Here is a 57,104-nt window from a genome sequence, read left to right on the forward strand (position 1 = left end):
AGATTACTAATCTTAACTCCCCTGATTGTGAGGAGAGTATCCAGGCTCAAGAAGGTATCAAACTTAGACCAAATCCAGTCCCCATCAGAGTCCACCACATCTGCAATCCTCCAGTTGCGGTTATTGCTAGGCGGGGGGGAGATACAAACATCTATAAGCGGTTTATCTCCGATCCAGGTGTCATACCAGAAGCTAATGGACTTACCATTACCCACCTCCAGGCCAACCCCCGAGCATAATTCAGCAAACACAACACTGAGCCCTTTCCAAAGGAAAGAACAATTGACAACTCTCTCCTTAGGTCCCCCAAAGATTTTGTCCTTTCGATACTTGCCACAGAGCAGACGAACCCAAAGAGAAGAAGGGTTTTACCACATTCTCCAGAGGAGCTTCATTAATAAAACTTTATTGTTGTCCTTAGCTTGTCTAATGCCGAGACCCCCCTGCTTTTAGGCTGGCAGATCTCCTTCCAAGGGACAAGGTGAATCTTCCTTCCCTCTCCCGACTCTCCCCAAAGGAAACGCCGGTTGATTTTGTCCAGCTCATTGAGAACCGGCTCAGGCAATTTATAGGCTTGCATGATATGATTGGGAGCCGCACAGTTGACAGACTGAATTAAGGTTAGATGGCCTGCCATGGAGAGAGAATTAGCCTTCCAACTAGCACACAACCCATTAGTTTTATCCAGAGTCTCTTTAAAGGAGGCTTTGGAAACTCTATCGCTGTGGAGGGGAACCCCAAGATACTTACCCAAAGAGTGAGTAAGAGGAATGCCAGAAAGATCGCTAAGTTTTTTACAAATGCTTCTATCCATGTTCTTAGAGCAAAGCATTCGAGACTTGTGGACATTGATCTTCTGGCCAGAAGTGGTGCAAAAGCAATTAAGGATATTCATGACCACATCTATTTGCTCCTCATTCCCTTCCACAAAGATCATCACATCGTCAGCGAAGAACAAATGGGAAATAGGAGGGCAAAACTTGTTAATAGTCACAGGATGGAGAATCCCCTTACTCACAGCCTCTTGAATTAGGTGAGCCAGCCTTTCCATAGCAATCACAAAAAGGAAGGGGCTCATAGGATCTCCTTGACGGATACCCCTGGAGGGAGAGAATTCATCAGACATATCTCCATTGATCAAAACCTGGAAAACATGAGAAGAAACGCAACCCTCAATCAATCTCCTCCAGTTCTCAGGAATACCGGCTCTATTTAAGCTATCCATAAGAAAACTCCAGTTTAAACGTTCATAAGCTTTCTCCAGATCAAGTTTGAGAGCCACGATCCCTTTCTTACCTTTCTTCACTTTCATGGAATGAACCATCTCCTGGGCAATAACCACATTGTCCATCATTTGCCTACCAGGAACAAAACTACATTGATTTTGGTTAATAATCTCAGGAAGGATACGCCGGAGCCTATTAGCCACAATCTTAGTGATAGCTTTGTATAACACATTGCACAGACTGATCGGCCTCATTTGTAAAAAGGAGGAAGGTTTTTCAACCTTAGGGATCAGAACCAGGAGGGTTTTGTTCACCAGACTAATATCGATGGATCCGCCGAAAACTCCTAAAATAAAGCTGTAAACGCCTTCCTTCACCGTGTCCCAGTGTTTATGGTAGAAACTAGCAGGAATACCATCGATCCCTGGAGCCTTAGTAGCTCCAATACTGGTGAAGGCAAGATCAATTTCTTTCTGGTCAATAGGATGAAAAGCTTCTTCAATAGCATCCTCCTCCATCCTAGGAAAGGAGATCCCTGACTGGGCTTTGTCTAGATCCACATCTTCCTCTTTAAAGAGGTCTTTATAGAACTCAAGAGCAAGGCGACGAATATCTTCCTCCTCATAAATCCAGTCCCCATTGGAGTCTTTAATAGCATCGATCTGGTTCCTCTGCCTCCTAATAATTGTAGAAAGGTGGAAGAATCTGGTATTTCGGTCACCGTCCTTAATCCAAGCCTTCCTAGATTTCTGGAACCAAAGGAGCTCTTCTTGTCTAAGCACCGCTTCCAACTCGTTCTGGAGATCTAAGATGACAATTCAGACTGTGGTCAAAACGGATCTCCAAATAGCGTTGAATGCCTTCCATTCTCCTTAAAAGTTTATTTTTCCTTCGGATAATATGGCCAAAGATGTTTTTATTCCATCCCACCACATTCTTTCTAAACTCCTCAGCCGCAAGGAGAACATTAGAATGAGGTTGCCAATTATCTTTAACAAAATTTCTGAACTCAGGATGGGTATCCCAAGCAACAAGGTACCTAAAAGGTCTATTCCCTTTAAGTCGATGACCTTTACCCAGCTTAACGAGGATAGGACAATGGTCAGAATGACGAAAAGAGAGATTCAGCACGTTCACCTCGGGAAATCTATAGATCGCAGCCACATTCGCATAAACTTTGTCCAACCGAACAAACACGCTATTCCTTTTCCAAGTAAACTTGTGGCCAGTCGCACCCAGGTCCGACAGCCCGCAAAGATCCATATTCTGCTTGTGGTTAAGGCACCGGTTGATATAATGATTACCCCCCCTCTTCTGATCACTCATCAGGGCAATATCATTAAAGTCACCAGCAACCAACCAAGCATCCACCATGTTTGTACTAATAGAGTACATGATCTCCCAAAGCCTCTTCCGGTTAGTCAAGACCGGATCGGCATAGACAAAGGAAACAAAGAAAGGTTTGTTGTCAGGATAACACACCTTACTATGAATGAATTGATTATCAATAGTAATAATATCAATACTCACACGACCTGGCTTCCAAAAAAGCCAAATCCCCCCTGCTCGACCAGTCGCCTCCGACCTGACACACTTCCAATTCTTAAACTTTTTAACCACCTCATCTGCTTTAGAACCACTAACCTTGGTTTCAAGAAGAGCAAATCAAGAAGGATTAAACTGCTTAATAAGATCATTAACATGGATGCGGGTCGCCTTACTAGCCGCACCTCTAATATTCCAAACAAAAAAGTCCATCAGAAGGAAGACAACTGATCACAGGCCCACACCCTAGAGCAGGTATTTATTCGGGGCTCCTGAGAGCCTAGAAGAGGTGCCAGCCGGCCCTCTTTTATCCCAAGAATCCAAAGAACCAAGGTTCTTTTTAAGGTTAGCCTTAGGTTTCTTCAAATGAAACTTATTAACTCCTATAGACTTACGAATTAGGGGGTCTACAAGAGGATGCAGGACACTAACCTCATTAAGCTTTGCTTTCCCTGTCGAGCCAGTGATCTGGGATTTCCCCTTAGCGTAAGCTTTGGGATCGAAGAGAGGATTAATAGAGTCACCAAGGATGGTAGCTGGCTCAGCAGACTCAAGGCCTGGCATACTTAACTCCATATGCTCAATAGGTAAATCCGAATCCTGACCATCCTCAATAGACAGCGCTCCGAATCTAGATCCTGAACCGGAAGCTGAGTCAACACCAGCACCCTTCTTAGTATCAGGAGGCCTAGCCTTGATCTCAAGAGCAATGTGGAGAGAGGTCATATCCTTGCTGATATCTGGAGCTTGATTCCGAGTAGCATTAGCACGTGGCTTCCTTCGGACCGACCTTTTGGCCAGCATCCATGGCCCCAAGTTCTTCTCTTCACCTTGGCTAACTTCATCTCTGCCTATGATAGGCACCACCACCTCCTTAACTACTTTCCTTCTTTTGGGGCAGCCATCATAGGTATGGCCAAACATACCGCATTCATAGCAGATATTGTGAATACCTTCGTATTCTATATGAAAGACCTTATTCTGAACGGAGAATTTAGACAGGAGAGGCTTAGCAAGATCAATGTCAATACATACCCTGGCAAACTTGCCTCTTACTGCCCCAACGGTAGTTTTGTCAACGTGGTGAACTTTTCCAACCAGGCCACCAATCTTATTCAGAAATCTTTCGTTATAGTATTCAATGGGTAAACTTGGGAATCTAACCCAAGTAAGGATCCTATTAACAGAGCAATCATGCGGATTAAAATTTGGAACCCATGGCCTCAGAGCTAAAACATGATTGGAGATGATATAAGGTCCACCATTAACTACTGCATTATAATCTTCTGCCCTTGTAAATTTTATGACATAATAGTCATTCTCCAGATCCGTGATAGTAACCTTCCCTTTCTTTGCCCATTGGGCCTGGATCCTCTGGGCAAAGTAATTGAAGCTTATCCTTTTCCCAAGCACAGTGACAATTAAGGAGAGTTTCCATTTGGATCTAAGAATCCGCTTATCTTCCGATGAAAGCCGGATAACAGGACACAACGGGTCCTCTTGCTCACCATCCTCAATATCTGAGTCAGAAAAAACTCCCTCAGAATCCTCCTCGATAATATCATCCTCAATCATGGGTTCTTCCTCAACCACCCCCATCACCTTATCTCTCCAGGATAAATTCCCCAGCCCTATTCCAGGGTTAACATCAAAAGCGGGATTAGAACTAGGAACTGAGACATTCTGGCAGGCAGCCCCCTGTGTCAAAGCCCCACACAACGGGGGAGCCTCAAAATTCCTAATCGCCCTAGCATCCATGACAGTCGTCGGGGCCTTGCCCCGGCCATCCTCCTTCACTGCCGGCTTCCCCGCACCGCTGCCTGCACCAGCCGCAGCGCCAGGCGCGAGCCTGCCTCCTTCACCAGCCGGGGCGGGACAAGTCGTATCGCAGGCCAAGAGCAGGCAAGATCCTGCCCCACGCTCCTGCCCTCCTTCTTCTACAGCCGGCAACCCATCAGCGCCCGCAAACCCGCCTTCGACACCAACCAGACCGGGAGCCACCGATGACACAACCTTTTCCTATCCACGCTCCGAGTTACGACACCCCGCCCCATCAACCAACGCCGCCGGAACCGAACCCCGCTCCCTCGATCTCTCTCGGACTCGGTCAGCGCTCAACCATCTCCCACGCGGAGAACCAGACGCCGCACTCCTCGCCTCCTTCGCCAAACACCCATCCAGATCCAGATCCCTGCCCAGCCCCCTAGCCGCCTCCCGATCCGCCGCCTCCTTCGCCGATCCGCCGCCCGCTCCACCAAAAGTCGACCTAGATCTCGCTTCACGCTCCTTCGCCATGGTACGAAAATAGTGTCACACCCGACCCTAAACGACCTCAATCGGCATCGTATGATGATTATGAGAAATCTTGATGATGTGAAATAATTTTGTGATCTTGCAGATTATTTGAGAGAATATGAATTTCGTGAAAAATCCCAATTTTATAAAATTCCTGCATAGCTTTAAAATATCAATTTCTGAAACTTCTTTGATTAGATATATATCAATATACATAAACCTCAAAATATAGTTGATAATTACTTACCTTGGCTACTAATTAAAGACCACAAACCCGTTCAATTCGCCTCTAAACTCTGTCTAAGACATTTTCCTCCAAACACTGCCGAAATCCGTAAATCAAAGAAACGGTGGAGAAACAGTCGAAGAACGATTTGACAAAAAGAAACAGAAAAGAAAAAAAAAGGAAAGAAGAAGATGCGAGAAGATAAGGATTTGGGATTTATATTCCAAATTCGACAAATATCCCTTTTGATCCTCCATCTTTATATAAGCTTTTAAACATTATCATAACTTTTAATTTACATATAAAACCCTCAAATTAACTCCAAACTTTTCCTATAGTACCAAATTAACTTAACACACCTAATAATTATAATATATATTAATATAAATTCTAGAAATTTAGTCACAGACGTGACAAATAGACTCTATAGTCGTATTATTGGATTTCTTACCATATCTAAACCAACATTTGCAACCTTTTTTATTCCTTTTTATTTTCTTTCCTAAAATCTAATTTTTTTCTTTAACGTTTTTGGACAGATATATCCTAATCCTAACGTAAAAATAGTAAAATTTTATTATTGACGTTTGTTTTCAACGTGATCCGTTATTATCATAGTTAACATTTTACTGCTTAAAGCATCTCCAACAGCCTCCTAAGTTGGCTCTTAAGTTAAGATTTGAATAGGGAGAATAAAAAATCAGCTGCAACAGCCTCTTAGTGGCTCCTCCTTGAATTTCATTATTAGTATATAAAAGTTGATAGTTGTCATAATTCTATATTTATTATACTTTAAATAAAATGATTTTCTTTAATGAAATCATACGAAATTCATTATTCATCGAATGTGGAAAAAACTAAAATTGAGAAAAAGAATATATAAAAAATTAGAAATCGCAAAGAAAGTAAAAACCACATGGCATGATAGGATTTTGATTGATTGGTTTTTTTAAGACTGAAAAACTCTCAATAATTTCATTTTAATAGAAAGCAACTTGAATAAAATAGTACGTTTTTCTTTTGGAAAGTGTTCCTGTTTAATTAGCTTTGTTTGGAAATTTAGAGATTAATGGGAGTGAGAGTTAAAGAATGTAATGTAAAAGAAAGTGAAGTGATGAAAATGGAAGTTAAAAATTAATCTTTTTTGGGAGTTTATAAAATGTAGGGTTAAGGTGTAAAAATACTCCTAACGTTTTGAGTGGGGAGCAATTTTATCTCTCTAACGTCTAAAATGGTGCAATTTTACCCCTAACGTTGGAAGCTAAGAGCAATTTTACCTCTAATATTGCTAAATTGGATCAATTTGAGAAATAATTCATCAAACTGTCTTTTCGGTCATGAATCTTGTCATCTACACTTCGCATGTGCGTTATTTTATCAGTAACAAATCACAAACATATGTTGGGATGTGAAAAAAAATATACTGTTTTTTTGTACTAGATAAAAAAATTCAAAAAATTCACCGAATTTATAAATATTAATATCCAATCTATTATTAAATTATAAAAAGACATGAAATCGTTTTTTAGAACGAATTGTTATGCAATTAGTGTAGAATAAGAAACAAAAATATATGTGTTTTATAATAATAGTGTCTAAAATTGACTCAATTTGTCAATATTAGGGGTAAAATTGCTCTTGGCTTTCAACGTTAGAAGTAAAATTGCACCATTTTAAACGTTAGGGGTAAAATTGTTCCTGACCCAAAACGTTAGGGGTATTTTTACACCTTAACCCTAAAATATAAATAAGAGTTAAATCGTTTGGGAGTTTAGGGGACGGAATGTTTTTTTTTTAAAGAAAAATAAGTTTCATTACACAGAATCAGCACAAGAAATGTAAAATAAAATCTGAAAGGACAGTACCATACTCTACAAGTTCTGGCAAGGAATGAGAAGACCTAGCTAAAGCATGGGTTACCCCCATTCGTAGAACGGCCTATAAATTTGACAAAAATGTCATTGATACTACAAATAAGACTTTTATAATCGCATTTGACCCCACATCCACACCACATAAACTCTTGAGTTTGATCCACTTAAGAGCCTCTCGAATACCAATAGCTTCACATTCTCTAACCGGAAAGTTTCCAGCAATACGAGAACGAAAAATAATAAATGGTTTGTAATGTTGGACAAGATCCATTAAAACGCCAACTGCTCGTGGGTTGTCCAGTCCACAACATTTCCAGGCTAATAGACTCATGATGATAGGTGGGCCTATCCAGCAAAGCGCACCTGAAACTTGTTTTTGAGATCCATAATTAGACTATTATTTGAAACTGTCTACTTCCCCTCATTTAAAACATCTTATTTCCTTCTACATTTTACTTCCATAATCGCAATATCTTATCCATACTCATGTTTTGACTCATGATTTATGTTTCCTTCATAAGCAACTGTCATATTAACTATTCTATTACTGTCGTCATTAGTCTCACGATTAATGTCACTAAATATGGGAGTTTGTTCAACTGTTTTAGTCATTTTCATAGTAACTGACCCATGAATTACGCTTCCTTCATAATTAACTGCCTTATTAATTGTTCCATTAATATTGCCATTAGTCTCACAATTAAAGCCACTAAATATGAGAGTTTATTCAACATTTTACATAGTAACTGATCCATGATAATCAACTGACATATTAATTATTCTACTATAATGTCGTCATTAGTTCTATCATTAAAGCAACCAAATATGATAGTTTTCTTTTGGATCTTACCACCTTGCTCCACTACCACTCCTTGATCATCGTTGTTGATGTCTAATCGGGCCTCAATAACCAACCATTTTGCACCTTTGTTGGATTGCTTCTTTCCAGTTTGAACAAGCATATGAGAGCCATAAAGCTTTTCAACTTCTCCATCAATCGAATCATAAACTTTTGGACATGAGAAATCTGTATGGTCTAAAAAACCACACACAAAACAAAAAAAAAATTATTCTCTCGTAGTGAAATTCTGCCCATAATCCATCTCTAGTTGGTCGTCTTATTCTACTCATAAGCGGTTTTCGGACATCGGAGAGGAATCTACCGACCAGACACCATCTTAAATCCACTTGTTCAGAATTGAGATCTCTATCATCAATCAGAATACCTCTATCTTCTTCTTCCTCCAGACTCAAATTGGTATACATAGTCTCGATACTACTTGATGACGCCATGAAGCAAAACAACACAAAACAAACAAAACTTGGTATCGGAAATAAGAGAAAACAAAATTTGTTATCAGAAACAAAACAAAACAAAACTTGTTATTAGAAACAAGACAAAACCATATATAATCTAAAATTACAAATAGGGCTGTAATCGAGCCGAGCCGAGCCGAGCCGAGCCGAGATTTGACCTGTTCAAGCTTGGCTCGCTATAAAATTAACGAGCTCGAGCCCGAATCGAGCTTGCTATAAAATTAACGAGCCGAGCTCGAGCCGAGCTTTGACTTGCTCAACGAGCTTGAGCGGAGCTTCGAGCTTGTTTCGAGCCCAAAATCCTATTTTGGAATTGGTTCATTAAGAAAATTATCTAACCATGAATTGTTTGTGAGTAAATTGTTAATTATATTTGTGAAGTTTGCTCGCAAATAACTCTTTAATTGTGTACATAAACAAGCTCACAAGCAAAGTTCGTGAATAAATAAACAAGATGCTTACAAATAGTTCGTCTATTACTCATTTATTATGTTTGTGAACGAACTAATCTAATAGCAAATGAAATAATATTAAGTTTAGATATTTGTGAACTAACACAAAACTATATAGTTTTCTACAAAACTAAAATTTGTTCATAAATGTTCTAATCGAGCTTGCTCGCGAGCTTTCGAGCCGAGCTTTGGCCTGCTCAAGCTTGGCTCGTTTACGAACCGAGCCAGTAAATTGTGTCCATAAGCGGCTCGTTTACAAATCGAACCGAGCTTTTATCGAGTCGATCACCGAGCCGCTCATGAGCGGCTCTGTTCATTTACAGCCCTAATTATAAACATAGATGAGAGGAGGAGAAGAAAGGCAAACTTCTTTTTTTAGGGTTTTCCCTCCTCCTCTCTCACTCCAGAGGAAGGAATGTTAAAGTTACTCTGCAAAGATAAAAAAAAATTGATGAACTTGACGTTATTTCTATTAACTCCTAATTTGGAGGTAAAAGGAAGTAAACATTTAACTTCCATTAACTTTCATTTACTCTCCAAAAAACAACTCTCAAACAAAGTTAATGTGATATTTAACCTTCCATTACTCTCATTTACCTCCATTAACTCTCTCCCAAACAAGGGTTTAACAACTCCAGAAGCTTTTTCTAGGCTTGTTAATAGGTATGAGTAATACCCATATCTATTAAGTCTCGTCTTATTAGGGTCGGAAAATTCCTAATACTGGGGATGAATGATCCTCATTTTTTTGGATGGTAATCGCTATCCTTACTCCATAAGAATCCTCAGCTCATTAATCATGAGAATAATCATACATATTGCCCATTAATATATAATATTAATATTATATAACATATTATTTAACATTTACTATTAATTTTCAAATCTAAAATATTAATTACACCTTCAAATTTAAATATCAATATATTTTATACAATCCATCAAAAAATATACTTTATACAAATACAAACTATGAACTTGAATAAAAAAAAACATAACCTTAAATATAGGTAATTTACTCTTTAAATTTTATATGAAAATGATAAAAAAAAAATCAATATATATATATATATATATATATATATATAATTTTCATTGTGAGTTTAATGCTTCCTCAGTCCCTTAACTTGTCCAAATTGATCATTTTACCCCCTCAACTCATCGAATGTCCTATTTACCTCCTTAACTCCATAAAAGTGGTATTTCTCACCCCCTCAACTTGTCCATTTATCCCCCCAACTCATAGAATGTTCTATTTACCCTCTTAACTCCATAAAAGTGGTATTTTTCACCCCTTACAATCCGTTATCGAAGCCTAAATTGATAATTTTTTTATACGTTAAACCTATATTTATGCTATTTTGTAAGTAGAATCTAAATTGATACTTCCTCAAAAATCATAAGCCTATTTTGGTACATTATCCCTACATATAATGTATTTAATTTGTTTATATTAATGTTCTTGTTATTTTTTATTCGTTCTTTCTCTTTTCAACTTTTTTTATTACTATAAAGTGATAAGAAATACAATTTTTATGGAGTTAAGAAAGTAAATAAGATCATAAGTGGTGAGAAATACCACTTTTATAGAGTTAAGGGGGTAAATAGGATATTCGATGAGTTGGGAAGGGGTAAAATGATAAATTTGGATAAGTTAAGGGATGAGAAATACTATTTTTATGGAGTTAATGGGGTAAATAGGACATTCGATGAGTTGGGGAGGTAAAATGACCAATTTGGACAAGTTAAGGGGGCTAGAGAAGCATTGAGCCTATATTTTACTATAGTTTATAGGTGTAAGTCCATCTCCAATGGCCTCTTAATTTGACTAGTTAAAATTTGAGTAGTAAAAGTTAAAAATAAGTACCAACAGCCCTTTTAGTAGCTTCTCAAATCACTAAAAGTCTTTTCATTATCTCTATTAATATCTCTCCACCTCTTAATGCCTCTTAATTTTGGATAAGTTAAGGGGTGAGAAATTTGGATAAGTTAAGGGGTGAGAAACACCATTTTTATGGAGTTAATGAGGTAAATAGGACATTTGATGAGTTTAAGGGGTAAAATGACCAATTTAGACAAGTTAAGGGAGTTGGAAAAGCATTAAACCTTTTCCTTATAATTGTTATCTAACTGTTGTAATTAGCAAATTAAATATATTGAATATTAATTTAGAAAAATAATAAAATATGAAAGGTATCTTTATAGAGATATTTATTACACATTAAAGTATAGGTGGATAAAAATTTAATCCCTATTTATTTTTCATAGGGTGGGGATGCGGAGTCTCCAATACAAAGGAGGACGAGAATGGAATAGCTAATCTGATACCCGTGCCATTAACAAGCCTAGCTTTTTGTGTACCAAAATAATTATTTCACTTTTAAACAATTTAAATTTACAAATTTCATAGTGTATAGAAAAGAAATTGCAATGATAGTATAGAAGTTGGGTAAGAAATCAGTCGTATGTCAACATCTTAATAACGACGGATCAATCAACAGGTCCCTCTCATTATTCATTGTTGTTCTCTTTTTCTGAGAACGTAAAGAGGAAGTTAATGTTCATCAATTATATTACAACAATAATATCTCTTCAAAATTATTCATGGGGTGGGAAAATAAAATACCATACTGTGGGTTTCTCAACTTGCACAACTGCAAAATATAAAAATAAATATTGTTGTTTTATACATTTACAAAAACATTTTCATATGGTTGAAGTTTGTAAACACAGTTATGATTTTAAAGCAGAAAAAATAGGTAAAATTACACAGAAATTCATCTTTTAAAAACTATTTATAACTATGTCAAGTCATAATTTTGGATTATGTCAAACTAGTAAATTCAGTACTTTTAATATATTTTAAAGATTATAATTTATAACTTAGAAGTCTACAATATATTTTCTAGGGTTTATGTTTTATGAATTGGATTCTAGATTTTTTAAATTATGGTGTAAAATCATAATATATAAAGAATAATGACATATTAAGAATTAAATTTGGTGATATGACTTAGTTGTAATTTTGTAATTAATTATAATATTTATGTATTTGACCCAAAAAAATATGATTCTATTTTCTTTTGTTATTAACTGTTTTAGTGAAAAAAAATACTCCCTTTGCAAACCGAGAAAACTTCAGAACTGCCTACAAAAACTTCAAAATTTCAGTGACATCTTTGCAAATGCACGGGAAACAAGGTTTGTTTTTGGATTTATCCATAAATATAGGGTTAATTGTTAATTAGAAGATGATCCCAATTACCAACCCAGAAGATAATTTAGGAAAGCAGTGTTAACATGGATCTTAATTCCAAATTCAAGTTTGATCTAGGCTATTAAATATAAGTTTTAAAATGCATTGAATCTCCACCTTAAAATTATAGTAAATTTGGATTTAACGGTGAATGATCAAATACTACATGGTCATGATCAAATATTTTCAAACAAGATCAATTTTAGTCCTACATTATCGAAAATTCGGAAAGGCAGTTCTGACTATTATTTAACTGTCACATCAGACCTTACAAATATCAGTTACGTCTAAAATATTTAATGTGTCGCTAATACAGTTACAAACAACTTGTTAAAATGTTAACAACTAAGTTTGCCCCATACAAATTAATCATAATTTTTTTGACAATGTGAAATATTTACTGTGTAATAGAAATAACTAATCAAGAATATACAAAACCGTTTCAGTTTATGTATAAACTTGTTTGGAAGGTGAGTTGTGACAGTTAAATAACAGTCAAACAGTGTTTCAAATTTTCGATAACGTATGGCTAAAATTGATCTTGTTTGAAAACATTAAGATTAAATTGGTACAATTTCACATGTTTATGTTTACGTTTATCCCGTACAACTTTCGCAGATTATAGGGCCTAGCAATTTATAAATGAGATATTTTCTTTGCATTCGTAAGGTCATTATTAGTCTCTTATGATGCAGTACATGGGGCAGTTGGTGAATTTAAGTTGGAAAATGTAAACCATGGTTGATGTTAAGTTGGAAGATTCACAGTTATGGTAGCTGTTGACTAGAGTAAAACCATCATTGTATTATAACTACATAAAGAAAAATAAGACCGTATAAGGTTCTTCCCTTTTGCTACACTTGAAACATATGTATGGGCAAAACCATTTCTATTGTTATATTTAGTAATTATAGAGATATTATGTATAATGCTATTAGTGTTTATTTTCTGTAACTCAGACCTCATTTCAAGTCTTTCAAACAGCTGATTCGGATCTCAGTCGCTTCATGTACTGAAAAATAGGCTCCTTAACCTGCAAGAGTATTAGAATTTGGGTAATTTATTTCTATTGTTTAGCAGGTTTGCAATATACTGAACAGATGCTTACCGTGCTTGTTTTCCTAGTCCTTTTATCTTGAGATGATCTGCTGCATATAACAGTTTCTGCCTCATCGTTACCATTTGCTCTGGCTTTTTCTGGAAAAAAGCTCTCTCTAGATGCAACTGGCTGCGCCTACGCAAAAGTAATGTGATCAATTAGACAAATTTGTAAGAGTTTGATCACCCTCCACTAATAAAATATTAACACTATTAATTACATATTTTTTAGTTAATTATTATATCAAATATAAACATACACAAGAAATAAATCTTAAATGTGACATCAAATTATTAGTACGCCGCACCAATCACGTGTTGCGGTATAAGTCATATTATAACTTCTAATGTAATGGAGAGTAATACACTAACCTCAGCCCTGCTTGTGGGAGTGTTAGCAAGGTTCTTTGACTTTGAAACTGTTTGCTCGCTCTTAATTGAACCATTATTATTATCAATGTCGGATCTGACCCTCATGCGTGTAAGATCTGAGCCAATTGAGTGGAGGACACCACAGGTTGAGGTATTTCTGTTTTCGTTTACTACAATTGGAGAACCATTTTCAGGTTTGAAATAAATAACAATATGCAAGTAGCAAAACTGAAATTTTAAACACTATCTGGGCAGCAGCTACCTTTCTGGATTACTTGATGGTTGGAAATGATATGAACTTCATTGTTGTTATCAATATCCTGGTCCAATTCAGAGGAAGTAGAAGATAATCTAACCAAGAAAAGGAAAATAATTTCCAGGAGACCCATTCATGGCTAGGCCAGGCCGGGTGTAACTGGGCTTGAGAGTTAACTACTTGTCTAAAGTCTAGCCCAACCCGGATTGTATTCGCATTCGGTTCAGGCCGGGCTAAGGAACTAATTTTCAAGACGATCCCAATGCGCCCAATTAATATGTAAGAAAATATGTATAATATAAGGGCAGATCGGGTTTTTAAGACAAATTCAAAACCCAACCCGTTTTATGTATGGGGCGAATGTTAAATATGCAATGTTTGGACGAGGGAACACTCCCATGAACAGGTCTATTTTCCAGTTTCTACGAATTATGTACGAAGAATAAGCAATGAAACAGGGAACATATTTGTTACCATAGCTTCATTTTCCATGTGTTCTTTGACTTCCATAAGCTTTTTCTCAGTTTGACTTGATTGGATAACACGTTTGCCTGTTATAAATTAGAATGGCAGTTAAATTCAACATAGATCTTTCAATTATATCAATAGATAGCTTTTAGTTTGCAGTCATACCCAGTCTACGATAGGCTTTGGCTTCTAGGTAACCGTCTAGGGTCATTTTATCAATTAGTTTACGAACAGTAGTCTGATTGGCCTCTCCATCTAGCTTGCTCTGAAGCTTTGCAACTGTCACATACTTCATTGGAAGAGCATGATATAAAGCCTGAAATCATAGAAAGTAAAGTCAGGACATGTAGAATGGGAACCACGTTAAAGAGGACTGTTATCTTTAATCCGATTAGCAGTGTTCAGCTACTTCTTTGATATATTAATAATATTATAGATTAATTATACATGCATACAACTCCAACAAAAGTTTGTGATATACATAAACAAATATCAGTGAAATCATAATGACAATAAACTACAACTTGGACCGAATCGAAAACCAATAAATTAAATCAGTGGTGAATACAGCGTTGGGGCCAATTTTATACGTGCGTGCCTTAAAAAAAATTACTAAATCGAACTTGTTTAAATTTTTTTCGTATATATACATGTTATAATCCAAGTGGCCTAGAACCAGTTTTACGTACCAATGTAAAACTTTTCAAAATTAAACTAGATTTAGACTACAAAAGTAAGTTGTCTTGGACAAACTTTTAGAGAATTTTATCGTTTATCATACATTAATCAAGTTGGATTTTATAATTAAATACAAACTCAATGAGTTAATTAACCATTCTGAACCTTAATTTGTCAAAAATAGGGAATTGAAACCATTCATAATAGGAGTAGTTCCAACGAGGAGTGACTAAAAAATAATCCGTAGTAGGGATGGTTCCGACGGTCAAGGGGGCCTCCACTCCACACCTGAACAAAACCAATACAACTGAGCTAAAACTATAGTTCGGTTTGATTTGTATTTTTCATGTAGTGCAGTTTTCGGTTCTCAAATCGAACTCAATTCACCATTTTTAATAGAGATTTTAATTTATTTAAAAATTCAATTACTAGTTATATATTTAGATATATTTATGATTGCAAGTATATTAGTATTATTATGATTATAAAGGATACTAGTATTGTTATGATTATAGAAAGATTATACAATACTTTATACAATACTTTTATTATTGCTGTAATATGTGAACGATATTAGTATTAGGTTTCAGGTTTAAAATTGAACAAATTAAATGCACCATTATTAAAATAAACTATAAAATTCTAAAATTTTTATTACTTAAAATCTGTTTGTTTATACCCAAATTGAACTGAAATATGATTAGATTTGGTACGATTTGTTTGGTTCAGTTTTTGAACAGAATCCGTCCTTGTGAAGTTCAATTTTTTTGAACCGAACCAGTCCTTTGTGAAAGTTCAATTTTTTTTGAACCGAATCAGTCCTTACTCACCCTTAAATCTAAGGGTAAATAATTTATTAGTATTGGCAAAACATAGGGATCTTATAATGTGTTTTTCAAAATAGGGGACTAAACAGTGTGTTACGTAAAATGGTGAGAACTTATAAATTATTTACCCTAAATCTAAAGGCTTCAAAGTAGAAATTATCAAAGTCCCATGAAAGAAAAAATGTAATCAGTAATTGGATGTTGCATATTACAGTAATTATCAAAATGGATTAGACAAGTTAAATTATCTATGGATTCAGATCGTTATTGGCCACATCTTATTCAGTGGAAAATTTACCTTCGTGTACATAAGATCCTCTACTTTTGGAGCTTTATTATCAGCTTGGATTTCTTTGGGAACCTTTTCCTCTTTCACCTCAGTGAACTCAAAGTCGGAAGCCTAAAGTTGTGTACATTACAAATTAGGAGAATGAACAAGCAGGACAATGCAGAAAAAGAGTAGAAGTCCGAATATGAGATTATACCTTTTTCTTGTTTTTAGTGTAAGTATCAGTTCCAACTTTTGATATAACACCTTCGTTTACAAGTTTGTCCACAATTTCTGAAATCCAATGAAAACGAATCAACATAGACAGAGATCATGCGAAGAAAACAAAGAACTTGCAGCAATACGCTTTCCTGTTTCAGCATCAGCTAGAATCAATTGCTTCAGTTACCTTCAGTCAAAGCCTGCATTAATAACTCGAAATCAACAGTTGAATATAAAAAATTCAATTAACTAGTGTCCCGAAGGCCCATATGTGTGTGTATTCACCCTCGGGACATCCAATACTTAATGGAAAGATGGAGCTCTTACAACTGAGATATCAGGGAAATTGGAGAGAACGTCGTTAAGTCCAATAGTGTCAAGATGGTGGCTTGTGATCCAGTCCTTAACCTTCGCCAATTGAGTTTCGTCCTCCTCAGGGTCCTGAGTGTCATCTGCACAAAATGTAACAGCCAGTGATAAAATGAACAAACGCGGAGAACCAAACATACACTTCAATAAATAAAATTTAAGGGAATGAATTATAAGCTTGCTTATTGTGATTATAAGTATTTTAATTTGTGTCAAGCCGACTGCTGCAATTCATTATTCTATTACCTTCATCAACTGCGCAATTCTCTTCCTCTGCTCGTTCCTTATCTGTCAAGATAAGGCTTAATTACTTCTAGCATCCCCCCGAAAGGCTACTATTAAGTAATCGGACTCAAACGTGACCATCATAGAGAGTTGTATATTTACCCACTGGTGCGACTATGTAATCATTGTCTTGCGAGTGGCTAACCTGAAAGATTAGCAAATTCAGGAAGTATCATCAGTTTTTTCCTTTATTACGCATCAATACCCAATCATCATCATTCAAGTTAGTATGAACCCTTGGGGCGCAGATAAAGCACGTATTAAAGGAACATTAGAATTCCACCTCACTGTCAGATTCAGAAGAATCTTCGTTTTGCAGAGAGTCAACTCCTAAGCTCACTCCATCTTCTTCCATCTCATCATTTTCATCCTCACAAGGATCAAGCACACTCTTTACCTGTACAATTCAGCAGTTCAATAAAGATTTGATTGGAGTCTTATATCAGTACTCAGAATTTAGCTATTAACAAAAACTGCAGTCCTTACCTTGAGTGCAAGTACAAAATGCTTGCTATTGACATTGCCAACCTCCATTTTGAGAGGGCTTTTAGTCCATGCACTATGAGTTTCTTCTTCTGAGCAGCCTCTGAAGAATGGTGGCTCATAATCTGCCGGCTGCAGGGATAAGTCAACTAATTATTACATTGTCATGTTCATAGGTCTTGTTAGTTAAAAGAAAGCAAAAAATGAAATGCTTCCTTAAGTTCTTGAAACCATCTTTCAACTCAGCTACAAAGAGGAAAATTTCAAAAGATCCCACATTCATCTAAGAACTTAAAGGAGCAAAACAGTTTTGTCGGAATGATATCTAACCAGCCTTGCTGTCTTGAAGACACCAAACTTGTCGAACAATATCAAAATATAAGCACAATTTCTTACATTACCTTCAATGCTGAGATATCAAACTAGGAAATTCTGCGTCCTAACTAATAAATAGCAACCACTATAGTGCAGTTGCGTAAAATGAGAATCCAGCCAAAAGACATACCGTCACATCATCATAATAGTTGAGCTTCATCAGTATAGTCCGCTGAAAATAGAAAGATCATTGTTCTTTCAATTAGTGAACATCATACAGGAACTTGTGCATTCAAAAGCAGGCAGTTTGGCAAATTAGTCAATACACTCTCCTTTGCTAAATGGTTTTACCTCTTCAGGCATCTTATCAAGAGTTCTCATTAGCTGAACCAGTGTACGGATCATTTTACATGCAGAACTCCTAAATTAAGTTGTCCCAAAAAAAATCATAACTTTAGAACATTAAAAACACAAGATTCAGATTAATATAGGCAGCTATTGCTATCACCTCATCTGATTAGGAGTAATTTCTGTGGTGGAGTTATACTTGAAAGTTCCTCCCTGTTTCTTGGTTCCAGTGCGATTGATATTCATTGAAACCTCTTGACTGTCGGAGTTAGAATAACTGAATGCAACTGTAGGCAAGACACGGAAATGAACTGATCCCAAATGCAGCTTTAAATGTAAAAAGAACAAAACCAAAATATAGCAAGGAGAAACCTCATCTGCTAGTTTGCTCAGGAAGGAGACAATACATCCTTCCTTTTACATACTAGTACTGTGTCATCAATCAGAAATCCTACTTACAAGCATATTCCTCTATCATTGGGCCTTCTATTGTCTCGCACACGCAGAACAAAAGCGTCTTCAAGTATTTTTTCTGTAGTGCATCATAAACACCTATGGAAGGACCGCGACAGTTCAATCCAATTCAATTAAACAAAATTAATAACGGGAAGATAATCCGAAAAAGAACAGCAAACTGACTAACATCTAAGGATGACTTACCTTTCTCCATCCAATCTATCAGTCTACGAGACTCTGGATCCAATGGCATCAACTTCTTGATCTTCATCTCTGTGGTATGCCATAATTTCAAAGAAACTAACAATTAACGTCTCATATTCTTTCCATAAATTTTAAATGAAAATTGCAAAAGAGGAAACTGTACCTAGGGCCGGAACATTCTTATCAGTGAAATACTTCTCTGGAAACAGGCCCCTGATGTAACTAATATTGAATATGGCAATACGGAGCAGGTTCCTTGTCTATTATGACGGTTGCATCATACAACAGAAAACAGAATTATCATTAACGGAAATAAAGAAGATTAACGGTACTAAGAAGTTCATTTCCTATGATTACTGTAACATCCTAGCCCTCTAGACTTGATAATCAGGTTTACTCTGAAGTAATTGAAAAACAAAAGACTCAACACAGAGAACTTATCGAAAAACCTATTAGATCTTAATGCTCTAGGCTTGAACGAAACCAAGGAGAAAATATGAGACAGGCCTTTAAGCTCAAATCGAAATAAACCACGGCACATTTTCCACGATGATACAACGAAAACATGTTTGGAACTTCAGTTCAGTTATCAAAAGTTATGTTGAATTTTAATAAAAACTATCAGCATAATAGAGATTCTAGAGCAATCAAGCGGTAACAATGGTCAAATCTAGCAGAAATTCCACATGCGATTCTGAATACAAGCTTCTTCTCAAAGTTACAGGATGTATCAAAATAACTGTACTGATTTAAAAGCAAATGTTTCAAAAACAATGTCACATTGTAAATTATGTCAGATCTGAATTATAACTGAAAAATCTAAAATATAAGCAAACTACACTAAAAGGAACAAAATAAAATAAAAACGAAGTAGATCAGCAACTTTCAAAATACAAAGATAGCACAATTCACGGTTGATACCAGAAGAAGAGAGTCCTGCTCGGTGATCTCCGTTTCTTTAACTTTCTGTGCTACAACCTGAAACAGAAAAACCGATAAAGTACGATCAGATTGTGAATAAAATGAACAATGTAGTGGAGAGACGAATCAAGTAGCTTGAGAATGAGCTCGAAATGTGATTATTGAGTGGAATTTTCTCCGCTCACCATGGTTGTGCTGTTGCCGGTGAAAACAGAGAATCGTATAGAGGGGAGAGTTAAAGCTTTCGTTTAAAAATTTGAATCGAGAGAAGAAGAAACTTTGAATGGTGGCGCCAGATTTGGGGTATTTATAGACCGTTAGAAAACTTAACCGTGGTTATCTTGTAATTTACTGGGAAGTATGGGGGCAATAAATGAGCTATGAACATAGCTCTCTGAACCCAGAAGGCCACATTATTAAATTTTGGGCCGGGACCTGGATTCCGGCCCATATTGGAGTCTTGCCTGGAGCAATCTATTCTCTGGCTTGCCCTACGGATGAGATCGGTTCAATTCAATTTGAGAATTTAATTTTATTTTAGATACAAAATTTGAGTCTGACGCCAAGTTAATGGTTATAATAAAACAAACTTGGTCAGAATTTGGTGCTTTGATTTTAGACCTTAAAAATGAAAATTCTGACTATTCAGTCAGGATATTCCTAATTAAGCGAGTACTGTATCGTATGTGTATGTCGTTGCACGTCATACTTGTTCCAATGCTAACGATTTTTGTTCTATGACCTTAGCTCAGTGATGTAACTGCCCGTGATTTGACAGATTCAGTTTGATGAAAAGAAGTTTATTTCAAAAAAAAAAATCAATAGTTTACTCCATTCTCAATCTTTGTATTCAGCTATTCAATCCAGTTTTTCTTTAAATCAAATATTTATCTGTGTTCAACCTTAAATCACCCAATTTTTGTTTCAAAATCTTTATAAAACCTGAAACCGTATGCAACTTTATTTTTATCTTTCTCACAATAGTCTCTTTGTTATATGTTTTGGAAAAAAAAGTTTTGGAAATAAAAGGTATTGCAATTAAATGTGAGATCTCTTCTTGTCATCAATTCACAAGAGGATTTATAGATTCCAACGACAGTAACAAAAATCAAATATAGATAGAAGTGCCACAAAAGCCACTTCCTTACAGTTGAATCCACTCTCATAGGATCAATAAAATTTACAAAACGATCCAACTGATATGACAATTAACAAGCTTACCATTTTTCCTGCATTTATATTACGCATAATCATATTATAGCATGATTATTACACGAGAACCTAAATTACCACCTCTACCGACATCACACGGGTATAAATAAGATTGCCACATTCATCAAAATTCCAGAATAATGAAACAGATTTCAGTAAGGAACAAACTCCACCACATTTATACTCACAACAAGCAACTACATCTCCATCAATCAAAACCAACATGGATCTTTCTTTTTTTTTACTCCAAGAGAGCATTATTTTTGTATTACCTATAAAAGCATTTTCACATGCCATCGTGGGATCTTTCCTAATAGGGAAGTTTTGGACTCAAGTAAGAGTACAGCAATTCCATCCAAAAAAGAAAAAAAAGAGTACAACAATGAACACAATTCTTTCCTCTACCCGGTTAAAAATTTCATTCAAACTTTAATTTGAGAATCTTAAGCATTCAAGGGCATTTGCTCAACAGGGTGGGGATTTTTTTTTCAAATAAAATTGGATAATACAGGATAAAATTTAGTCTGTCTCAAAAACTATGGTTTGGCAAGGAGGCTCACCTATGTTGCACGGAAACTCCTCTTTAATAGCATTTCCACGTTTCGTGTTAGTTCCCATTTCAGTTTTGTTTCCATTTCCTGGCAAGATAGAGGCTCACCTTTCTAAAGGATCTCCACCATTTAAAGGATAACTAGCTGCTGCAATTTTCCCTCGGAGGTTGAATTTCTTCGCGATTACTGGCCTAACATCTTCAACACCTACTAAACTCTCCAAAAATGGTATCAGTGAAAGCAATTCTTGATCGTTACGGTCATCAAACCAGCTCTCAATGGGTATACCATTGTCCACTTGGAAACCAAATGCCTGAGAAGAAAAGAAAAGAAAACCAAGCTTTTGAGAATTCAACTGCATTTACTGGTATGCATCTTAACATATGGCAGTGGTAAATAGAAGTTTTGCTGCATTTATATGGATAAACAATAACCCAACTTGATATTTGTCACTACAGTTAGTCTTAAGAGTGTTTTCGTAGCGAATCTGCTCAACAAGTTAAAACTTGAAGTTACTACTTACTAGTCCCAAAATGTTTAAGCAAGTCAAATTGTTCAATCAGATTACAGCCTAGAGTGATAGAGAGTACTAATATCTAAGGATGACAATTCATGTGAATGGGTCGTGTTCATGTCAATTATGGGATTAGTATCAAACGAGTCGACTCTAACGTAACCCAAAAAAGTTGTCACAGTCGGGTCGACCCAATCGGGTTGTGTCGTGTTAATGGTTCACGTGTAATTTTTACTATCTATGTTAATGAATGGTGACATTTAAAAATCTAAAATATTTATGTCATTTTTTTATTAGCAAGTTAACTCTAACTAACCATCCATAAGTCTGATCGAAAATCTATTAACAAACTCCTAACCGGCCAATATCATGTTGGTTCATGTAATGTGTTCACATGTCATGGATAATTTTACTATCTTTACTGCGGAAGACATAAAAATAAGGTAGGTTTCAAGTCGTTCTTGCAGATCAATTGTAATTTTAAGACCTCTATTAAGGTGACATGTAAAAACATAATAGAATATAATAATAATAACTTTAAACATGTCTTTTTTGACATAGCAAGTCAATCCTAACCCTGCCGGTCAATAAAAAGGACTCATCACTTGTTTAAAAGGACTCATTACTTGTTTAATAAAACACTAACCCACTAAGTTTGTATTTGAGTTCGTATCATGTTGTCGGGTTGTGTACACAACTGCCAGCTCTACTAATATCAAAACTACATACCTATAGCTAATTTTATGCTAGAGCTGTCAGCAAAACAAACCCCTAGCACGAAAGTATTAAAGAGGGACTGGATCAGATATTGACATTAGGATCATGCATTTCATGAATACTCCATGGAAGTGGAAGAAAATCTCAGATAAATTATTATAAGAGGGGAAATTTCCAATGATACCTGAGGAGAATTATCAATTATGATAACACGCGACAAATCACGGCCAAGAACTGATAAATCCTTTAGGTAGTTCCCTTCCACAAAAACACAAGATTCACGAAAAACACGATGACGAAATACTTTCCTCTTTGGATCCAGTACATTTAGAAGCTGTTCTGCATAAATGCTTTGACTTGCTGTAAATATAATGATCTCAAAAAGATTTGCAACTCTATCCATAAAATCTCTGAGATAAGGCCGGCATCGAACATATACTGTGTGCTCCTGGAGGTTAAAGTTCACAGGGAATGTGAAGTCTGCATCATCGCAAGGTTCTAAGGTAGAGTGCACTAATGTCTCTGCGAAAGCAATATGTCAATGGAATCCTTTATACAAATAGAAGAAGATAAATTATGATGAAAAAAATAATTAAAACTAGACAAGCATAAAATAAATGAAAAGCACCTCTTCCTCAAAACGAAGAAAACATAGAACAGTTTCATTCACCATTGCTTACTCTCCAAACAAAAATGTCGATATTGAACGGGTGATATATATTAAATTTAGAGAATTCGGCCAACATTCACATCATTTGCAAGTTGACAAACAACAGACTGTTATGCTACATGGAAACGGAATCATATTTGTAGAAAATATAGGAAGGAAACATGTAAGTAATAAAAATTTATGGCTCTAAAGAGATTTTGTTTACACCATAATAGAGAGAAAAAAAAGAGATTTTTTTTCATTTTAAAAGCTTGTAGAAGATTATTTAGAAAATATTAGGGATTTAATGAACATGTGATTAAAATTGATCCACTACTAAAAACACAACGAGGGCGAGCCTTGGCGCAACGGTAAACGTTGTTGTCGTGTGACCAAGAGGTCACGGGTTCGAGTCTTAGGAGCGGCCTCTTGCCAAATAAATTGGCAGGGGAAGGCTTGCTCCCAGAATTTCGGTTTCCCAAATGGATACAGAAAGGTGAAACACTTTAAAATCAAACTTTCAATGCAACATAAACAGTACATAATGGATGAAAAGCTATATGCTAAATTAAGGTCTGAAATTGCTCAATTCGCAGAAACATGGAAAGAACCAAAGGTACATGGAAAGCAGAACTATCCAGGAGTAGCTTCTGCAATCTCCATGGATAGGAATGAAAGCAGTCCGGCCTATAAATAATATGCAACATAAAGGGCTTGATGTATAATGTAAATGCAATTTAGATCCAATAGAATCACTGAATAGCCAGTAAAGAAAATACCCATATAATTATTTAAATGGAACAGAAATAAAGGCTTCCTTACCGTCTAAGTCTAGAACAAGTGTAGTAGGAGGGCAGCTCCGTGTCTGTTTAGGTAGCAACATTGGTCGAAATGTTGGGACTACTGTTGTCAACTCAGGCAAGTTCTTTATAAACACGAAAGGATCAAAGTCATCAAATTCCTCATAATCATCCTCCTTAGTTGACATACAATCTTGATCATATTCATCTACACATTCCAGTTTTGAGTTCTTCATGGCAAGGTATATAGCTGATACTTCAGATGAAAGGCCTGTGCCTTTCAAATCTCCAGTAGAGGACAAATTCGCAGAAAATGTGGATGATGTATTTGTCTCGACTCCTATGTCATCATGGCATGTTTCGTGCTTGTACTCTATGGATGTGGATTCACAAGCCTCTTGAGCAACATGACCATTATCAACTCGTGAATGGAATGTTCTACTATCCTGGTCCCCAGTCCGAAACAATTCAACGAAGTTGACTAAAAGGAGATAAATTTCAGTATCAGCAGAATTGCGTAAGCATTATACAAATAAACAAATAAAATATTTCTTTGTCACCTACCTTCATCTGCGATTTCCTCTGTAGCAATTTTATTTATGCGGAAGGCAGGAGAAAACATACATGGCTCCTCATTACAAACCTGCAATGTAAAAAAAGAAATCACACAGTTAAACTTTTATTTTTTAAACATAAAAGTCTCCTCTCTTATATGTGTTTTTGAATAAAGCATTTATCAAGTCTACGGAAAATCACCTGTGAAATATGATAACAAAATAACAAAGGACATATCAAATAATATGCAATGCATACATAAGCCAAACAGCAACCCTAACTAAAAGACAGATGTGGTAAAAAAGAAAAAAAGCACCAAACAGGCTGCAATTACCTCATGTTCCCCCACTTTAGAAAAAGAGGCAGCATTGGATATCTCATTGATCAATTTTGCAGCTGCAACAGGCTCTCTATTTTGTTTTGGAACAGCGGCTATAGAAAGTTTTCAAGGCAGATGAAGGTGTTAGAAAAATTAATTAATAAACTTGTCACTTAACATTTATGTGTCTAATTAAGTGAAATATACCACATCTCTGCTTTCTGACCGATGATGTAATGAGCTCTGTGACCTTCTTTTGACCAGCCTGCACATTATCTGAAGCTTTCTTCTGAGTTCTTGTAATCCTAGGACTGGAAACCTCTCTAGAAGCATTTCTTCCACCAATTCTTTTCTTGGTCTGCATTTCCACAGGTAGAGCCTCCCAAACTTCAAAAGGATATTTTGAGCAGCTCAGCTTAAAACAGAAGCATCCAAAGTTTAGGGTACATACTTGACAAGAGTGTCCTATATCCAAAATTTAATTTAAATTAGCAACAACTATTGTTTATGCAAGTGAATGTTCTCATATTAGGTTTACAACCAGAGAATATTGCAAATTACACTTATACAAGTTAAAAATAGACTAAAATGGTGGAAGAAATCATTCACTCCTGTCCAAACATAAAAAAAAGGGTTAGATAAGTCAATGTTTTTCGGTAATTATCAAAGATGATTGAAAAACTGAAGCCTTGGAAGCCGAATTTTCCAAAAATCTACCAACATCACCCGATGAGGATCATTTCATTATAACGAAACAAGTTCCGAATAAACAGACAATGTTTTCATTCAGTTGATTGGTTAAGTTCATAAATGGTGACAAGTCCAAATTTTGACTCATAGAAAACTGTGCTACCATAAGTTGAAATTCAAATCCTTGAATTTCGAATTCTACATTCAAACATTATCTAATAGATCCTTTGAAAAAATTAAAGTACAAAACACTGATTTTCTTCGGCTCAGTTAACTCTTTTAAGCTAGTAAGAATCAATTAACATCTATGTTGCACCGAAACTCAAGAGTTTCCACGTTTTGTGTCGGTTTCTGTTTCTTTTCCGTTTCCATTACCATTTCCTAGCTAATTTTTCTTAAAAATAAGGTTTCCTGTATCAATTTCCGTTTCTGTGCAACATAGATTAACATGAGCCACACTGTTTTTCCTGATACAGCAGCACACAAGTTTACTAATTGGCGCTGATTAGAGCTAGCTGAGGAATCAAATGAAGGAAACAAAGTATTATACAATCCAAATCCAAATTGAAACCCTAGACTTACACCTTCCTTATTAACATGCAAACTGGCCCCAACACATAAAACTCCAAACCCCAGCTAAACCCCATCGAAAATCGAGAACTTGAATACATCTAACTAACCAAACACCCCTTAACAAATAAATACAAAACTAGCAGAACCGTATTTACAAACAGCCAAAACCATTAAATAGAAAGCTCACACTTAAGGTAAAATAGCAAAAAGGGGAAGCTATGCTAAACCAATTACTTTACCTGGGTCAAAATCGAGCAAGAACAGATCAGAAGTAGAAGTAGAAGTAACTTCAGCTCACGAATTGAGTTCAGGAAACAGATCCAGCAAGCTGAAAATTTGAGAAGAAACGAAGTTGAACCAAGTAGAAGCCCTAGATTTAAACTGAGAAATTGGTTTTGGGGTTTTTTTTTTTTTTTTTAGGGGTTCTTTTTGTTTTCCCTCCAAAGGATGCGTAGAAAGAGGGAAATTGAAAAAACGGATCGAAATTTATTTTTGTCTGAACAAAGGGGTCGAGGTGATAAATGCAACATGAAGAATCTCTCATGATAATCATATATTGTATTTAAATAATATTTTTATCTTAATTTCGTACAATTTTCGGAATTTAAATTTCATCATTAATAGCTCATTCGCATCTGTGAGTTAAATATTGTACTCGCTTTACCCATGAGGCACGTTTCCACATACGATCGGAGTGTACAATAGATTCAGCGCGTGATCTTATTAATGGAATTTCCAAGTGTGAGAAGGGATCTAAACGGCACCGTTGTGGGGGATTTTTATCGGAAGTTTTGAGCGAGGGAAAGAAGTGGGAAGTAAATTTTGAATGAAGAGTCAAATATGGCCTTTAAAGTTTAAAGTTTAAGGTGTTGGTTTAATAAAATTAAAAATTAAATAAGTATTTAAATTAATAAGTGTTGGGTATTACAGTTATACTGTTTGTTAAATATTAAAAAATATTAATATTAGTAATAAAATTTAATATAACAACCTTTCAAAAAAAATTTAATTAAATATTTTAACTTATCAACATAAGTGGTTTTTTATTTAATCGAATAATTTAAGTGACGAAAAAAATAGTTATCAAACACACTTAAATTAATTAAGTGTTTAATATTTTAATTTAAGTCTTACCAAAAGAGAACTAAGTTAGTTAAATTAAATTTTAGCTATCAATTCATTTTTTGACTGATAGTAAAAATTTAGTATATTAATAGTAGGAATACCCACTACTGAAAATGATCAGAAAGAGAGTAGGATGTGCGAACAACAAAAATGGCTATCTAGTAAAGATATATGTTGCATGTTTTTTCGTAAGACACTTACATCATTGGGACCGCAATTTCGTTCTCGCACGAACATGGTTATAATAGAAACGAGATTCCTTCGAATCTTGTGAGCATACATAACATCATGTAGGAGAAGAGTCTAATCACCACCTATAATTAATCTGCAGGTTCTGATCCTTCGAACTTTAATCCTTGAGTTGTTCTCCATATCTATCTTGATCCAACTGGGATTCATCGGAATCAATAAAGGCCTCTCCATCCTTCATCATATGGTCCATTACACCCGAATCAACAATCCACGAAGGATTGAACTCAGTTAGATGGACAATATTAGATACATATATTTTACTAACTCATGAATTGATTAATTATACTTGAGCAGGGGCAGTGCGGTTTGTTGCATAATTCCCCTTTTGTTGGCAGTTGAAACATTTCACTCGTGAGATGTTGTAATTTTTATTGTTCTTTAGCCTTTTCCATTTGTTTCGGTTTCCTGGGCTCTTTGCATGCTCTTTACCTTTATCGTTAAAGCGTGCATGCTTCTTGCCTTGATTTTTTTAAATTGTTTTCAACTAAGTATGATCCAACATATTATGCTCAAACATTGACCTTAATCGACATAAGGCGATCCTCTTCAAGTTCAAGGTGATGAACAACATCATCAAAAGTTTTGATATGATCGATATGAGTTAGGTGCATCTTACCCTTAGGTTTTTCCTTATAGTATGGTCAAAATGTTTCTTTGTACATGTCGAACTTGATCATCACAGGATGGAGTTTAGTTAAAGACACACCTCGGAACTTTTTTCAAAGCAGTCTATAAATCCTTTATTTTCTCATGTTTAACGACTTAGTAGTGTCATCATCAATCGCATTTAGCAAGATAATATAAGTTATGAAATTCTTCTTCTTCGAAACCCTATAAGTTTATTAGGATAAATTACATCAATGGTACCTGAATTACATTTTGTCCCAAAAATATACCCCAAGTAAAGGTGACTGGACAAGTTAATAGTTTTAGCCGGTCATTCACTAATAAATACGAGTTTGGCCATTTTTAATTAAATATTAAAAATTAATACTCACTTTCTCTCCAAAATTCTGCAAGTGTTGTACTTCATCTCTTCAGATCTACTACTTCCTCTCTCTCTTATTGTCATTGTTCTTCTTTGAACTTCATCCTTTGGTATTACATCGCACTTGAAGAAGCAGAAATAGATACACTGAAATTGAAATCGAAAGAAATCTACATCGTCGTTTTCTCTCTCTCTCTCTCTCTCTCTCTCGCTAAAATTGAAGCAGACATGGGTCATATTTAGAAATGGGTCTTTTGAAGTCGTTCTCTCTCTCCCAAATTTTCTCTCCCTCTCCTACATCCAAACTTCATTTCTCTCTCCATCACACTGAAACTCCATTAACTCCATTGATGATTGTATATTTTGCATTGACAGATCTAGTGGGCAATAAAGTTCATCAAGTAATATTGTTTGTGTTGACAGATCTAGTGGGTAATCAAGGAATTAATAACAATCTTAAGACTTATGGATTACTTATAAAAGCATTTACAATTCCTGTATATTCGTTTCTTCTCCATTACAATTTACAATTTTTCTTTTTCTGATTTCACTCTTCTTTTTTGGATGAATGGTGAGAGAGGGAAAATCTAAATATGACCCATGTCTTAATTTATGTTTAATTTCAATCTTCAGCATTCTGATGCCTTCTGCTAAGGGAACTGCGGTTCATAAGTCTTTGAGATAGAAAAACATAGAGAAAGATAAGGAGAAAAACCAAATGTAGAGAGAGAAGGTGAGTGAAGGGGAGAGAGAATCAAACGAGAAAGGAGAGAGTGGTTTCTTCTCAATTATAAATTATAAATTGTTAATCAAATAGTCAAACACTTAAAAAATAGTTAAATATATGGTCAATTAGAATTAACTTGTTATTGCCTGTTAAAAATACTAAATTGTCCAGTCACCCGTATTTTGTGTATATTTTTGGGATAAAATGTAATTCAGGTACCATTGGTGTAATTTACCTCATAGTTATCACTTGTCACCATATCTCACACTTTACATAATCATCCACGACACACAAGTAATATTTAATAGCAAGAATATTAATAAATGTTATATCTCACACTCTCGAAAGTACATATACAAATATCATAATGTTTATCAAAACTATAATAAATAACTATTAGCAAAGAGTCAACCTAAACCTTGTCGTGAACCAAAACCCTAATAGGTAAGTTTGGTTGAGATTTTAATTAATAATTAATTAAATTTACTCTTCTATATGCATGTATACTAGTATTTTTCTTTATTTTTGCTTTCTGAAAATTTGTAGTGTTTCTTCGCACAATATGTAGCCTAAGGTAGTGATTTTATCAGGTGCATGAGTGAGGCTAATAGATGGTTTGGATACTTTTCACATCTTCAGGGATGAAGGGCGATTAATCAAGTTGTTTTCCCACACTTTTCGAAATAAGTAAAAAAAATCACATACTCTTCAAGGTAATCGGTCTAGCTTTGAAAATGTAAGAAAAAGGAAACCAATGATCTTAAGAGAAAAGAAGTCACTAAAAACAAATTATATGCGCTTGATTATCAATGCAAAGAGACATTGTAAATTTTTACAATAACATGTTTCTCTCGTATTTTTTCTCATATTTTTAAAGCTCTATCCCAAGAGTCTGTGATTTTTTTACTGAATCAAAAAGTATGGGACAACAACTTGATTAATTGTAGCTTCATTCTTGAAGTTGTGCAGTGTATTCAAAGCATATGCATTAGCCTCACTGACGCACCTAATATTGTGCAAAGAAACACTGCAAATTTTCAAAAAACAAAAATAGAGAAAAATATAAGTAGACATGCATACAGAAGAGTAAATTTAATTAATTATTAATTAACATCACAACCAAACTTATATATTAAGGCTTTGATTCACGACAAGATTTAGACAGACTCTTTGCTGATAGTTTTTTTAGGGGAAACTACAAAAATAAACCATGTGGTTTGAGCCATTTTCAAACATAAACTATGTGATTTAAAAGTTGGCAAATAGGTACCTTGAGGATGATTCCGTTAGCAAACACGATCCAAATTGACTAATGGTATTAGAAAATGTCAAAAGTCAAAGGAGAAAGAGTTAATTTTGTCATTAGATTTATTTATTTTATAAATTAACCTCTTTAGTATCTAATTATCAAACCCCAAAATAATAGTAAAAAATAATCAAATACACTATCTTCTCCGTCTCTCTTTAATTTCTTATTTTTCTTCTTTCTCTCGTCTCTTTGTTAATTTCTCTCTAAAATCAATTGAATTAAAGATTAGACATTAAAATGAACACAATATTCAAAATGGGTAAGAAAATTAATAATCAACAAAGAGAGAAATCAATTGATTTTCTTACCAAAGTTTTAAGAGTTGTCTTCATTGCACTTATGATGTTGTCGATAGTGGTTAATGTAGCAGAAAGTGAGCGCTTTAACAAGACTTCTTCAAAAGGGGTTAAACCTGCCAAAGAATCTTCTACTGTTGTTGTCGCCAACGAACACGATGAGCTTGATGGTGGCTTCTCTTCTCTTGATGGAATGTTACATTAGGCAATTGGTTTGTTTCCGTCTATCTAATTTTTCAGTTTCTCCAATTATGAATTATGTGATTCTTGACTATGAATATAGAGTGAGAACTTGAAGTTCCTGGTTCTTACTAACTTATGGAAGTAAATAGTAACAAATGGTATTTATAGGGTTTTGATTGGATTATTTTCTTACCCATTTAGAATATTGGGTTTGTTTTAATGTCTAATCTTTAATTCAATTGATTTTAGAGAAAAATTAACAAAGAGTAGAGAGAAAAGAAAGAGAAAAAAGAAGAAAAATAAGAAACTAAAGAGAGACGGAGAACATGGTGTATTCAATTTTTATTTTTTATTTTGGGATTTGTTTGTGATAATTAAATAATAAGGGGTTAATTTATAAAATAAATAAATCTAATGATAAAATAACTCTTTCCCCTTTGACTTTTGACTTTTTTTTAACACTGTTAGTCAATTTGGACCGTGTTTGCTAACAAAATCAACCTTAAGATACCTGTTTGTCAACTTTTAAACTACATAATTTATGTTTGAAAATAGTCCAACCCTCATGGTTTGTTTTTGTACTTTTCCCTTCTTTTTTATAGTTCTGATACACATTGTGATATATATATATATGTTTTCGAGAGTGTAAGATATGGGTATCATTTACTATGCTTGCTATTAGCTATTACTTCTGTGTCATGAATGATTATGTAAACTTCGAGATATGGATATGAGTTCTCTATTGTAGCTATTGACTTAGAACCGATCATATAAGAATGATCTTACGTTGTGCATTTCGCTAGTTTCGATGTGGGTTCCAAAATTAAAAGTAGTTTTTTTGTTTACTAGGACTGTCTTTGTATGAATGAGCATGGTTTATACTTCCACCAAAACCCATGTATAAAGGCTAATTACCTACTTGCGTACCTGGTTACATTCTTCTTCTGTTGCTTACTACTTCATTCTCCTTGCTTACCTGCTTATATTATAATTCCTAATATACCTACTTATATGCTTGCGTACCTGGTTACTTTATTTTTCTTTTTCTTCTTCTTGTGCTACACGTTTCCTGCTCCTTGTTTACCTGCTTACAAAGGAGACGGAGGACCTAAAAACAAGGTAGATACTCCGACGCTCAAGTCAGTCTAGGGTTTAATCATATTAAAATATAAAAAGACTATAGGGAGATGGAACAATTGCAATATCACTCCTACTTACCTGATTGTGTACCTGCTTACATTCTACTCCTTATCGCTTCCCACTCCTTGCTTACCTGCTAACAATATTATTCCTTACTTAGCTAATTACCTACTTGCGTTACCTGGTTACATTCTTCTTCTTCTGTTGCTTATTACTTCATTCTCCTTGCTTACTGATGCTCGTAAAGTATATAACATTTAATAGGACAAGTGTATCCTATCGCAACAAGTAATATTGTGCTAAGCACGAGATTGAACCACAAAGACTATTTGTTATAATTAGTAAATCTACCTAGAGTGATCTAATTGTTTAGAGGGTTGGATAAATGTTTGGGTTTTTGTATAATTAACTAATGGGTAAATTCCAAAAAAAACCCCTTGTGGTTTGATGTTGTTCCAAAAAAACCCTTGTGGTTTGTTATTACAAAAAAAAAGGACCGTGGTTTGCGCCGTTAACCAAAAAACGGAAAATGGCTTAACGGTGTTAAAATGCTGACGTGGCACAGAGGTAAGTTTGGAAATTCGATTTTTTTTTTTTTAATTTTTAATTTTTCTTTTTTCTTTTTCTTTTTATTCTTCTTCCTCTCTTCCTTCTTCTTCTCTCTCCTCCTTCATCTTCTTCCTTCTCCCTTCTTCTTATTCCTTCTTCTTATTCTTCCTTCACTCCTCCTCCTTCTTCCTTCTCTCCTCCTTCTTCTTCTTTCTTCTTCCTTTTTCTTAAAATTTCTAATTTGAAATATTTAACAGCTAAAAGAAAAAGAAAAAAAAAATCAAATACTCAGTCTAACTATAAATATAACTCTCGACGGTTCTATTAATTTGGTTGTTCTTGTCCAGTGTGATCCCGTTTTCTTAATTTTTTTTTGAAAAGATTTTTATTTTAAATCAGTTATTTCACAGATCTAAACTAAATAATGGAAAAAAAAACTTTCCCCAAAACAAAAACCTTTCTTTGAGACCAAAAACAAGGACAGAAACAGACCGCCGTCTTCTTCTTCTTGTTTGAGTTGCAGACCGCCATCTTCTTCATGTGGTTGCTTCTCCATCGCCTGCGTTTCTTTTTTCTGCTTCTAGAATTGCTTGTGATATCAAAACCACAAAATAGACAGAATTTCATAAAACAAAATATTATTTAGCAAACTAGCAAGGAGGCACGTGTGTGGCGGAAGCACTCTACAGGATAGAGGATGACTCATTTAATTTCTAATAAAATGAAAAAAGAAAATAAAAAAAAAGTGAGGGGGAGAAGACAGACACTCACGGTGTATGAAATCTGGAAAATTCCAGATTTCTGACGGAAATCTGGAAAATTTCCAAATTTACGGAAAAATTAAAAAAAGAAAAAAGAAAAAAGAAAAATTAAAAAAAATAAAAAAAATCGAATTTCCAACCTTATCCCTGTGCCACGTCAGCATTTTAACACCGTTAAGCCATTTTTCGTTTTTTGGTTAACGGCGCAAACCACAGTCTTTTTTTTTATAATAACAAACCACAAGGGTTTTTTTGGAACAACATCAAACCACATGGGTTTTTTTTTAGAATTTACCCTTAACTAATTAAATTAAAAGCAAAAACATAACAAAATAAAGTGAACAATTGACAGGGTAGAAGGTAAATTAATGGTTGGCATAATTTAGGCTGATGAATCCTTTGATTAAATCCTATGTATGGGTTTAGGGAGTTCAGATTTATGTTTTACCAGTGATCGAAGGTAATTGTCCTAAGTGAAAGACTAATGTGATCAGTATTCGTCCTTCCTATTCACATGCATTCGGGTAACGGCTTGATTAGGCATATACACTATATCATGCAAAGCATTAGGTTTATTGACAACTAAGGCTAAAGTCATAGCCCAACCACAAAGCCTCATTCCTAGTGGTCTCTAGCGAAGTCAGGTTAATACAAATTCGGTATAGACGATTCCGTGGTCAGGTTCTCATCTATCTATAATCCTATTTCATATCAGGGTCACAAGCATTAAGCACATTATATACATAAACAGGCTAGTTGATCATTATCAATGTTCATTCTAGCATAAATCCTGTTCCTAACAATTTCTAGGCATTAAGCATGCATAAACCGATCAATCAAAAGTCCTAGATCCCTAATCATACAATTAATTTCATCCCCATCCCAAATCGGATGGGGATCAGTTCATAGACAAACCAATCAAAGCAATAGGCATATATGAATAATGGAAAAAGCTTCAATTAAAAATAATCGCAAAAGATAAAAGGGAAAGAGAGAAATCTAGAACCCGTTTTGCCGATTCTGATTACAAAAATAGAAGATGAGGAACTTCTCCCATCAATTGTTCTTGAAAGAAATAAAAACAGAAATTGATATTAAACTTAATCTAAAAAGCAGGAAAATCTAATCTAAACAAAAACATAAATCTACATTGTGGAGGAGAGAAAGCCCTAGCGGCTCTCTGATTTATTGAATGGCTAATCCCCCCTCAAAGATTAGGATTAGCTCCCTATTTATAGAGTTAGGGAGGAAACCCTAATGCCTCAAGGGTAAAAAAGGACATTACAAAGTGTTTTAATGGGCTTTTAGGCCCAAATTCGCGCATTCCAGCAAGGGGGAAGGCGCTGGTGCGCCTTTCCCCGCCTCGTCTCGTCGAGACAATGAGTGTCTCGACGAGACAAGGGCATGTCTCGACGAGACATGTAATGTCTCGATGAGACAGGTCTTAAATGGAGCGATTTTGCTCCGGCTTTTATCTGTTTAGATCCCTGGGCTTCCGAAAAGTGCTCTAATGGTCCCTGATGAATCCCAAAAGTGCTCTAACGATCCTTGAATAGTCCGAAAATGCTCCAATAGGCTTGGGTCTGGTTCGGAAATGCTCGAATAGTCCCTAAAAACACCGAAAATGCCATAAATAATGGAAAATACAAATTTTAACTAAAAACTATCAAATTAATACATAAACTTAACTAAAAGCAAATTAAAACAAACTAAATTAATCCTAAAAACCCTATATAAATAGGAGCCATCACTTGCCTGCTTATATTATAATTCCCAACATACCTACTTATATGTTTGCGTACCTGGTTACTTTCTTCTTCTTTTTCTTCTGGTGCTACACGTTTCCTGCTCCTTGTTTACCTGCTTACAAACGAGACAGAGGACGGGTAAAACAAGGTAGATACTCTGACGCTCAAGTGACTCTAAGGTTTAATCGTAGTAAAAAAAATAAAAAGCTTATAGGAAAATGAAACAATTGCAATATTACTCTTGCGTACCTGCTTACATCCTACTCCTTATCGCTTCCTACTCCTTACTTACTTGCTTACAATATTATTCCTAACTTAGCTAATTACCTACATGTGGTACCTGGTTACATTCTTCTTTTTCTGTTTCTTACTGCTTCATTCTCCTTGCTTATATTATAATACCCAACATACCTACTTATATGCTTGCGTACATGGTTACTTTCTTCTTCTTCTTCTTCTTCTTCTTCTTCTTCTTCTGGTGTTACATGTTTCCTGCTCCTTATTTACCTGCTTACAAAGGAGATGGATGACCTGCAAAACAAGGTAGATACTCCGACGCTTAAGTCAGTCTAGGGTTTAATCATAGTAAAAAAAATAAAAAACTTATAGGAAAATGGAACAATTGCAATATTACTCTTACGTACCTGCTTACATCCCACTCCTTATCGCTTCCTACTCCTTGCTTACATGCTTAAGTCAGTCTAGGGTTTAATCATATTAAAATATAAAAAGACTAGAGGCAGATGGAACAATTGCAATATTACTCTTACTTACCTGATTGTGTACCTGCTTACATCCCACTCCTTATCGCTTCCTACTCCTTATCGCTTCCCACTCCTTGCTTACCTGCTAACAATATTATTCCTTACTTAGCTAATTACCTACTTGCGTACCTGGTTACATTCTTCTTCTTCTGTTTCTTATTACTTCATTCTCTTTGCTTACCTGCTTATATTATAATTCCCAACATACTTACTTATATGTTTGGGTACCTGGTTACTTTCTTCTTCTTTTTCTTCTGGTGTTACATGTTTCTTGCTCCCTGTTTATCTGCTTACAAACGAGATGGAGGACGGGTAAAACAAGGTAGATACTCTGACGCTCAAGTGACTCTAGGGTTTAATCGTAGTAAAAAATAAAAAGCTTATAGGAAAATGGAACAATTGCAATATTACTCTTACGTACCTGCTTACATCCTACTCCTTATCGCGTCCTACTCCTTGCTTACATGCTTATATTATTATTCCTAAATTAGCTAATTTCCTACTTGCGTACCAGGTTACATTCTTCTTCTGTTGCTTACTACTTCATTATCCTTGCTTATCTGCTTATATTATAATTCCCAACATACCTACTTATATGCTTGCGTATTTGGTTACTTTATTTTTCTTCTTCTTTTGGTGCTACACGTTTCCAGCTCCTTGTTTACCTGCTTAGAAAGAAGACGAAGGTCCTGCAAAACAAGGTAGATACTCCGACGCTCAAGTCAGTCTAGGGTTTAAACATAGTAAAAAAATAAAAAGCTTATAGGAAAATGGAACAATTGCAATATTACTCTTACATACCTGCTTGCGTACCTGATTATATTATAGTTCTTATCGCTTCCTACTCCTTGCTTACCTGCTTACAATATCATTCCTAACTTAGCTAATTACCTACTTGCGTAACTGGTTACATTCTTCTTTTTCTGTTGCTTACTGCTTCATTCTCCTTGCTTACCTGCTTATATAATAATTCCCAATATACCTACTTATATGTTTGCGTACCTCGTTACATTCGTCTGCTTCTGTTGCTTACCGCTTCATTCTCCTTGCTTACCTGCTTATATTATAGTTATGAACATACCTACTTATATGTTTGCGTACCTGGTTACTTTTTTATTCTTTTTCTTTTGGTGCTACGCGTTTCCTGCTCCTTGTTTACATGCTTACAAACGAGACGGAGGATGGGTAAAACAAGGTAGATACTCTGACGCTCAAGTAAGTCTAAGGTTTAATCGTAGTAAAAAAATAAAAAGCTTATAGGAAAACGGAACAATTGCAATATTACTCTTGCATACCTACTTACATCCTACTCCTTGCTTACATGCTTATATTATTATTCCTAAATTAGCTAATTTCCTACTTGCGTACCTGGTTACATTTTTCTTCTGTTGCTTACTACTTCATTCTCCTTGCTTATTTGATTATATTATAATTCCCAACATACCTACTTATATGCTTGCATATTTGGTTACTTTATTTTTCTTCTTCTTCTGGTGCTACACGTTTCCTGCTCCTTGTTTACCTGCTTACAAAGAAGACGGAGGACCTGCAAAACAAGGTAGATACTCCGACGCTCAAGTCAGTCCAGGGTTTAAACATAGTAAAAAAAATAAAAAGGTTATAGGAAAATGGAACAATTGCAATATTACTCTTACTTACCTGCTTGCGTACCTGATTATATTATAGTCCTTATCGCTTCCAACTCCTTGCTTACCTGCTTACAATATGATTCCTAACTCAGCTAATTACCTACTTGCGTACCTGGTTACATTCTTCTTTTTCTGTTGCTTACTGCTTCATTCTCCTTGCTTACCTGCATATATAATAATTCCCAATATACCTACTTATATGTTTGCGTACCTGGTTACATTCTTCTCCTTCTGTTGCTTACTACTTCATTCTCCTTGCCTACCTACTTATATTATAATTCTAAACATACCTACTTATATATTTGCGTACCTGGTTACTTTTTTATTCTTTTTCTTCTGGTGCTACACGTTTCCTGCTCCTTGTTTACCTGCTTACAAACGAGACAGAGGATGGGTAAAACAAGGTAGATACTCTGCACTCAAGTGAGTCTAAGGTTTAATCGTAGTAAAAAAATAAAAAGCTTATAGGAAAATGGAACAATTGCAATATTACTCTTGCCTACCTGCTTACATCCTACTCCTTATCGCTTCCTACTCCTTGCTTACATGCTTATATTATTATTCCTAAATTAGCTAATTACCTACTTGCGTACCTGGTTACATTCTTCTTCTGTTGCTTACTACTTCATTCTCCTTGCTTACCTGCTTATATTATAATTCTCAACATACCTACTTATATGCTTGCGTACCTGGTTACTTTCTTTTTCTTTTTGTTCTTCTTCTTCTTGTGCTACACGTTTCCTGCTTACAAAGGAGACGGAAGACCTGCAAAACAAGGTAGATACTCCAACGCTCAAGTCAGTCTAGGGTTTAATCATATTAAAATATAAAAAGACTATAGGGAGATGGAACAATTGCAATATTACTCTTACTTACCTGATTGTGTACCTGCTTACATTCTACTCCTTATCGCTTCCCACTCCTTGCTTACCTGCAAACAATATTATTCCTTACTTAGCTAATTACCTATTTGCGTACCTCGTTACATTCTTCTTCTTCTGTTTCTTATTACTTCATTCTCTTTGCTTACCTACTTATATTATAATTCCCAACATACTTACTTATATGTTTGCGTACCTGGTTACTTTCTTCTTCTTTTTCTTCTGGTGCTACACGTTTCCTGCTCCTTGTTTACCTGCTTACAAACGAGACGGAGGATGGGTAAAACAAGGCAGATACTCTGACGGTCAAGTGACTCTAGGGTTTAATCGTAGTAAAAAATAAAAAGGTTATAGGAAAATGGAACAATTGCAATATTACTCCTACTTACCTGCTTGCGTACCTGATTATATTATAGTCCTTATCGCTTCCTACTCCTTGCTTACCTGCTGACAATATGATTCCTAACTTAGCTAATAACCTACTTGCGTACCTCGTTACATTCTCCTTTTTCGGTTGCTTATTGCTTCATTCTCCTTGCTTACCTGCTTATATTTTAATTCCCAACATACCTACTTATATGTTTGCGTACCTGGTTACATTCTTCTTCTTCTGTTGCTTATTACTTCATTCTCCTTGCTTAACTGCTTATATTATAATTCCTAACATACCTACTTATATGTTTGCGTACCTGGTTACTTTCTTCTTCTTTTTCTTCTGGTGTTAGGTTACACGTTTCCTGCTCTTTATTTACATGCTTACAAATGAGATGGAGGACGGGTAAAACAAAGTAGATACTCTGACGCTCAAGTGACTCTAAGGTTTAATCGTAGTTAAGCAGGTATAATGGAAAATGGAACAATTGCAATATTACTCTTGCTTACATGCTTACATCCCACTCCTTATCGCTTCCTACTCCTTGCTTACATGCTTATATTATTATTCCTAAATTAGCTAATTACCTACTTGCGTACCTGGTTACATTCTTCTTTTGTTTCTTACTACTTCATTCTCCTTGCTTACATGCTTATATTATAATTCCCAACATACCTACTTATATGCTTGTGTATCTGGTTACTTTCTTTTTCTTCTTCTTCTAATGCTACACGTTTCCTGCACCTTGTTTACCTGCTTACAAAGAAGACAGAGGACCTGCAAAACAAGGTAGATACGCCGACACTCAAGTCAGTCTAGGGTTTAAACATAGTAAAAAAATAAAAAGCTTATAGGAAAATGGAACAATTGCAATATTACTCCTACTTACCTGCATGCGTACCTGATTATATTATAGTCCTTATCGCTTCCTACTCCTTGCTTACCTGCTTACAATATCATTCCTAACTTAGCTAATTACCTACTTGCGTACCTGGTTACATTCTTCTTTTTCGGTTGCTTACTGCTTCATTCTCCTTGCTTACCTGCTTATATTTTAATTCCCAACATACCTACTTATATGTTTGCGTACCTGGTACATTTTTCTTCTTCTGTTGCTTATTACTTCATTCTCATTGCTTAACTGCTTATATTATAACTCCCAACATACCTACTTATATGTTTGCGTACCTGGTTACTTTCTTCTTCTTTTTCTTCTGGTGCTACACGTTTCCTGCTCCTTGTTTACCTACTTACAAACGAGACGGAGGACGGGTAAAACATGGTAGATACTCTGACGCTCAAGTGACTCTAAGGTTTAATCGTAGTAAAAAAAAATAAAAAGCTTATAAAAAATGGAACAATTACAATATTACTCTTGGGTACCTGCTTACATCCTACTCCTTATCGCTTCCTACTCCTTGCTTACATGCTTATATTATTATTCATAAATTAGCTAGTTACCTACTTGCGTACCAGGTTACTTTTTTTTTCTTCTTCTTCTTCTTCTGGTGTTACATGTTTCCTGCTCCTTGTTTACCTGCTTACAAAGGAGACGGAGGACTTGCAAAACAAGGTAGATACTCCGACGCTTAAGTCAGTCTAGGGTTTAATCATAATAAAAAAAATAAAACGATTATAGGATAATGGAACAATTGCAATATTACTCTTGCGTACCTGCTTACATCTTACTCCTTATCGCTTACTACTTCACTGTAGTCGTTGGCTTGAACCCGCTCTTATAGGAATGATCTTACGTTGTGCATTTTAGCAGTTTCAGACACTTTACCAATCTCTGTAATTAATCAAGCACTGCAGTTATCTTACAGGTACAATGAAAATGAATTCATTGCATCAACATCCTAATTTGAGAGAGAGAAAATGAAGTAAGTCTATTACCATAGATCTAGCGGACAGATTACCGCGAACAACAACATTGTTGTCGTGAGACCTAAAAATATTTCTCCAAATACAACGATAATAACTTCTATCCTTCTTCACTTTAGCTTTGTAGACATAGGCCATTCACTTACCATCATACCAAGCCACTTCGTTCTCCCTCAATCTGATTAAGAGACCTACAATCAAATAGAATCACACTTCAATAAGGTTTGATCCAATAATTAATTGTTTATTCAAGTTCTTTAGCTCTTGGATCCGAGAGTATTCCCTGACATTCTCTCCTTATCGGCTCTTTCTTTACCTCTGTTTCCTGCTTTCGTGTCGACCAAAACCGTAACACATATTAGGTGATGTTAGGTTTATTTTGACTATAACAAAAGTCTTTCAAATAATATCGGTTATATTAGCTGATGTTAGGTTTAATAAATAATTTTCATTACTAAAAAAACTGTATTTTAGCTTTCTCCTAAGTAGATGTGAGGTCTAAAACCACATAATATCAAACCTTTATACAACTTCAGAGAATCATAGTAATCAAATTCTGAAGAAAAATTAAGAATAAACAACTTAACACATCATTCTAAAATAATAAAAAACTTTTATTTAAGAAAAATACTCCAATAATGAACTATTCCAAAAAGTTGCCACTACGGTCTCATAAATTATTATTTTTTATATATTTTATTTTAATTATAAATATTGTCATAAAAGTGATCCAACAATAATCAATTAAATATTTTTTTTATATTATAAAAAGTTAAGCAATATTGCCAAAAATTGACAACATTATTTCAAATTTTTAAACACTCACCGTTATTCAAATAGACGACACATCTTGAAAATTGCTTTAATAATGAGAAATTCCATGTTGACCCTATAATCACACAAATTATTATTTTATATATGATTTGTTTTAATTATAAATATGATAACAAAAATAATCAAATAGTAAATAATTAAATAATTTTTTAAATTTAAAAAACGTTAAACAATGTTACAAAAAAATGACAATACCCACCACCATTCTAATAGAGGACACATCTTAAAAATAGTAAAAAACATTATCAATTCACCAAGCACTCAATTAAACATCATATACTCGAGTTGCTCTTACAAGAAATGAATGAAGAAAATATCATTAATTTTCATCGCTAAAAAAATTTAGTGACAATGTTAATTATATATACCGAAAAACATTTTTGTCGCTTAAATTTTCTAAAACCAATATGATGAAAACTTGTAATTTAGGATAATATTAAGAAATAAGATGGAAAAGATGAACAAATTAATTAACTCTCAAGGAATGGTTCTCTCTCACCAGGAACCAAAATAGAATAATCAATATCGTGCTTATTACCGATTAGCTATAGATATTAAAAGGTAAAATCCTGTAACTAAAAAACTAATAAAAGAAAATAAATTTACTCCTATTAATTGTAACTATTGACTATGATTGTTGAATACTTCTATCTGTTCACACTATAAAAACTTCTATGAATAAAGTTGAAATATAACTTATATTAACTATTGACTTTGATTATTAACTACTTATATATTTTTACTCTGTAATATTTAACTTATATCACCTCATCATTCCGAGAAATATTAATCTCATAGACTATTGATTATTTCCATCTGTTTACACTGTAATACCTAATTTATGCCACCTCACCATTTCCAATTGTTTTTTTCCTTCCAAAATAAAGGTGTAATATCTTAGGCTTTGGGTCACTGTTAGTGGCAATATTCCTTCTCTATCACACATTATTTATATGTTAAAGATGAAACAAAATTTCTAGTTAGTAATGCTAAAAAAAATTAATTCTTTTGAGATTATAATCTCAATCTGAGATAGAAAACAAGTAATAGCCATATACTCTCATTCAAAAAATTATCAATACAGTTTACAAAAATCTATATGAACACATAAAAAAAATACAATCAACAACTATGTCGTCATTTTGATAATAATATAATAAAAAATTAGAACTCAAATTAACAAAATTTGAAATAAACATAATCAACAAATGATCATTACTGCAATAAAATTTTGACATGTTCAAAAATGTCATCAGAAATCAACCTCAGATTGTTTGTTCATAGAGCAACTTCATCAGTGGCTCAACGATATCATCATTCTGCAACTTTGGTTGGTTACTGTCCAAAACAGTTTAAAATGCAGATTAATTACTAACTTAAACACCGAATCACTAATATAAACAAACAATGTAAGATCATTGGTATAAAATCGGATCCAACTCAACAACTACAATGGAAAACTAATATCCATATATCGCTCTACATAGCATAATCATCCATAATACACAAGTAATAGTTAATACTAAGAACAGTAATTGATATTAATCAGTGAGACAATCAATTTACTATGCAACTATAATCCCAGTGAAACAATCAACGGATGTCAGGAGAAACATGCTTCTGATTGATTGATATTAGTGTTTCAGCTAAACGATTCATACCCATAAAACCTTCAGTTGAATCATCACCAGCATGACCTAGAATGGCGTCGCCACCTGGGAGTTCTTCTACATAAGATGTCACATCATGTACCTACAGTTACAAAACATGAAAGTTTCAATAACAAGTTTCATCACAACAACAACAGTAAATCGAGTGTGCAGTTGCTTGGACTGGTTTGACTGAATTGTCATCGGAGCAGAGTTCAATTGCCATTTTTTCGAGAAAGAGCTAAACCTTTCTTTTCTACACTTGCTTTCTCCTTTTTATGATATTTATTGTTAACATCGATCTATTCTTGCATTTTTCGAGCTGAGTGCAGGGGCGTATACACCACCATGACCAGGGGTCGTTTCGACCCCTGTCTCCAAGAAATATTGATGGGTCAAAGTATAGGGGACCCTAGCCATAAAAATATAAAAAACCTTACATGATAATATTTAAAATATAAGAAATGACAAATTCTAAAATCATGCTACAATAAATACTAAATCATTACAATATTCTTAATCATAAATTCTAACATGCAATCAGGGCCGGCCCTTGGGCCTAGGCCCGGGGTGCGCCGGCCTAGGGCCCAAGGCCGGAAGGGGGCCCAAAAAAAATTAGCTTTGTAAATAAATTATATATGTTTTAAGTATTATACATAAATTTAATCTAGCCTAATGGTAATGCACTAACTTTCCACTAAAGAGGGTATGAGTTCGATTCTCATCTTTGTCATTTTTTTGATGTATTTTTAATATAAAAATGTTACGGGTAGACCTGTCCACGGGCCCGGGTACCCGCCCAGGCCCGTGTCCCTTGGACCGAGCTTGGACAATAAAAATTGTTCATCGGCCCGGCCCGCCAAAGCCCGCCTATTTTTTGGGCGGGCTTGGGATTAATAAAAATAACACGGGTCGGCCCAGCCCGGCCCGCTTATTAATATTAATTAATAAATATTTATTTATATATTAAATATTTATTTTTAAGTATAATATTTATTTTTTTATAATTAACAATTATATATATATATTTAGGTGGGCTTATATGGGTTGGGCTCGGGATTTGATTTTTAAGCCCGAGCCCAGCCCGGCCCGAGCCCGCCTAAATTAATTGTGGGCTGGGTTGGGCTTGGGCTGAGCATTTTTACTTAAAAACCCGACTGGCCCGGTCCATGGACAGGTCTAGTTACGGGTAGTCAAGAGTAAGAAGACAAGTTTCATTTTAGAATAACTATTTTTAATTTGATTAAATTTAAAAATTAAAAAAAAAATCATTTTATTACCTTGATTAAATTTTGAAAATTAAAAATTAATTTATACAATGATATGAATAAAAATCAATTGGTTAAGGTGCAAAACTACTCATAACGTTTTGGGTGAAGAGCAATTTTACACCTAACGTCTAAAATGTTGCAAATTTACCCCTAATGTTGGTAGCCAAGAGCAAATTTACCCCTAACGTTGATAATTTAGGTCAATTTGAGACACAATTATAAAACACAGATATTTTTGTCTCTCATTTTGCACCAATTGCATATCAATTCGTTCTAAAAAAAAGATTTCATGTGTTTTATAATTTAATAATAGAACTGGAGATTAATATTTAAAAATTCGGTGAATTTTTTGAATTTTTTTTGTCCAATTCGTACAAAAGACAACATATTTTATTTTTTTTACATCCCAACATATGTTTGTGATTTGTTATTGATAAAATGACGCATGTGTGAAGTGTAGATGACAAGATTCATGATCGAGAACACAGTTTGATGAAATATTTATCAAATTAACCCAATTTATTAATGTTAGGGATAAAATTGCTCTTGGCTTCCAACGTTAGAGGTAAAATTGCACCATTTTAAACATTAAGAGTAAAATTGATCCTGATCCAAAACGTTAGGGATATTTTTGCAAACCCAAAATCAATTAGTAAATTTTATATTAAAGGGGCTCTTACGACTTGTTTTGCCTAGGGCCTCTAAATTGTCAAGACCGGCCCTGCATGCAATGAACATCGTATTCCAAAGTTCAAGTGTTCAACTAAATAGTAACTCCTAAGTTGGCTAATAGGTTCAACTTCAAGTTCTTATGACATTGTCTCTCTCTCTCTCTTCAGTTATCTTTTTTTTTTCGCCCTTCTTTTTCACGTTGTGGTGTCCCAATTCCTTCAAAGTTTGCCTTTTTTCACTTTTGGCCTACTACATCCCTAGCCACTTGTACTTGTTAACAAAAAGTCAATTGCCCACCTATTAATGTCCTGTTTACCGTGAACTTATTTAAAGTAACCTATTAACCCTCTAAAATCCACGGGGCGGTGTGAGGAGTGATTTTGGAAAAATTGAAATGTATACACTTTAAGCAAGTTTAGGTGTAAATAAAACTTTTTCAAAGTACGGGAGGGCACTTGACTTTTTTAGACAAATACCGGAGGTTAAAGATGTATTAAGCCTTCTTTTTTTATTGTTTATTTTGGACACTAGATGTGTCTAATCCAACGATGGAGATTGAACACGTGTCTAACTCTTTTAAAACCTTACAAAAACCATGTGACAAATAGGCATACCTCTTGTAACCATAGCTACGTGCACAAAGGCACGCCTTGGCGGTCTCCTAAGTTACAACGCCTGCCTTCCAATGTGTGTTTAATTTTATATATATATATACATTAAAAAACTCACAAATCACACAATCCCGAGGGAAAAAAAAAGTTTTTTTTTTTTTTTTTCATTTTGAAAGCTAGTAAAAGATGATCTAGAAAATATTAGGGATTTATAGAACAATGTATTAGCATTGATCCACCTCTGAAAACACATTACATCTTACGAAACGAGTTACCAATTTTTTTTTAAATTGACTAGAAAAGTTTCTAGAGAGTTTTGGTTTCGGAAATGTGAAACGCTTTAAAATCAAAGTTTTTGTGCAAAGCAGCTTTTATCGTTATCCTAGCCTTTTCTATCATTTCCTCTATATGCATAAGCAGTAAGCTCCAAAGCAATATGATAATAGAAAAAGATAGCTAAAAAGTAGAGTCCCATACTGATTAGGTACCATTGGGGTTGTATTTACTTTTGGTGAGACCACATTCCCAATGGCGAAAATTCCGCCTCCTTTAACGTTATCCAGGCAATGCGCAAACATCTTTTTCACCTTTCCTTCTGCAGCAAGTTGCGAAATCATCGAGGAGTTCGCTTGCCCGAAACCAAGTATCCATCCAGTGCTTCACTGGATGTACCTAACTCCCCAGATTGTTTAGCTCCTTACCTAACCCAAAGATCATATTTTAGAATGAACAGCAATACAGCAACATATGTTTTAACCAGAACCGAAATCACTAACTCTCATGTCCAACCAACTGTTCAGTTCATTCGCATTTGACCAAGTAAAACAATGATTTTATTTCGAAGTTCTAGTAAAAGAATCATACGTGCCTCTTTTTCATTGGACCATATTCTTTTTAATAAGAACCCAAATCACTAACTCCGACCCAACTATTCAAACAAACATAATTAATGAGTTGTTCACAAACGAAGTTCATGAACAGAATTAACAACTAGTGAACACAGTATTAACAACTAGTGAACAAGCTCCCTAGAAGCTCAAGAACAAGATGTTGAGCTCAAATTCGTCAATTTTCTAACAAACAACCCAAACCTCAGCTCAGCACGACTACAGCCCTACCTACAGCAAGGTGCTAGGCTTAGAAAGGCACAATCAGGCACACAGCCCCTTCTGCCTTCTCAGGCGACATGCCTGGAGCCCAACTAGTCACGCCTGATAACTATGGAAACAGCTGCAGTAGCAGCACTTAGATCCAAAACAATAACAAATCAACTAAAATTCCTTAAACAATCAAAATTGAAGCAAAATCCCCAATGATTAAAACCAAATTACAATCTATTTCATCATTCAAAAACTAAATTAAAACATACAAATTTCTAGCCATATCAATTCAAATTTAAAAAATTAAACTAACCCAGCTTCAGCAGGATGACCATTGCCCCCTAAAGGAAGATCAACTTCAACAGTGGACAAAATTCTACTATGACGGCGAGCATCATGAGCTCTTAATGCACAAACATATGTTCAACCTTGAAAACGATATTCCCCGAAGCTAAAAACGCAAAACCCAATTCAAAGCCATTGATGTTTAAGGCCAAGTCATGTATTCTACAAAAGCAAACCAGCCACATGGATCACCATACTGATCATAAATATTTGTGCTAATCATAACTCTCTAATTGAGAGAATTCGAAGTTACTGCTATGTGTTTATCCTAAAATTTTAACCCCTGTGAAGGTCATCACAGTATCTCAGTTCAATTGGGATTATCAATTTCATTAGACACCAATGAGATTAAGAACTCAGTTCCTCAATATACCAATTCTCAATATTTCAGTAATTTATGATAATATACAATGCGAAAAACGAAGCTTGGCATACCAATGCGAGCGATTTTACTTGACATATCGGATGCGATTTTGCCTGATTCCGAACCCTAATCACTACTTCCGCAGCACCTAGAAACAAGAGAGCAATACGGTGAGAGAGAGGGCTGTCGGCAGGGATAAAATATTCCGAACCCTAGGACTGTAACTGGTGAAAAAGGGTTGCAGGCTGAGGGATCGAGCGAGAGAGATGAGATGGAGAGGAGGCGCGCGTTTTTCTACTAATAATTTAAAAAAATAATATTAAATTAAAATAAATAATTATAAAAGGACAAATGATGAGATGAGGAGGAGGCGTTTAGATTTTCAATTTATAATTCACTTAATTGGTCATCTCAGACCTTTTTGGCGATGTGGGATAGATAAACACCCATAAAACTTATTAAACTTTTTATTTTCGTTTTTTTTTATTCTTAATTTTTTACATACAAAAAACATAAAAGCCATTTGGCCTCTTAGATATGAATCCAAAATCAATTAATACCTCAATTTACATAAATCATCAATCAACCAAAAATTAACTTTTATCAAATTACACAAATTATCAATCAAGCATTAACAATCATCAAGCACAAATTACATAAATCATTAATCAAGCATAAATCATCATCAATCAAGCACAAATTACATAAATCATCAATCATCAGTAAACTCTCCAATCAAACACAAATTAAAACAAAATTCATATTCTTTTAACATTTCATGGGTAATTAGTACCGGTGGTCATAAAAGTTTGGACAATGTCCCCAAAAGATCACAAAAGTTTAATTTGTCTCAATAAAATCACTTAAGTTTATTTTTTATCCCAATAAAGTCACTTTGGACATTTTACGATCGGTTTTTCACCGAAATTACTTACGTGGCATCTCAATGTCACGTCAACGCCACCTGACATATTAGATAAATGTAATGTAACTACGCATTTTAATTGATAGTCGATATGCCACATAGGTTACTCGTGATTAAAATTTTAATTAACAATCCTTATTTATTTGAGTTAATTTGTGATTAAATATTTTTTGTTGTGTCACATGGTGTTGAGACGTGTGATTAGATGTCTCCTGAGCGATTTCGGCAAAAAAAATGATCGGAAAACATCCAAAGTGACTTTATTAGGACAAAAACAAACTTAAGTGATTTTATTGGGACAAATTAAACTTTTGTGACCTTTTTTTATCCAAATTTTTGTGACCACTGGTACTAATTACGCAACATTTCGCCTATGTTTCCATTTCCTTCTATTTTCTCTTGAATTCGGGTGAAGCTTCTTTGGTGTATTTGGAAGGGGGTTTTTGGCCCTAAATCCAAATTTCTAAATGTTTTTGGAGCCAAATTTCTAAATTTTTTTATATCTTAGGCCTTTTTAAATCCAATTTTTTTTAGAAGTTTTATATTGGTATTTAAAAATTGGTTATTGACTACTTAGATTATAACACGTATATATACGAAAAAAACTGGAACAAGTTCGATTTATAGAAAAAAAATTTACATATGCACATGTAAAATTGGCCCTCCAACCGACTAATCTTATATTCGCCGGGTGGGAATTGCTAGTATAAGATTAAGACTACGTTGTGTGTGTTGTTACTTGCTTGATCCCTTTAGCATTCAAAAAATTATTTAAAAGGTTTAAATAAACTAAAAAAGATTTGAATTGAAGAAATGTAAAAAAAAAAAAACAAGAAAGGGAAAGATATATTATAAGTAAATTTGAATATATCTCAAGTCAATCTGTGTTTAATGGCAGAACAACAAAGAAATAGAGACAATCTATTTTAAGGTGTTAGTTTGGGATTAATGGGAGAGTTTAGCATAGAGCTTTAGCCAGTTCAAACTCGGCTCGTCAGAAAATTGATGAGCTCGAGTTCAACATTCTGTTTGTGAGCAGCTCACGAGCTTGTTTACGAGTTTTGCTCGCGAGCAACTCATTAATTCAGTTCATGAACTTCACTCGCGAACAGCTCATTAATTATGTTCATTAACTATATCGATTTGAAATTTCTTTAACACAAAACTATGTAGTTTTGAAATCTATAAAAGTTTATACATAACTATGTTGTTTTACATTTCTCCTTTTATTGAAATATTGTTATTAAAATAATTATTGAACCAAGCATACTCACGAGCATGTTCATGAACATTATATCGAACTTGTTCATAAACCTATAATAGTGCCTACTCGTAAGTTTCTCCATGCTCAAACTCGTTTACAAATTGAACCGAACACGATCGAGCTTTTATTGAGCACCAAGCAGCTCGACTCATTTACATAGGCCAAATAGGATTTATGCATTCTCAATAACATCATTTTCTCGATCTTATCTGTCTCCGATAATCGACTTCCGACTCTTTCATCACTAGGAGGTCGCACTATTTCAGCATTTTCTCTGAGTCGAACCATTTCGACAGCTTGACTGATTCCCACTTCCCAAAGTGTAGACCCCTTGATAAGCATCATCGGAAAAGATCGAGCTCGAAGCCTCTAAGTACTACTTGTTAGTGTAATTTAAATTTTCCATTTGAACTGCTACTTGATTCAAAATTTTTTTTAATGAGAATAGGGTTATGAAAGTGATTTAGAGTTTTTGTGGATGTAAATACCTAATTGAATGTAGGATGATATGATTCGCTTAAGCATGAACCGGGTCAACCTATTCGACCTAATAATCCGGATAAAGGGAGTGTGAAGAGAATTTTAGCTGCACCGCGCTTTTGTGAAGGTTTGTCTTCCTGATTATGTCGCACGGAAATGAGAAATGAAATGGATACGAATATGGATATCAGGAAACAATGTTATTTCTAAAAAAAAATTAGCTTGGAAACGGAAAAACAGACGTGGAAATGCTAATGAAAGAAGAGTTTTTATGCAACATAACTTCTTGATATATCATGAAATGGTCTTGATATCATACAAATGATATCGACATGTGGCAGCTCAGGAGCCTTTAGATCATCCACCATTTGTCTCAAAACAGACCTTCGGATCCGTAGTAAAGCTTCCATAAACGTCTCTTTTAAAAAAAAAACTCCCATATGGCTAGGTCAAAGACTCCTCATTATGGAGGACTTATCCTAGAACCAGACTCCGAAAAGGAGAATGAATCCTAACGCACAAAGGGTTCTTGTAAGATAAGAGATTTTGTAACATCCTGAAAATTAGGGTTGCAATTATTTTCTTAGAAATACCAAAAGTCATTTGAAAATTAACTTCTCTGACACGCTCGCATCATAACCACACGCGCCAAAGGTTGGAATTAAGATTTTTCGAAAAGATACCGTTAACATTTTTTGGCACGTCTAGTGGGACCATTACACTTTACAATACCATTTTTTAGTCAAATATCGCTTGATGCACAATGCTAAAAAAAAACATTGAAAAAGAACAACCCACTTTTGATCCAGGAGATAATCAAAACTGAAACCAAAAAATCAATACTGGTGTGCCCGAAGATTTTATGGCCGAGTGTGAGGCATATTGAGTGCACAAGGCGACCACCAAACCAGATGAAATGCAAAAGAGTAATACGTTTATGCAGAACTTGAAGAACATCTTGGCTGAGTTGGCACATATTGTAATAGGCAACAATGAAGCTTTCCAATGCAAAACGTTTGACAGACTCAAAGATTGAAAAAATCTCTCTTGGGTTCCTAACTCCATTTACAAAAAGGTTAACTAGCTCACAAATAGTTATCAAGAAAAGCAAAAATAAAAATCAGCATAAAAGATTTTTTTAATCTTTTCTTTTATTTTTTATTGATTTTTATAATATTTTAATTACAATTTAGGACAAAAAAGCATAAAATTATAACGTGAATCTCATAGAGCAATGAAAATTGTAAATAAAGGAAAATAATGATGATAATATTTACCAATCAAGAAGATTAGAATGGAAAGAGGACTGATTAAGCCAAAAAAAAATGCAAAGAAATTTCAGCACAAAATCTGAAAAAATGGTGTTTTGGGTTCATAAATGGCTAAGAAAATCATGTTTCACGTAAGGTTTCACAAATGGCTAAATTTAATATTTTTCAAAGCAAATACTATATATATTCATTAAAGTTTTAATATGTAAATTTGTAGATACTTATACAACAGTGACGAAACTAAATAAAAAAATTGTGCAAAGCACGAGTCTAAAACTAGTACTATACTATAGAATATATATCAACAAGATAAATTTATTTTACATATTAATGGTTCGAGATTATTTAAGTACTTGTTGGATTAGAGGTGAACGGATGAATAGATTAGCACAACCCATTTATTAAATGGGTTAACATGATCTAGTCAATTTATTAAACGGTTGATTCATTTAATCTAATTAACTAAATCTAATTAAAAATGGAATTTTCTTTATAATTGTAGTGGAATTTCCAGTATTTTGTAGAATTCTAAAAAACTGTAATTCTAAATTCTAAAATTCCAAAAAGTACTGGAATTCTAGAAAATTCTAGAATTCCACAAATCTAGAATTTCTAGATTCCTTCTTTCATTCAAAAAAAAAAGAATTTCTAGATTCCAAAATTTTGAAAAATTATGGAATTCCAGAAATCTGTAATTCTAAAAAATATTGGATTCTCATATTTTCTAGAAATCCAGAAATCTATAGATTTATGGATTCTAGTATTTTCTATAAATATAGAATTTCAAAAAATACCAAAATTCCAGTATTTTGAAGCAATCTAGATTCTAGAATTTTAAAAATTTCTAAAATTCCAAAAAATACTGGATTTCTAGTATTTTCTAGAAATCTTCTAGAAAATTCTGGAATGCCAGATTCTGGAAGAAGAAAAAAAGAGAGGAGAATGAGGAAAGCATCATTGCATTTTAACGACATTAAAAGATTTGTCGCAAATTTGATAACGGCGGAAATCACATGATAATTCTTGAAAATCACATGATTATTTTTTTTTTGAAATTAACGCTTGATTTTATATCAGCTTAAAGTTATTTATAAATCAACGTTTCTATTTTTCACGTTTTCTCATTTTTAATTTTTTATTTTATTTTTTTATTTTTCACAAATTATTAAATGGGTTAATAGATCAACTCAATTAACTTGCGACCCAATTCATTTATTATATAGTTTAGGTGGGTTAACTCGTTCATGATCCAACTTATGAATAAATCAACTCAATCCATTTATTCTATAGCTTAAGCGGGTCGTTAAATGGGGTCATGGTCCATTTTGACACATCTACGTTAGATTCCTTCCCAATTAAGATTTGTTGCATGAACTAAAATAGCGATTTAGAGGCCTTTACCCTCAAATCAACCTTAATTAATAATTTATTATATATATATAATTTATTTTATATATCACAAAATAAATTATGCTTTATATACATACATATATATATGTATATATAAACCTTAATACGTAATAAATAAATTCTATATCCTAAATTATAAACCTTAGTCCCTAATATATATAACGGAATAACAAATTATCAGCTTATTAGACGGATGACGTGGTACGTCTTATACTGTGTGAGATCAGGGCCGTCTTAAACTTTTTGGGGCCATGTGCTAATTTTTTATCAAACCCCTAATATTTAATAGAATTTTGTAGTAAGAAAAATATAAAAAGAAATGAATGAATTGTAAGGTTGTGAATTTTGAATTGTTGAATATCTAAATTACATATGTGCTTTTTTTTTTTTGACAACAAATTACATATGTGCTTAATATAGTAAAACCGTGTAAATAAATCTTATTACATTATATTATTATTTTTTCAATTTAAGCTAATATCTTTATTTGACTAAGCACGTCTTAAATTTTGGGGCCCTTATAATTTTGAGGCTCTGTGCGGAAAGGCTCCTTGCATACCTTCATCTAGTGTTAAATACATGAATATCATAATTAAGTACAAAATTGCAACTAAGTCATATTACCAAACTTAATTCTTAATATGTCATAATTCTCTATATATTATGATTTTACATTATCATTTACAAATTCTAGACTTCAATTCATAAATCATAAACCCTATAAAATATATTCTAGACTTATAATTTATAAATTCTAATCCTTAAAATATATTAAAAGTACTGATTTTATTAGTTTGATATAATCCAAAATGATGACTTGACTTAGTTGTAAATAGTATTTAAAATATGAATTTCTGTGTAATTTTCCCCTTCATCTACTCCCCTGTGTGAGATGATTAACTTGATAAATGAGCCCAATTTCAGATGTGATTCAAAAACATGTAAATTAAAGGTTTCTGCATCACTATTATAATCAACTATCAAAATTACAATTAATTAATTTATCAAATTTAATTCTCATTATGTCATTATTTTTGTATATAATAAATAAAGTATATTTTTACATTCTATTTTATAAATTATAAACTCTAATTTATAAATTTTAAACTCTAGATAATATATGTTAAATCTAATTTATAAACTCCAATTCATAAAATATATTAAAAATAATAAGTTTATTAAATTATTTCCTAACTTGGTAGTTTCAGGGCTGCTTCTGATATTTTATGCATTTGGACTCATTTTTAGACTAAAAATATAATTTTATTTAGTCGCTTTTAGACAGGGTTAGGTTATGTTTACTTTGTTTTTAACAAAGTAAGCCTTACTTTGTTTTTACACCATTAGATGAACTTACTTTATTAAAGTCAACCATCATCTAATGGTGAAAAAAACAAAGTAAGATTTACTTTGTCAAAAACAAAGTAACCATAATTTATAAATACATTTATAGGTGCCTTCTATGGTTACTTTGTTTTTGACAAAGTATCATTAATGGTGAAAACACAATCCAATGGTGAAAACACACCAAGTTAGACTTACTTTGTTAAAAACAAAGTAAGCATAACCTTTACCTACATTTATAATAATAAAAAGTTATGTATATAAGTAAAAAATAATAATTTGGGCCCTTATAACCATGGGCCTTGGCGGTGGCATTTCGAGGTAAGTTGAGCATTTAAGCTCTGCTAGAGTCACCGAGCTTCTAGAATGTGGGTTCTTGTTCAAGCCCATAGACTAAAGCCTTTTGTTTTTTGAAAAGCAAAAGCCTTTTTATTTCTACAGAGAATTGTAAATTTAAATTTTATTTGCATTAGATATAATTGAAGTTTTATTAGCTTTTGTTAACTGTAATTAATACATCTATAATCTTGTTTAGGTTAAACTTATCTCTAAATATAGGTTTAATATATCTTTAGCTCCATGTATTTGTTCAGAAAATTCAACTGCCCCTTATAATTTTTATCCACTGAACTTGTTTAAAAGTGACCTATTTATTCTCCGAAAGGTACGTATTAGCATATTGAATTTCTTAAAGTAATCTATTCCCACCTAAACTGACTTAGAGCCCGTTTTTTTTACATATTGTTTGCTGTTACGGTTTGCTGTTTGAAAAAACTGCTTTTCCAAAAAGAATGGATTCGCTGCTTTTGTAAACTGCTACTTTTCAGATGTAAAAGACAAACATGAGGTCACTAAACTTGAAATTTGTTTATATCAGTTTTTTTAAATACAAATATACTTCTAACATAGAAAATAATATAATTTTAAAATTTCCAAGCAATGTTTAGAAAATGACATAATAAATATTTAGAAAGTTTTTTTTAAATAAACTTGTATGTAATAAAATTAGTTTTTGATATTTTGATAAGTTATTTGTAACTGTGTTAGTAACGCAATAAATATATTAGGTATAATTGATATTTTGAATTTGTAATAACAATTAAATAACTAGTCAGATAGTAGTGAATTAGTCTTTTCAAATTTTCTGTTAAGTACGAGTAATCCTTTCTTCCCCACGTCATTCTTGTTGGGATTTATTGTGATCGCGAAAGCACACTTGGGCTTGAAGCGTGACAACACATGCTCATATTACCATGTCCTGCAAATAACTCAACAAATGGGGCTGCCAGGAATCGAACCCAGGACCACTTGGTCACACTGGCTCTGATACCATGTCATGGAACCGATTGAACTAAAAGCTCGAACTGATAGTTAAAGGTCCACTTCATATTAATAGCTGACATGATGAAAAATATGACGAGAACTTTTTCAAAACAACCTATAAACGTTCCTAAGGATCCAAACATATAATAAAGGGTAGAAAAACGTATTTATCTTTCTCCTTCGGATTGAGAACAATAAAGGAAGACAGTCTGATTTGAGATTAAGAGATGTAAGACGAACTTCCTCTAGCAACAACGACGCTTTGTAATCCAAAAGACTAGCTTCATAGGTTTGTTTTGCAGCTCTTTTGCTCGTTTATTATATTTTTTAGAGGAAAAATGTTGAGAATCAGTGTACATTAGGGCTTTATGGTCGTAAGGTTCCAACTTTTATGAAAAAGAAGAAGACGAAGAAAGAAGATCAAGAGTTTAAATGTTGAGATTCAAATTTATGTCGTTTGGAGTGTTTTTTTGGACCTTTTATATTGTAATTTTTTATTGATTATATTGCCCCTGTCCATGTAGGCAAAGTTACATATGGAAAGAAGTTGCCATGATTTTATTAACGACGCAAACTATATAATTTGTTTTGTAACAAAAAAACAGTTATCAATCTACAAAAATTTAAAACCACGATGGATTTTATTTAAAATTAACACTTTTATACCAATTTATCCAACTTAAAAAATGTCTCTCCCCATGGAGTGTTTCATGTCTTCTCATCTGAGTTGGTAAGTCCCTTTAATTCCAGATCAGGCGCTGTATTAATCTCATCGGATTCTGATTAGTTCTGGCATTCTCCGATTATGGCTCTGCTTCAATCCTGATTACTGTTTGTATCACCCTAATTTTCAAATGCTGATTCTCCCCTTATTCCCCAATCAGTCGCAGTCCTAATCGTATCTTGTTCTGTTTGGTTCCGATATTTTCCGACTCCGGCTCGGTTTCAGTCCCGATTACTGTCTGTATCTCTCTCAATTCCTCCAATTGCTGATCCTCCGATAATCGCTCTATCTGGGATTGGGTTTCTGTTTGGATTCGCCTTTTCCCCAAACGCCGATTGTATCCTAGGCTATCTCAAGATTTATACCTAACAATTCTTGGGGTAATATCCTGCGATATCGCGATACCGGGCAATTGTTCGTAGCCAATCTTGAATGTTCTTAGCCAACCTTGTCTTCCATTGAAGCAATTCTATTTGCCCTAAAGTATCTTGTGTTGTGATCTGGTTATATTCAACATTGGTTATTATGGAGAGAAACAAGGGCTTGG

The 57,104-nt window shown here is 34.2% G+C and overlaps 2 protein-coding genes and 1 long non-coding RNA gene across 10 annotated transcripts; all 3 read right to left on the bottom strand.

Moving 5' to 3' along the window:
- Positions 1-12,975: 12,975 nt before the first annotated feature.
- LOC136228699 (meiosis-specific protein ASY1) lies at positions 12,976-20,027 on the bottom strand. The gene is made up of 22 exons (XM_066017153.1): positions 19,947-20,027; positions 19,762-19,818; positions 19,004-19,100; positions 18,841-18,909; positions 18,640-18,732; positions 18,341-18,467; positions 18,184-18,253; positions 18,023-18,064; positions 17,521-17,649; positions 17,318-17,431; positions 17,137-17,179; positions 16,996-17,037; positions 16,708-16,832; positions 16,568-16,580; positions 16,376-16,452; positions 16,189-16,290; positions 14,551-14,701; positions 14,392-14,468; positions 13,924-13,981; positions 13,662-13,831; positions 13,300-13,425; positions 12,976-13,224 (listed from the first exon to the last, which is right to left on the bottom strand). The coding sequence occupies exons 1-22, from the start codon at positions 19,947-19,949 to the stop codon at positions 13,168-13,170; spliced, it is 1,842 nt and encodes a 613-aa protein (XP_065873225.1). The 5' UTR covers positions 19,950-20,027; the 3' UTR covers positions 12,976-13,167.
- LOC136228697 (uncharacterized) lies at positions 19,762-33,586 on the bottom strand. 7 transcript variants are annotated; one of them, XR_010688816.1, is made up of 8 exons: positions 26,581-27,635; positions 25,286-25,543; positions 25,094-25,191; positions 24,769-24,847; positions 24,227-24,685; positions 22,940-23,277; positions 21,534-21,837; positions 19,762-19,818 (listed from the first exon to the last, which is right to left on the bottom strand). XR_010688816.1 is itself a non-coding variant. In XM_066017150.1 (8 exons), exons 3-8 carry the CDS (start codon positions 25,440-25,442, stop codon positions 21,628-21,630), a joined length of 1,341 nt encoding a protein of 446 aa, XP_065873222.1. In that variant the 5' UTR covers positions 25,443-25,493; positions 26,581-26,669; positions 32,149-33,586; the 3' UTR covers positions 21,357-21,627. The 7 variants fall into 7 exon arrangements, 6 of the variants coding, with proteins under 6 accessions (XP_065873222.1, XP_065873219.1, XP_065873220.1 ...); XM_066017150.1 differs by lacking the exon at positions 19,762-19,818 and adding an exon at positions 32,149-33,586 and having other exon boundaries at positions 21,357-21,837; positions 25,286-25,493; positions 26,581-26,669; XM_066017147.1 differs by lacking the exon at positions 19,762-19,818 and adding an exon at positions 32,149-33,586 and having other exon boundaries at positions 21,357-21,837; positions 26,581-26,669.
- A 9,283-nt stretch (positions 33,587-42,869) lies between these two features.
- On the bottom strand, positions 42,870-48,145 carry LOC136230555 (uncharacterized). Of its 2 annotated transcripts, none has more exons than XR_010689450.1 (4): positions 47,888-48,145; positions 46,485-46,708; positions 43,466-43,556; positions 42,870-43,142 (listed from the first exon to the last, which is right to left on the bottom strand). It is a non-coding gene; the product is annotated as an uncharacterized lncRNA (long non-coding RNA). The 2 variants fall into 2 exon arrangements; XR_010689449.1 differs by having other exon boundaries at positions 47,421-48,145.
- Between the last annotated feature and the right edge of the window lie 8,959 nt (positions 48,146-57,104).

Source organism: Euphorbia lathyris, chromosome 5 (assembly GCF_963576675.1).
Source record: "Euphorbia lathyris chromosome 5, ddEupLath1.1, whole genome shotgun sequence".
Classification (NCBI taxonomy): domain Eukaryota; kingdom Viridiplantae; phylum Streptophyta; class Magnoliopsida; order Malpighiales; family Euphorbiaceae; genus Euphorbia; species Euphorbia lathyris.

Coding starts and splice junctions, on each gene's coding strand:
- LOC136228697 (XM_066017150.1), bottom strand. CDS start 25,442: ATGCAGACCAAGAAAAGAATTGGTGGAAGAAATGCTTCTAGAGAGGTT. Junction 23,278..24,226: donor ACTTGTTCTAGACTTAGACG/GTAAGGAAGCCT, acceptor TTGCTTTCGCAG/AGACATTAGTGCACTCTACC. Junction 21,838..22,939: donor TAATTGATAATTCTCCTCAG/GTATCATTGGAA, acceptor TTTTCTTCTCAG/GCATTTGGTTTCCAAGTGGA.
- LOC136228699 (XM_066017153.1), bottom strand. Junction 18,254..18,340: donor ATTACTCCTAATCAGATGAG/GTGATAGCAATA, acceptor AACTTAATTTAG/GAGTTCTGCATGTAAAATGA. Junction 13,225..13,299: donor GGACTAGGAAAACAAGCACG/GTAAGCATCTGT, acceptor ATACTCTTGCAG/GTTAAGGAGCCTATTTTTCA.